Here is a 72,089-nt window from a genome sequence, read left to right as displayed (position 1 = left end):
AGTGATTTTTTCAGGTAGATTTTATAACCCAAATCAAGCAAAAAAATAAATAGGCTTTCTATGGCCCACTGAGTAAGAGATGACACACACAGGAGTCAGGAGTGGCACACAAGCCCAGAGGCCAATATTTATCTCCCACTGATTGATGTAGTGATTTTTTCAGGTAGATTTTGGAACCCAAATCAAGCTAAAAAAATAATAGGCTTTCCATGGCCCACAATTGGAGAGAGAGAGAGAGATGGCACACCCAGGAGTCAAGACTGGCACACAAGCAGAAAGGGCAATATTAATCTCCCACTGATTTGTTTTTTTTTTTTTTTTTTTTCAGGGAAGACTTTAGGAAAAAAAATAATAGAATAAAATGATTTTTTCAGGAAGAATTTAGAAACCAAATAAAATAAAATGATTTTTTCAGGGAGAATTTAGAAAACAAATAAAACAAAAAAAGGCTTTCTATGGCCCACTGAGTGAGAGATGACGCACACAGGAGTCAGGAGTGGCACACAAGCCCAGAGGCCAATATTTATCTCCCACTGATTGATGTAGTGATTTTTTCAGGTAGATTTTGGAACCCAAATCAAGCTAAAAAAATAATAGGCTTTCTATGGCCCACAATTGGAGAGAGAGAGAGAGATGGCACACCCAGGAGTCAAGACTGGCACACAAGCAGAAAGGGCAATATTAATCTCCCACTGATTTTTTTTTTTTTTTTATTCAGGGAGACTTTAGGAAAAAAAAATAATAGAATAAAATGATATTTTCAGGAAGAATTTAGAAACCAAATAAAATAAAATGATTTTTTCAGGGAGAATTTAGAAAACAAATAAAACAAAAAAAGGCTTTCTATGGCCCACTGAGTGAGAGATGACGCACACAGGAGTCAGGAGTGGCACACAAGCCCAGAGGCCAATATTTATCTCCCACTTTTTTTTTTTTGTTCCAGGGAAAATTTATAAACCCAATAAAAAAAATAATAAATAGGCTTTCTATGGCCCACTATCTGAGAGACAGAGAGAGATGGCACGCTTAGGACTGGCACACAAGCCCAAAGGCCAATATTAATCTCCCTTTTTTTTAAGGGAGAATTTATAAAACCAAAAAAAAAAAAAATAAATAGGCTTTCTATGGCCCACTATTTGTGAGAGAGATGGCACGCTCAGGACTGGCACACAAGCCCAGAGGCCAATATTAATCTCCCACTTTTTTTTTTTTTCCCAGGGAAAATTTATAAACCCAATAAAAAAAAAAAAAAAAAATAGGCTTTCTATGGCCCACTATCTGAGAGAGAGAGATGGCACGCTTAGGACTGGCACACAAGCCCAAAGGCCAATATTAATCTCCCACTGATTGATTTATTGATTTTTTCAGGTAGAATTTAGAACCCAAATAAAGCAAAAAAAAAAAAATGGGCTTTCTATGGCCCACTGAGTGAGTGATGATGCACACAGGAGTCAGGAGTGGCACACAAGCCCTGAGGCCAATATTTTTCTCCCACTGATTGATGTAGTAATTTTTTCAGGTAGATTTTAGAACCAAAATCAAGCAAAAAAATAAATAGGCTTTCTATGGCCCACTGACTGAGAGATGGCACACACAGGAGTCAAGAGTGGCACACAAGCCCTGAGGCCAATATTTTTCTCCCACTGATTGATGTAGTGATTTTTTCAGGTAGATTTTATAACCCAAATCAAGCAAAAAAATAAATAGGCTTTCTATGGCCCACTGAGTGAGAGATGACACAGACAGGGATGGCACTCTAGCAGAAATGTCAATCTTAATCTCCCACAAAAAAAAAACAGGGAGTGTCCTTCAATTACTATCTCCCTGCAGTAATCTCAGCCAGGTATGGCAGGCAGCAATAAGGAGTGGACTGATGCACAAATTAAATAAAAAGTGTGGACAAACAAAAAAGATAGCTGTGCAGAAAGGAAGGAACAAGAGGATTTGTGCTTTGAAAAAAGCAGTTGGTTTGCACAGCGGCGTACACACAGCAATGCAGCTATCAGGGAGCCTTCTAGGGCAGCCCAATGAGCTACAGCGCTGAGGGGGAAAAAAAAAAATGTAGCTTCCACTGTCCCTGCACACCGAAGGTGGTGTTGGGCAGTGGAAATCGCTACAGCACAAGCGGTTTGGTGGTTAATGGACCCTGCCTAACGCTATCCCTGCTTCTGACGAAGCGGCAGCAACCTCTCCCTAAGCTCAGATCAGCAGCAGTAACATGGCGGTCGGCGGGAACTCCATTTTATAGCCCCTGTGACGCCGCAGACAGCAAGCCAATCACTGCAATGCCCTTCTCTAAGATGGTGGGGACCAGGACCTATGTCATCATGCTGCCCACACTCTGCGTTTACCTTCATTGGCTGAGAAATGGCGCTTTTCGCGTCATTGAAACGCGACTTTGGCGCGAAAGTCGCGTACCGCATGGCCGACCCCGCACAGGGGTCGGATCGGGTTTCATGAAACCCGACTTTGCCAAAAGTCGGCGACTTTTGAAAATGAACGACCCGTTTCGCTCAACCCTAACAGACACCATTAGTAGGCCCAACCAAACAAGTAGGCCAAATGCAGTTTCATATTCTAAATATAGGCCGAAAGCCCGAAGATTGAAGCTCACCTTTGTGTAGTAGAGGAAAACAAGAGGCAGCAGCAGACAATGTTACTAGGCCCAAACCAAGAACTAGGCCAAATGTAGTTTCATATTGTTGTTACAGGCCGAAAGCCTGAAGCTTCAAGCTCAGCTTTGTTTAATAGAGGAAAACAAGAGGCGGCAGCAGACAATGTTACTAGGCCCAACCCAACAAGCAGGCCAAATGCAGTTTAATATAAAAAATATTTAAACGAAAGCCTGAAGATTGAAGCGCAAGAAAAATAAACCAGGAGAACACCAAGGAGCGGCAGACACCGTTAGTAGGCCCCAACCCAACAAGTAGGGCAAATGCAGTTTAATATTTGAAATGGAACAACAGTTGAAGTTCAGCTTTGTTCAGTGAAGGAAAAAAAGGATGCAGCGGCAGACACCGTTATTACACCCAAATAATAAAGACAGTGGTAGTAGGTGCAAAGTATTAAATGGAGTCCAGGGCCCCTGTATATTTTAACTATCATCTATCATTTCAAATAATTCGTATTGGCAGTGCCATTTCAGGTTATACCCGCACAGACTACACAGTGGTGGAGCTAGGAGAGGTAGTATTGCAAGTGGTAGAGCACAGTTCAATCTGGGGGGGGGACACTTTCTCGTGGGCGGCGGTACTGGCACAGGGCCCCTCATATTACGCCGGTGTAATATGAGTTGTGGTTCAGTGTCTCCCCCCCAAAAAATGAGGAACTCTGGTGGAAGAGGCCGTGGGCGGGGGTTGCCAGCTGGTACTGATGGTGCTGGTGGTGTTGCATCTCGTGGTAGTGGCAAAAGCACAGTAGCACCTAAGGCTGGAGGTGTTCTGCCTGCGTCAGCCTCTGGCTATACAAGGCCTCGAAAGCTCCCTTACCTGGGAGTAGGAAAACAGCTTTTAAAGCCGGAGAAGCAGGAAAAAGTGTTGTCTTTCCTTGCTGACTCACCCTCTAGCTCTTTCGCCTCCTCTTCCCAAAGTTCTAAATGTAAGAGCAGCCAGTCGTCAGTGGATGCTCCTGGTCAGGAAAAAGACATTTTCTTGTGTCCTTCTCCCAAACCAAAAGTGAAGGATGCAGCAGGCGACACTACAGATTACTCCATGAAGCTCTTTACACATACCATGCCTGGGTTCGAAAGGGAAATTGTACACTGCCAATTAAAAGAAGAATAGGACATGGAGTGCACTGATGCACAGCCACAGCTAGATTGTGATACTGTTCCATTGACTGTGATCACTACATTGCCCTCGCAGTTTACTGATCCAGAATGTGACCCTGATGAGACTATGGTGCCCTGTCCCGAACGCTATAGCACCTTACACGGTGACACTGAGGAAGGTGCACATGACATTGAGGAGGAGGTGATAGATGAGCCAGTTGTTGACCCAGATTGGCAGCCATTGGGGGAAGAGGGTGCCGCTGCCACTAGCTCAGAAGTGGAGGAGGATGATCCGCATCAGCCATCTACATTGCAACAGCTGTCATCTGGCAGGCCCGTATCAGGCCAAAAATGTTTGCGAAAAACAAAAACAGTGTTAGGAGAGCGTGGTCATTCGGTGAAAGTAGCACAGCGCACAATGCCTGAAAAGGTTTTCGATAGTAGGAAGAGTGTAGTGTAGCAATTTTTTTCACCAAGATCAGAATGATCAGTCAAAAGTTATCTGTAAGAAATGCTCCAAGACCTTTAGCAGAGAGAAGAATCTTCAAAATTTAAATACAATGTGCATGCTTAGACATTTAACCACCATGCACTTGCAAGCCTGGACTAACTACAAAACGTCCCGTACCGTTGGTTCACCTGCTCGGAGTGAAGGTTGTCAGCAATGCTACATTGCTTCCCTCACTGTAAGCCCACCGGTTAGGACACCACCAGCAGCAAATGTGGAGGTATCGTTGTAAGGCCAAAGCAGTCAGGGAATCACAAGGTTATTGGTAGGAAAGACTCTATGTTGGGCAACAACAAGAATACCATAACAAACTCTCTCTCAATCCGCCATGTCCACCACCACCACCACCACTAGTTCCACCATATGCAGCTCTCCAGTCAAGCTCACCCTACAAGAGACTCTCGTTAGAAAAAGAAAGTACTCATCCTCTCATCCGCATACACAGGATTTGAATGCCCACATTGCTATACTAATCTCATTACAGATGATGCCCTACCGTTTGGTTGAAAGCAAAGCTTTCAAAGACCTGATGGCCCACGCAGTACCACGCTGTGACCTACCCAGTCGACATTTCTTTGCGAGAAAAGCCATCCCAGCCCTCCACCAGCATGTCAAAGACCGCATTGTCCATGCCTTGAGGCAATCAGTCAGTGGAAAGGTGCACCTCACAACAGATGCATGGACCAGTAGGCATGGCCAGGGACGTTACGTGTCCATCACGGCGCACTGGGTTAATGTGTAGGATGCAGGGTCCACAGGGGGCAGCCATAGTGCGACAGTTCAGCCTATCCCACAGTCTCAGGAAAAAGTTGGCATACGGCGTTCACAACTCCTCCTCCTCCTCCAGAAGCGAAAGCTCGTGCACAGAGCGCAGTCGCCCTACCACTCCATCCGCAGCTGCCAGTGTTGCACATGGGGTGTCCCATTATCGAACAGCTAGTGGTAAGCGTCAGCAGGCTGTGTTGCAAATGAAGTGTTTGGGCGACAACAGACACACCGCGGAAGTACTGATGGAGTACTTGCAGCAACAAACTCAGTCATGGCTGGGCAGTGTACATCTTGAGGCAGGCAAGGTATTCAGTGATAATGGAAGGAATTTTATGGCTGCCATAGCCCTTTCAGAACTGAAACACATACCTTGCCAGGCTCACACCTTTAACCTGGTGGTGCAGGGCTTCCTCAAATATTATCCAAAGTTACCAGCCCTGCTCCTGAAGGTGCGAAGACTTTGCTCGCACATCCGTCAGGTGCCCATACACTCCAGCCGTATGCTGAACCATCAGCGATCGCTGAATCTTCCCCAGCACCGCCTAATAATCGACGTTGCCACAAGGTGGAACTCCACATTGCACATGATTCAGAGGCTGTGCGAACAGAGGTGTGCTGTTATAAATTTGTGGGAGGATACACGGGCAGGCACTTGGATGGCAGACATGGAGTTGTCTGGTGTGCAGTGGTCAACGCTATCATAAGCATTAACATCCCACTTATGCGTCTGCTGATGCAAAGTTTGACGCACATTAAGGAGCAGGCGTCTGCAGCCGAGGAGGAGGGAAGCCTTGATGACAGTCAGCCATTGTCTGCTCAGGGAACTGTACAGGACGAATTGGCGGACGAAGAGGATGAGGAGGAGGATGATGGGGATGAATATGTATGGGAGGAGGATGATTCTCAGGTGGCAATAGAAACTGGTGGCATTGCAAGGTCTCGTACAGGTTTATTGCGGGACACTTGTGATGTTGATTTGCAGGAAAGTGGGCCTCAACCCAGCAGAAACAGTTAATTCACACCTGGAACATTGGCCCACATGGCTGAGTATGCCTTGCGTATCCTAAAAAGGGACCCCCGCATTTTTAAAATGACCGATATCGGCAACCGGTTGGCCTGCCTCCTGGATACAAGATATAAAGGAAAACTGCAAAATATCATGCCAAATGAGAACCTAGGTCAAATATTGGCTACCAAACAAGCAACTCTTGTAGACCGTTTGGTTCAGGCATTCCCAGCACACAGCACCGGTGATGGTTCTCACAAGAGCTGCAGGGGGCAACATGGCAGAGGTGCTAGAGGTGCAGAAATCCGAAGTGGCAATGGACAGAGGGGTTTTACGACAAGGTTGTGGAATGATTTCGCAATGACCGCTGACACGACAGGGACAGCTGCATCGATTCAAAGTGACAGGAGACAGCATTTGTGCAGTATGGTTACAAACTACTTTTCCGCCCTTATCGATGTTCTCCCTCTCAGGTCATTCCCCTTTGATTACTGGGCATCTAAACTAGACACCTGGCCTGAATTGCCAGAATATGGATTACAGAACCTCGATTGCCCTGCTGTCAGAGTGCTTTCAGAAAGAGTGTTCAGTGCTGCTGGTTCAATACTGACCGAAAAAAGGACACGTCTGGCTACCAAAAATGTTGATGATCTAACCTTCATTTAAATTAACCAATCATGGATTTCACATTCTTTTGCCCCACCTTCCCCTGCTGACACGTAGCTTGCCTGAAAGATGACTTGCTTTTGGGGGGAGACACAGAACCCCAACTCTGGCCCTGTGGTATAACACAACACTATGAACGTGGAAGAAAGTGTCTGCCTGATATACGACGCACTAGCAGTACAGCTGAATATACACTGTGTGAGAATTTGAATCTCCATTTTTGGGGGGGAGACACTGAACCCTAACTCTGGCCCTGTGGGATAACACAACACTATGAACGTGGAAGAAAGTGTCTGCCTGATATACGACACACTAGCAGTACAGCTGAATATACACTGTGTGAGAATTTGAATCTCCATTTTTTGGGGGTAGACACTGAACCCTAACTCTGGCCCTGTGGGATAACACAACATTATGAACGTGGAAAAAAGTGTCTGCCTGATATACGACGCACTAGCAGTACAGCTGAATATACACTGTGTGAGAATTTGAATCTCCATTTTTGGGGGGGAGACACAGAACCACAACTCTGGTCCAGTGGTATAACAGTAAACTATGAACGTGCCAGAAAGTGGCTGCCTGATATATACGACACACTAGCAGTACAGCAGAATATACACTGTGTGCGAATTTTTATCTCCCTTTTTTTGGGGGGGAGACACAGAAGCACAGCTCTGGCCCAGTGGTATAACAGTAAACTATGAATGTGGCAGAAAGTGGCTGCCTGATATATATGACACACTAGCAGTACAGCAGAATATACACTGTTTGCGAATTTTAATCTCCCTTTTTTTTGGGGGGAGACACAGAACCACAACTCTGGCCCAGTGGTATAACAGTAAACTATGAATGTGCCAGAAAGTGGCTGCTTGATATATACGACACATTAGCAGTACAGCAGAATATACACTGTGTGCAAATTTTAATCTCCCTTTTTTTGGGGGGAGACACAGAAGCACAACTCTGGCCCAGTGGTATAACAGTAAACTATGGACGTGGCAGAAAGTGGCTGCCTGATATATACGACACACTAGCAGTACAGCAGAATATACACTGTGTGCGAATTTTAATCTCCCTTTTTTTTTGGGGGGGGAGACACAGAAGCACAACTCTGGCCCAGTGGTATACCAGTAAACTATGAACGTGGCAGAATGTGGCTGCCTGATATATACGACACACTAGCAGTACAGCAGAATATACACTGTGTGCGATGTTGTGAATTCTGTTGTCGGGCTCCCTCCTGTGGTCATGAATGGTACTTCGGCTGGTTCTGTCCATGTACTTCCTCTGGTGGGTGTTTCTGAGTTTCACAGGTGACGAGGTTAATTCGTTAGCTGCTGCTCTATTTAACTCCACTTAGATCTTTGCTCCATGCCACCTGTCAATGTTCCAGTATTGGTCTGTTCACTCCTGGATCGTTCTTGTGACCTGTCTTCCCATCAGAAGCTAAGTTCCAGCTTGTATTTCTTTGGTTTGCTATTTTTCTGTCCAGCTTGCTATTTAATTTGTTGTCTTGCTTGCTGGAAGCTCTGGGACGCAGAGGGAGCGCCTCCGCACCGTGAGTTGGTGCGGAGGGTCTTTTTGCGCCGTCTGCGTGGTCTTTTTGTAGGTTTTTGTGCTGACCGCAAAGTAACCTTTCCTATCCTCGGTCTGTTCAGTAAGTCGGGCCTCACTTTGCTAAATCTATTTCATCTCTGTGTTTGTATTTTCATCTTTACTCACAGTCATTATATGTGGGGGGCTGCCTTTTCCTTTGGGGAATTTCTCTGAGGCAAGGTAGGCTTTATTTTTCTATCTTCAGGGCTAGCTAGTTTCTTAGGCTGTGCCGAGTTGCATAGGGAGAGTTAGGGGCAATCCACGGCTATTTCTAGTGTGTTTGATAGGTTTAGGGATTGCGGTCAGCAGAGTTCCCACGTCCCAGAGCTCGTCCTATTATCAGTAACTATCAGGTCATTCCGTGTGCTCTTAACCACCAGGTCCATTATTGTCCTGACCACCAGGTCATAACAGTACAGGTGGCCCAAAGTACTAATGCATCTCAATAGAGGGATAAGAGAAGTTCTGAGACCATTTTTTTTTCTTTGCAGTGTGTTTTGTCTCAATTTTCCCCTTTACCTCTGGGTGGTTCAGGACACTGGTGTAAATATGGACATTCAAGGTCTGTCCTCTTGGATGGATAATCTCACTACAAGGATACAAAACATTCAAGATTTTGTGGTTCAGAATCCGATGTCAGAGCCTAGGATTCCAATTCCTGATTTGTTTTTTGGTGGTAGATCTAAGTTCTTGAATTTCAAAAATAATTGTAAATTGTTTCTTGCCTTGAAACCTCGCTCCTCGGGTGACCCTGTTCAACAAGTAAAGATCATTATTTCTTTGTTACGTGGTGACCCTCAAGACTGGGCATTTTCCCTTGCGCCAGGAGATCCGGCATTGCGTGATGTTGATGCGTTTTTCCTGGCGCTTGGATTGCTGTATGATGAACCTAATTCAGTGGATCAGGCAGAGAAAATCTTGCTGGCTCTGTGTCAGGGTCAGGATGAAGCGGAGATATATTGTCAGAAGTTTAGAAAGTGGTCTGTGCTCACTCAGTGGAATGAATGTGCCCTGGCAGCAATCTTCAGAAAGGGTCTCTCTGAAGCACTTAAGGATGTCATGGTGGGATTTCCCATGCCTGCTGGTCTGAATGAGTCTATGTCCTTGGCCATTCAGATCGATCGACACTTGCGTGAGCGTAATGCTGTGCACCATTTGGCGGTACTATCTGAGCATGGGCCTGAGCCTATGCAATGTGATAGGACTTTGACCAGAGCTGAACGGCAAGAACACAGATGTCGGAATGGGCTATGTTTTTACTGTGGTGATTCCACTCATGATATCTCCGATTGTCCTAAGCGCACTAAGCGGTTCGCTAGGTCTGCCACCATTGGTACGGTACAGTCTAAATTTCTGTTGTCTGTTACTCTGATTTGCTCTTTGTCATCCTATTCTGTTATGGCATTTGTGGATTCAGGCGCTGCCCTGAATTTGATGGACTTGGAGTATGCTAGGCGCTGTGGTTTTTTCTTGGAGCCCTTGCAGTATCCTATTCCATTGAGAGGAATTGATGCTACGCCTTTGGCCAAGAATAAGCCTCAGTATTGGACCCAATTGACCATGTGCATGGCTCCTGCACATCAGGAGGATATCCGCTTTCTGGTGTTGCATAATCTGCATGATGTGGTCGTTTTGGGGTTGCCATGGCTACAGGTTCATAATCCAGTATTGGACTGGAAATCTATGTCTGTGTCCAGCTGGGGTTGCCAGGGGGTACATGGTGATGTTCCATTTTTGTCTATTTCGTCTTCCACTCCTTCTGAAGTTCCAGAGTTTTTGTCGGATTATCGGGATGTATTTGATGAACCCAAAGCCAGTGCCCTACCTCCTCATAGGGATTGCGATTGTGCAATTAATTTGATTCCTGGTAGTAAGTTTCCTAAGGGCCGATTGTTCAATTTATCTGTGCCAGAACATGCCGCTATGCGGAGTTATATAAAGGAATCCTTGGAGAAAGGCCATATTCGCCCGTCGTCATCACCGTTAGGAGCAGGGTTCTTTTTTTGTGGCCAAGAAGGATGGTTCTTTGAGACCTTGCATTGATTACCGCCTTCTTAATAAAATTACAGTCAAATATCAGTATCCTTTGCCGTTGCTGTCTGATTTGTTTGCTCGTATTAAAGGGGCTAGTTGGTTCACCAAGATAGATCTTCGAGGGGCGTATAATCTTGTGCGTATTAAACAAGGCGATGAATGGAAAACAGCATTTAATACGCCCGAGGACCATTTTGAGTACCTGGTTAAGCCATTCGGGCTTTCCAATGCTCAATCAGTATTTCAGTCCTTTATGCATGACATCTTCCGAGAGTACCTGGATAAATTCCTGATTGTGTATTTGGATGATATTTTGGTCTTTTCGGATGATTGGGAGTCTCATGTGAAGCAGGTCAGAATGGTGTTCCAGGTCCTTCGTGCGAATTCCTTGTTTGTGAAGGGGTCAAAGTGTCTCTTTGGAGTTCAGAAGGTTTCATTTTTAGGGTTCATTTTTTCCCCTTCTACTATCGAGATGGACACTGTTAAAGTCCAGGCCATTTACGATTGGACTCAGCCGACATCTGTGAAGAGCCTGCAAAAGTTCCTGGGCTTTGCTAATTTTTATCGGCGCTTCATCGCTAATTTTTCTACTGTTGCTAAACCGTTGACTGATTTGACCAAGAAGGGTGCTGATGTGGTCAATTGGTTTTCTGCGGCTGTAGAGGCTTTTCAGGAGTTGAAGCGTTGTTTTTCTTCTGCCCCTGTGTTGTGCCAGCCAGATGTTTCGCTTCTGTTTCAGGTTGAGGTTGATGCTTCTGAGATTGGAGCAGGGGCTGTTTTGTCGCAAAGAAGTTCTGAGGGCTCGGTGATGAAGCCATGTGCTTTCTTTTCTAGAAAGTTTTCGCCTGCTGAGCGTAACTATGATGTTGGTAATCGTGAATTGTTGGCCATGAAGTGGGCATTCGAGGAGTGGCGTCATTGGCTGGAAGGAGCCAAGCATCGCGTGGTGGTCTTGACAGATTACAAGAATTTGACTTATCTTGAGTCTGCCAAACGGTTGAATCCGAGACAGGCTCGATGGTCATTATTTTTCTCCCGTTTTGATTTTGTGGTTTCGTACCTTCCGGGCTCTAAGAATGTGAAGGCTGATGCCCTGTCAAGGAGTTTTGTGCCTGACTCTCCGGGTGTTCCTGAGCCGGCGAGTATTCTCAAAGAGGGGGTAATTTTGTCTGCCATCTCCCCTGATTTGCGGCGGGTGCTGCAAAAATTTCAGGCTGATAGACCTGACCGTTGCCCAGCGGAGAAACTGTTTGTCCCTGATAGATGGACTAGTAGAGTTATCTCTGAGATTCATTGTTCAGTGTTGGCTGGGCATCTTGGAATCTTTGGTACCAGAGATTTGGTGGCTAGATCCTTCTGGTGGCCGTCTTTGTCGCGGGATGTGCGTTCTTTTGTGCAGTCCTGTGGGACTTGTGCTCGGGCTAAGCCCTGCTGTTCTCGTGCCAGTGGGTTGCTTTTGCCCTTGCCGGTCCCGAAGAGGCCCTGGATGCATATTTCTATGGATTTTATTTCGGATCTCCCCGTCTCTCAAAAGATGTCGGTCATTTGGGTGGTTTGTGATCGCTTTTCTAAGATGGTCCATTTGGTACCTTTGTCTAAATTGCCTTCCTCCTCTGATTTGGTGCCATTATTTTTCCAGCATGTGGTTCGTTTACATGGTATCCACGGAGAACATCGTTTCTGACAGAGGTTCCCAGTTTGTTTCAAGGTTTTGGCGATCCTTTTGTTCTAGGATGGGTATTGATTTGTCTTTTTCCTCGGCTTTCCATCCTCAGACAAATGGCCAAACCGAACGAACTAATCAAACTTTGGAAACATATCTGAGATGCTTTGTTTCTGCTGATCAGGATGATTGGGTGTCCTTTTTGCCGTTGGCTGAGTTCGCCCTTAATAATCGGGCCAGTTCGGCTACTTTGGTTTCGCCGTTTTTCTGCAATTCTGGTTTCCATCCTCGTTTCTCTTCAGGGCAGGTTGAGTCTTCAGACTGTCCTGGTGTAGATACTGTGGTGGATAGGTTGCAGCAGATTTGGACTCATGTGGTGGACAATTTGACATTGTCCCAGGAGAAGGCTCAACGTTTCGCTAACCGCCGGCGCTGTGTGGGTCCCCGACTTCGTGTTGGGGATTTGGTTTGGTTGTCGTCTCGTTATGTTCCTATGAAGATTTCCTCTCCTAAGTTTAAGCCTCGTTTCATTTGTCCGTATAAGATTTCTGAGGTTATCAATCCTGTGTCATTTTGTTTGGCCCTTCCTGCTTCTTTTGCTATCCATAATGTGTTCCATAGGTCGTTATTGCGGAGATACGTGGCGCCTGTGGTTCCATCCGTTGATCCTCCTGCCCCGGTGTTAGTTGAGGGGGATGTTGTGAATTCTGTGGCTGAATTCACTCCTGTGGTCACAAGTGGTACTGCAGCTTCTGAGCTTCCTCCCTCAGGTGTTCTGGTGAGCTCGTTAACTGCTTCATTACTTAACTCCGCCTGATGCTGCTATCCTTGCTCCTTGTCAATGTTTCAGTGTTGGATCTGAGCTTCTCCTGATTGTTCCTGTGACCTGCTGCTCTGTATAGCTAAGTGCTTTTTGCTTTTTTGTTGCTTTTTTTCTGTCCAGCTTGTCTTTTGTTTTGCTGGAAGCTCTGAGACGCAAAGGGTGTACCGCCGTGCCGTTAGTTCGGCACGGTGGGTTTTTTTTGCCCCCTTTACGTGGTTTTGCTTTAGGGTTTTTTGTAGACTGCATAGTTCTCTTTGCTATCCTCGCTCTGTCTAGAATATCGGGCCTCACTTTGCTGAATCTATTTCATCCCTACGTTTTGTCTTTTCATCTTACTCACAGTCATTATATGTGGGGGGCTGCCTTTTCCTTTGGGGAATTTCTCTGGGGCAAGTCAGGCCTATTTTTCTCTCTTCAGGCTAGCTAGTTTCTTAGGCTGTGCCGAGTTGCCTAGGTAGTTGTTAGGCGCAATTCACAGCCGCTTTTAGTTGTGTTTAGGATAGGATCAGGTGTGCAGTCTACAGAGTTTCCACGTCTCAGAGCTCGTTCTTGTATTTTTGGGTATTTGTCAGATCACTGTGTGCGCTCTGATCGCTAAGCACACTGTGTTTCTGGATTGCCTTCATAACACCTGTCATTAGCATACATAACAGGGGGAGTTGGAGTATGTGCTGGAGAAGATTTTGGATTCTCGTGTTTCGAGACGGAAACTCCATTACCTGGTCAAGTGGAAGGGTTATGGTCAGGAAGATAATTCCTGGGTTTTTGCCTCTGATGTTCATGCTGCCGATCTGGTTCGTGCCTTTCATTTGGCTCATCCTGGTCGGCCTGGGGGCTCTGGTGAGGGTTCGGTGACCCCTCCTCAAGGGGGGGTACTGTTGTGAATTCTGTTGTCGGGCTCCCTCCTGTGGTCATGAATGGTACTTCAGCTGGTTCTGTCCATGGACTTCCTCTGGTGGGTGTTTCTGAGTTTCACAGGTGACGAGGTTAATTCGTTAGCTGCTGCTCTATTTAACTCCAATTAGATCTTTGATCCATGCCACCTGTCAATGTTCCATTATTGGTCTGTTCACTCCTGGATCGTTCTTGTGACCTGTCTTCCCATCAGAAGCTAAGTTCCAGCTTGTATTTCTTTGGTTTGCTATTTTTCTGTCCAGCTTGCTATTTAATTTGTTGTCTTGCTTGCTGGAAGCTCTGGGACGCAGTGGGAGCGCCTCCGCACCGTGAGTCGGTGCGGAGGGTCTTATTGCGCCCTCTGCGTGGTCTTTTTGTACGTTTTTGTGCTGACCACAAAGTAACCTTTCCTATCCTCGGTCTGTTCAGTAAGTCGGGCCTCACTTTGCTAAATCTATTTCATCTCTGTGTTTGTATTTTCATCTTTACTCACAGTCATTATATGTGGGGGGCTGCCTTTTCCTTTGGGGAATTTCTCTGAGGCAAGGTAGGCTTTATTTTTCTATCTTCAGGGCTAGCTAGTTTCTTAGGCTGTGCCGAGTTGCATAGGGAGCGTTAGGCGCAATCCACGGCTATTTCTAGTGTGTTTGATAGGTTTAGGGATTGCGGTCAGCAGAGTTCCCACGTCCCAGAGCTCGTCCTATTATCAGTAACTATCAGGCCATTCCGTGTGCTCTTAACCACCAGGTCCGTAATTGTCCTGACCACCAGGTCATAACAGTGCGAATTTTAATCTCCCTTTTTTGGGGGGGGAGACACAGAAGCACAACTCTGGCCAGTGGTATAACAGTAAACTATGAACGTGGCAGAAAGTGGCTGCCTGATATATATGACACACTAGCAGTACAGCAGAATATACACCGTGTGCGAATTTTAATCTCCTTTTTTTAGGGGGGGAGACACAGAAGCACAACTCTGGCCCAGTGGTATAACAGTAAACTATGAACGTGCCAGAAAGTGGCTGCCTGATATATACGACACACTAGCAGTACAGCAGAATTTACACTGTGTGCGAATTTTAATCTCCCTTTTTTTTGGGGGGAGACACAGAAGCACAACTCTGGCCCAGTGGTATAACAGTAAACTATGAACGTGGCAGAAAGTGGCTGTCTGATATATACGACACACTAGCAGTACAGCAGAATATACACTGTGTGCAAATTTTAATCTCCCTTTTTTTTGGGGGGGAGACACAGAACCACAACTCTGGCGCAGTGGTATAACAGTAAACTATGAACGTGGCAGAAAGTGGCTGCCTGATATATACGACACACTAGCAGTACAGCAGAATATACACTGTGTGCGAATTTTAATCTCCCTTTTTTTTTTGGGGGGGGGAGACACAAAACCACAACTCTGGCCCAGTGGTATACCAGTAAACTATGAACGTGGCAGAAAGTGGCTGCCTGATATATACGACACACTAGCAGTACAGCAGAATATACACTGTGTGCAAATTTTAATCTCCCTTTTTTTTGGGGGGGGGGGAGACACAGAACCACAACTCTGGCCCAGTGGTATAACACAACACTATGAACGTGCCAGAAAGTGGCTGGAATTATTATTTAAAAAAAAAAAAAAACAAGCTCCCTACAATGAGCTCAGGACAAGTATGGCAGCAATAAAGAGGACTGCTTAACACAAAAATGTGGACAAATAAACAAGATAGGTAACTGTGCAGAAAGGAGCAACAGGAATTTTGCTTTAAAAAAAGCAGTTGGTTTGCACAGCACCGTGCACACAGCTATGCAGCTGCTGCACTAAAATACGACCTCCACTGTCCCTGCACAAAAAGGTGGTTTGGGACAGTGAAAATCGCTCCAGCACAAGCGGTTTGGGGTTTATATTTCCTCCCTAACTCTGTCCCTGCTTCTGACTAACTGCAGCAACACCTCTCCCTATGCTCAGATCAGCAGAAGTAAGATGACGGTCAGCGTGCACGCCCCTTTATACCCCCTGTGACGCCACAGACAGCAAGCCAATCACTGCCATGCCCTTCTCAAAGATGGTGGGGACTGAGACCTTTGTCATCACGCTGCCCACACTCTGCGTCCTCCTTCATTGGATGAAAAACTGCGGTGACAGCGTCATATGAAACACGACTTTGGCGCTCTGATCGTGTACCGCATGGCCGATCCCACTGTAGGATCGGTTCGGGTTTCATGAAACCCGACTTTGCCTAAAAGTCGCCGATTTATGAAAATGACCGATCCGTTTCGCTCAACCCTAGTCGCCACCATTTCCTCACTGCTGCAGCTTAGTGTTAGACGGCACCGCTGCTGCTCTGGGCGCTTTACAGACTAAGGCTGCCGTCACACTAGCAGTATTTGGTCAGTATTTTACATCAGTATTTGTAAGCCAAAACCAGGAGTGGATGATAAATGCAGAAGTGGTGCATATGTTTCTATTATACTCTCCCTCTAATTATTCCACTCCTAGTTTTGGCTTACAAATACTGATGTAAAATACTGACCAAACACTGCTAGTGTGATGGCAGCCTAAGAGTGTTTTTTTGGAGCGAATTGTCAGAGAGGTAGGTTTAGGGAGTCGGGAGGAGTCGGGACTAGTTGTAATATCAGCCCTTTTCAGGGTAGGTTACAGCAGTTCATAGCAATGTTTGCCAGACAGGTCTGTGCCAGTACTGTGCAAGTGTTTGTCACAGCATTTGGTGTAATTTAGCTCAGCCAATCCTTTTGGGCAAGTAGCATTGTCTGATAGTCATCTGAGTAGCCCACCTGTGAAGCTAGCTACACTGCCTGTGTATCTCTATTTTCACTGCATCTAATCCAGTTAATAGTTTAGGGCCTAGGAGCAGTGTCTGCATGTCAGCAGAGTAGCCCGCCTGTGAAACAATCTATACCGCCTGTGTATCTCTGTTTTCACTGCATCTAATCCAGTTATTAGTTTTGGGACTAGGATCAGAGTCTGCACGTCAGCAAAGTAGCCCGCCTGTGAAGCAAACAATCCCGCCTGTGTATCTCAATTTTCACTGCTTCTAATCCAGTTATTAGTTTTAGGCCTATACCACAGTTTGGCCACTCAGTTCTGCTCGGTTTTCATCCATCGGTTGTTGTGGCAACAACTACAGATAGAGTTGCCAATTAGTTAAGCACTAAAATGAGTGGCAAAAGGCCTGCTGCTGGTGGAAAGGGGAATAGGAGTGTTGGAAAGGGAAAAAAGGTTGAGTCCGTGGGGTAGGTGGTAAAGCAACAGTAACATCTGCAGAAGAAAGACCATCTTCCAACCAAAGTAAGATGTCTACTTCTTTTCGTGGACAATCTGATATGACCCCTTTCTTACGACCATCGCTATAAGCATCGCTAAAAATTCCAGATGAGGCACAAAAAGAGCAGGTGCTTGAACGGATATCAAGTGCTCGTTCAAGTGGGCTCTCCTCCATGTCAACTTCAACATCACAACTACTCCAGTCCTCAGAGTTGTCACCCCAATCGCACTTGCTTCCTAACAACTCCCAAGTCTCCAGCTGCTTGTCTGAGAATGGGGTAACACACATGGTTGAGTCTGTAGAGCTGTTTACGCATACTATAGCCTGGGAATCAGAGGTCTGCTCCAGAACTTCTGTGAAACCAGACGTGGAAATGATCTGCACTGATGCCCAGAATCTTTGTGAGTCGGATCCAGGCCCAGATGAAGAAGGTTCTGACCATAATGTAGACCCTTGTTCCCAAACTGTCACTCCTGTTGGTGGAGACAATGAGGAAGATGATGATGAGACTGAGATACCTGATTGGAACAAAAACTTGACTTTTCGGTCGGGGCAGGGAGAGGTTGGCTCTGAGGATGACGGGTGTGAGAACACACAGGATGAGGATGACGAGGTTGTAGACCCCACTTACTGTCAATCCCCAGTCCGCCAGTCCATGAGGTCAGCAGAGGAGGTGGAGGAGGATGCTAGAGACGAGTCTGACGACGAGGTAATGGTGCGCCTTCCTGGACAGAGACGGAGTACTGGAAGCACGTCAACAACTGCATCCTCAACCCCAACTGTGCCTCAGACCAGAATTCATGGTGGCTCTTCAGGTCACACGGGCTCTAAGCCTTGCATAGCTTGGGCATTTTTTGACATTGCAAATGATGACCCAACTCATGTTGTCTGTAAGATTTGTCAACAAAATCTCAGTAGAAGCCAAAAAATCGCAAGCTTGAGTACTTCATGCATGAACCGTCACATGGATATGAGGCATAAGTTGCAGTGGGAAGCTCACTGTGATACCATGCGGCCTAGTGGGCCAGGTCAACCACTGTCTGCCCCATCAAGTGCATCCGCGTCCTCTTCATCCTCTGTGACTGTGGGGACAGCAGTCGCACATGGTTTTGGATGCAGACCTTCCACCTCTTCACCCGCAACAGCCAGTGTGATTGGCAGGTCGTCAGGACATTTGCAAGTGGAAACACCTGCTGGTGTTGAGTGCTCTCTGACATCGACACCACATTTTGATCAAGGCAACATAACATCTCCGCCTGCACCTTCCTCACAGACCAGAAGTTTGCAGGGGACACCCTACTCAACTCCGTCTAAGCACGGCAGCCAGCCCTCAGTCCCTCAGATGTGGACAAGTAAAAGACCATTTCCTCCTAGCCATGACAAAGCTAAGAGGTTGAATTTCTCCATCTGCAAGCTGTTGGCTACAGAAATGCCTCCTTTCCGCCTGGTAGACACAGAGGATTTTCGAGACCTTATGTCCGTCGCAGTGCCCCAGTACCAGATGCCCAGTCGCCACTACTTCTCAAAGAAAGCTGTGCCTGCGCTACACCAGCATGTCGCACACAACATAACTGCTTCCTTGAGAAACTCTGTGTGTGACAGGGTGCATTTCACCACAGACACTTGGACGAGTAGACATGGACAGGGGCGTTACATGTCGGTGACAGGGCTCTGGGTAACTACGGCGACATTAGGAGAAGGGGCTGCTGTCCAAGTCTTGCCATCACCACGAGTTGCTCATCGATCCTCTGTATCTAGAAGTTCCTCCACTACTTCTGCCTCCTCAACCTCCTTTCGGTCCTCCACCTGCACCCAAAGCCTGTCTAGTAATGCCACCCACCTTGTAACTGCGCAGAAGGAATCCTGCACACCTCGTCACAATGCCGTCACCAGGGCTCAACGGCATCAGGCAGTGTTTTGTTATGGCTGGCAATCAGGCAACACAGCGTGCAGTAATCAGCGCACATACAGAGATCTGGCAATAACCCAAAACAATAGGACGAGCTCTGAGACGTGGAATCTCTGTAGACTGCAGTACCTGATCTATCCTCACACAACTGGAAGCAGCAGTGGATTGCGCCTATCAACTACCTATGCAACTCGGCACTGCCTGAGGAGCTGACTAGCCTGAAGATAGAAATACAAGCCTGACTCACCTCAGAGAAATACCCCAAAGGAATAGGCAGCCCCCACATATAATGACTGTTAGCAAGATGAAAAGACAAACGTAGGAATGAAATAGATTCAGCAAAGTGAGGCCCGATATTCTAGACAGAGCGAGGATAGCAAAGAGAACTATGCAGTCTACAAAAACCCTAAAACGAAAACCACGCAAAGGGGCAAAAAGACCCACCGTGCCGAACTAACAGCACGGCGGTGCACCCCTCTGCTTCTCAGAGCTTCCAGCAAAAGACAATAGCAAGCTGGACAGAAAAAACAGAAAACAAACTAGAAGCACTTATCTAGCAGAGCAGCAGGCCCAAGGAAAGATGCAGTAGCTCAGATCCAACACTGGAACATTGACAAGGAGCAAGGAAGACAGACTCAGGTGGAGCTAAATAGCAAGGCAGCCAACGAGCTCACCAAAACACCTGAGGGAGGAAGCCCAGAGACTGCAATACCACTTGTGACCACAGAAGTGAACTCAGCCACAGAATTCACAACAGTACCCCCCCCTTGAGGAGGGGTCACCGAACCCTCACCAGAACCCCCAGGCCGACCAGGATGAGCCACATGAAAGGCACGAACAAGATCTGGGGCATGGACATCAGAGGCAAAAACCCAGGAATTATCTTCCTGAGCATAACCCTTCCATTTGACCAGATACTGGAGTTTCCGTCTAGAGACACGAGAATCCAAAATCTTCTCCACAATATACTCCAATTCCCCCTCCACCAAAACAGGGGCAGGAGGCTCCACAGATGGAACCATAGGTGCCACGTATCTCCTCAACAACGACCTATGGAATACATTATGTATGGAAAAGGAGTCTGGGAGGGTCAGACGAAAAGACACCGGATTGAGAATCTCAGAAATCCTATACGGACCAATAAAACGAGGTTTAAATTTAGGAGAGGAAACCTTCATAGGTATATGACGAGAAGATAACCAAACCAGATCCCCAACACGAAGTCGGGGTCCCACACGGCGTCTGCGATTAGCGAAAAGCTGAGCCTTCTCCTGGGACAAGGTCAAATTGTCCACTACCTGAGTCCAGATCTGCTGCAACCTGTCCACCACATAATCCACACCAGGACAGTCCGAAGACTCAACCTGTCCTGAAGAGAAACGAGGATGGAACCCAGAATTGCAGAAAAATGGAGAGACCAAGGTAGCCGAGCTGGCCCGATTATTAAGGGCGAACTCAGCCAACGGCAAAAATGACACCCAATCATCCTGGTCAGCGGAAACAAAACATCTCAGATATGTTTCCAAGGTCTGATTGGTTCGTTCGGTCTGGCCATTAGTCTGAGGATGGAAGGCCGAGGAAAAAGATAGGTCAATGCCCATCCTACCACAAAAGGCTCGCCAGAACCTCGAGACAAACTGGGAACCTCTGTCAGAAACAATATTCTCAGGAATGCCATGTAAACGAACCACATGCTGGAAGAACAAAGGCACCAAATCAGAGGAGGAAGGCAATTTAACCAAGGGCACCAGATGGACCATTTTAGAAAAGCGATCACAGACCACCCAAATGACAGACATCTTTTGAGAAACGGGAAGGTCAGAAATGAAATCCATCGAAATATGTGTCCAAGGCCTCTTCGGGACCGGCAAGGGCAAAAGCAACCCACTGGCACGTGAACAGCAGGGCTTAGCCCTAGCACAAATTCCACAGGACTGCACAAAAGCACGCACATCCCGTGACAGAGATGGCCACCAGAAGGATCTAGCAACCAACTCCCTGGTACCAAAGATTCCTGGATGACCGGCCAGCACCGAACAATGAAGTTCAGAGATAACTTTACTAGTCCACCTATCAGGGACGAACAGTTTCTCGGCCGGACAACGATCAGGTTTATTAGCCTGAAATTTCTGCAACACTCTCCGCAAATCAGGGGAGATGGCAGACACAATGACTCCTTCCTTGAGGATACTCGCCGGCTCAGATAACCCCGGAGAGTCGGGAACAAAACTCCTAGACAGAGCATCCGCCTTCACATTTTTAGAGCCCGGAAGGTATGAAATCACAAAATCAAAACGAGCAAAAAATAACGACCAACGGGCCTGTCTAGGATTCAAGCGCTTGGCAGACTCAAGATAAGTAAGGTTCTTATGATCAGTCAAAACCACCACGCGATGCTTAGCACCCTCAAGCCAATGACGCCACTCTTCGAATGCCCACTTCATGGCCAGCATCTCTCGGTTGCCCACATCATAATTACGCTCAGCAGCAGAAAATTTCCTGGAAAAGAAAGCACATGGTTTGAACACTGAGCAACCAGAACCTCTCTGTGACAAAACCGCCCCTGCACCAATCTCAGAAGCATCAACCTCGACCTGGAACGGAAGAGAAACATCAGGTTGACACAACACAGGGGCACAGCAAAAACGACGCTTCAACTCCTGAAAAGCTTCCACGGCAGCAGAAGACCAATTAACCAAATCAGCACCCTTCTTGGTCAAATCGGTCAATGGTCTGGCAATGCTAGAAAAATTACAGATGAAGCGACGATAAAAATTAGCAAAGCCCAGGAATTTCTGCAAACTTTTTAGAGATGTCGGCTGAGTCCAATCCTGGATGGCCTGAACCTTAACCGGATCCATCTCAATAGTAGAAGGGGAAAAGATGAACCCCAAAAATGAAACTTTCTGCACACCGAAGAAACACTTTGATCCCTTCACGAACAAGGAATTAGCACGCAGTACCTGGAAAACCATTCTGACTTGCTTCACATGAGACTCCCAATCATCTGAGAAGATCAAAATGTCATCCAAGTAAACAATCAAGAATTTATCCAGATACTCACGGAAAATGTCATGCATAAAAGACTGAAAAACAGATGGAGCATTGGCAAGTCCGAACGGCATCACCAGATACTCAAAATGACCCTCGGGCGTATTAAATGCCGTTTTCCATTCATCTCCCTGCCTGATTCTCACCAGATTATACGCACCACGAAGATCAATCTTAGTAAACCAACTAGCCCCCTTAATCCGAGCAAACAAGTCAGAAATCAATGGCAAGGGATACTGAAACTTAACAGTGATCTTATTAAGAAGGCGGTAATCAATACACGGTCTTAGCGAACCATCCTTCTTGGCTACAAAAAAGAACCCTGCTCCCAATGGTGACGACAATGGGCGAATATGTCCCTTCTCCAGGGACTCCTTCACATAACTGCGCATAGCGGTGTGTTCAGGTACGGACAAATTAAATAAACGACCCTTAGGGAATTTACTACCAGGAATCAAATCGATAGCACAATCACAATTCCTATGCGGATGAAGGGCATCAGACTTGGACTCTTCAAATACATCCTGAAAGTCCGACAAGAACTCTGGGATGTCAGAAGGAATGGATGACGAAATAGACAAAAATGGAACATCACCATGTACTCCCTGACAACCCCAGCTGGTTACCGACATAGAGTTCCAATCCAATACTGGATTATGGGTTTGTAGCCATGGCAACCCCAACACGACCACATCATGCAAATTATGCAGTACCAAAAAGCGAATAACTTCCTGATGTGCAGGAGCCATGCACATGGTCAGCTGGGCCCAGTACTGAGGCTTATTCTTGGCCAGAGGTGTAGCATCAATTCCTCTCAACGGAATAGGACACCGCAAAGGCTTCAAGAAAAATCCACAACGTTTAGCATAATCCAAATCCATCAGATTCAGGGCAGCGCCTGAATCCACAAACGCCATGACAGAATATGATGACAAAGAGCACATTAAGGTAATGGACAAAAGGAATTTGGACTGTACAGTACCAATAACGGCAGAGCTATCGAACTGCCTAGTGCGTTTAGGACAATTAGAAATAGCATGAGTAGAATCACCACAATAGAAACACAGTCTGTTCAGACGTCTGTGTTCGTGCCGTTCTACTTTAGTCATAGTCCTGTCGCACTGCATAGGCTCAGGCTTACTCTCAGACAATACCGCCAGATGGTGCACAGATTTACGCTCGCGCAAGCGACGACCGATCTGAATGGCCAAGGACATAGACTCATTCAAACCAGCAGGCATAGGAAATCCCACCATTACATCCTTAAGAGCTTCAGAGAGACCCTTTCTGAACAAAGCCGCTAGTGCAGATTCATTCCACAGAGTGAGTACTGACCATTTTCTAAATTTCTGACAATATACTTCTACATCATCCTGACCCTGGCATAAAGCCAGCAGATTTTTCTCAGCTTGATCCACTGAATTAGGCTCATCGTAAAGCAATCCCAGCGCCTGGAAAAATGCATCAACATTACTCAATGCAGAATCTCCTGGTGCAAGAGAAAACGCCCAGTCCTGTGGGTCGCCGCGCAAAAAAGAAATAATAATCAAAACCTGTTGAATAGGATTACCAGAAGAATGAGGTTTCAAGGCCAAAAATAGCTTACAATTATTTCTGAAGCTCAGGAACTTAGTTCTGTCACCAAAAAACAAATCAGGAATCGGAATTCTTGGTTCTAGCATCGATTTCTGATCAATAGTATCTTGAATCTTTTGTACATTTACAACGAGATTATCCATTGAGGAGCACAGAGCCTGAATATCCATGTCCACAGCTGTGTCCTGAAGCACTCTAATGTCTAGGGGAAAAAAAAGACTGAAGACAGAGCTAAGAAAAAAAAATGATGTCAGGATTTCTTTTTTCCCTCTATTGGAAATCATTGAAAGGCTCCTTGTACTGTTATGGCTGGCAATCAGGCAACACAGCGTGCAGTAATCAGCGCACATACAGAGATCTGGCAATAACCCAAAACAATAGGACGAGCTCTGAGACGTGGAATCTCTGTAGACTGCAGTACCTGATCTATCCTCACACAACTGGAAGCAGCAGTGGATTGCGCCTATCAACTACCTATGCAACTCGGCACTGCCTGAGGAGCTGACTAGCCTGAAGATAGAAATACAAGCCTGACTCACCTCAGAGAAATACCCCAAAGGAATAGGCAGCCCCCACATATAATGACTGTTAGCAAGATGAAAAGACAAACGTAGGAATGAAATAGATTCAGCAAAGTGAGGCCCGATATTCTAGACAGAGCGAGGATAGCAAAGAGAACTATGCAGTCTACAAAAACCCTAAAACGAAAACCACGCAAAGGGGCAAAAAGACCCACCGTGCCGAACTAACAGCACGGCGGTGCACCCCTCTGCTTCTCAGAGCTTCCAGCAAAAGACAATAGCAAGCTGGACAGAAAAAACAGAAAACAAACTAGAAGCACTTATCTAGCAGAGCAGCAGGCCCAAGGAAAGATGCAGTAGCTCAGATCCAACACTGGAACATTGACAAGGAGCAAGGAAGACAGACTCAGGTGGAGCTAAATAGCAAGGCAGCCAACGAGCTCACCAAAACACCTGAGGGAGGAAGCCCAGAGACTGCAATACCACTTGTGACCACAGAAGTGAACTCAGCCACAGAATTCACAACAGTGTTTACATTCAAATGTCTGGGAAATGTGAGTCACACAGCTGAGGAGTTGTGGTCAGCTCTGGAGACCGAGTTCTATCAATGGTTGTCTTCACTCAACCTGCAGCCAGGAAGGCTGTGTGCGACAATGCTGCAAACCTGGGTGCGGCCCTTCGCCGGGGCAATGTCACACATGTGCTTTGTATGGCTCACGTTTTGAAACTGGTTGTTCAGCAATTTTTATCCCTTTATCCCGGACTAGATGGGCTTCTGCAGAGGGCATGGTTGCTGTGTGCTCACTTCCGTGTTAGCATCCCGCAGCTCGACGACTTCCATCTCTACAGAAGTCGTTGGGCCTGCCAGTTCACCGGCTGAAATGCGATGTGCCCACACGGTGGAAGTCAACTCTGCACATGTTGCAGCGACTGTGGCAGCACCGACGAGCCCTGGTGCAATACGTTATGATGTATAGCCTGGACCAACCAGATCAAGAGGTGGGGCAAATCACGCTGCAGGAGTGGTCTCAGATCAGGGTTCTATGCACCCTTCTGCACAGTTTTGAAATAGCAACGAAGATGTTTAGTGCTGACGATGCCATTATCAGCATGACCATTCTGGTGATTTACATGCTGGAGCACACCTTACACAGTGTTCGGAGTAAGGTGGTGGAACAAGAGGAGGAGGAGGAGGAACAGGAGAAGTCGTATGCGGAAGGGATCATATCTCCAAGGTCAAGAAGGTTGGCAGCACCAAGGTGGCTGGCATTGGAGGCTGGTTGAGAGGGATTACCGAGGGCGCATGGTAGCAGCCAAACTGTTGAGGAAGGTGCAGGAGGTGAGGAAGAAGTGGAGGACAAACTGGCGCTGGGCATGGAAGACTCATCAGATGAGGGAGACCGTGATCAAATTTCTGTTGTGCGAGGTTGGGAGGAGATGGCTGACGAAGGAAGCATGATTCTCACCTCGCCACCACCAAGACAACAGACTTGGTCCTCCTGGATGCGCAAGTCACATGAGTGCCTTCTTGCTGCACTACCTGCAACATGACCCTCGGATTGTCAGAATCCGAAGTAGTGCCGACTACTGGGTTGCTACATTCTTAGATCCCCGCTACAAAAGAAAATTTGGTGAAATAATTCCTGCCATAGAAACGGATTCATGCATGCAGGAGTAACAGCAGAGACTGTTACAGAATCTAACATCTGCTTTTCCACAAAACACCAGTGTTGCACGTGGTCAATCTCTGAGTCCTAACTTGCCAACCATGGGACTATCAAGTCATCACTCAAACCATAACAGTAACATCGTATCTGGTGGTAACAGCAATTTTTTCCAATCGTTTCAAGATTTTTTTAGACCATCCTTTGCAAGGCCACAGGAGACAAGAAATCTGACGCACAGCCAACGCCTAGAGAGGATGGTACAAGAGTATCTCCAATTTAACATCGATGCCATGACTGTGGAACTGGACCCTTGCTCATTTTGGGCTTCCAATCTTGAAAAATGTGCTGAGCTTGCCACTCACGCCTTGGAGATCTTGTCATGCCTCGCAGCCAGCGTTCTCTCTAAATGCATGTTCAGCGCTGCTGGTGGTGTGCTGACAGATAAGCGCACGCGTCTGTCCAGTGACAATGTAGACATACTAAAGTTCATCAAGATGAGCAAATCCTGGATCCGCAAGGACTTTTCTACCCCTCTGTCATCTTGGGGAGACTAAAAGCCTGATGATTTTTGAAAATCACCTCACCAACCATTTTAAAAAACTCTGGCGAAATTGATGCCACTTAAGTGGTGTCTGTGGCTGAATTTTTGGAAAAAATGGAGACTCTTTTATTTAGTCCCCTTGCTGAGTTTTACATGACGTTGCCATCGTCAATTCCAGGTGGGTGGGGTCGTCTGCAGAGTTGTTTCCTCATACTATGGCCTGGGATTCAGAGGTCTGCTCCAAAGCTTCAGTGTCTGCTAGTCAGCAGAGTAGCCCCGCCACCCACCGCCTGTTTACCTAAGTACTATTTTTTAAACGGCATCTAGCCCAGGAAATCCTTTTGGGCCTAGTAGAGTTTGGTGCAACTCAGCAGCGTACCCCACCCATAAAGCAAGCTACACCGCCTGTTTACCTAAGTATTATTTTTTAACAGCATTTGGCCCAGGAAATCCTTTTGGGCCTAGTAGCAATTTCTGCTACTCAGCAGAGTACCCCATCCATGAAGCAAGCTACACCGCCTTCTTTCTTTCTCAATCTAACCCCTCGGCTCTGGGGTGTCCACTCTCCCTCCAGCTCTCTCCTTCTCACAGGTGGACTACCGCGTGTTTTCACACTGTGGGGAATCTTTTGGGCCCAGGCATAAGAAGTCGTCGAGGTAATGGATAATATGTGCCGCCTTACAAAACGTCCATGATGACACATTCGAGGAAGCAACTAAATGCCTCAAACAGTGAGCAGGATATGGAGCACCCCATGGGCAAACAGCGATCTATGTAGTATGCTCCTTCTCAGAAGCAGCCCAATGGGAGGACACTATTCAGAGGCTCAGGTAGTAACCGGAACGCTCCCTCAATGTCTGTTTTGGCCATTAGGGTGCCCCTTACTAACTTCTTGACCCGCCTGATTGCCTCGTCAAAGGAGGTACAGTACATAGTACTGTACTTGGTTCCACGTAGATGTTATTGTTTACTGACCTGCCCCTTGGATATGACAAATGGTGGATTAGTCTGAATGTATTGGGTTCATTTTTTGGCACAACTCTCAATGAGGGGTACCACTATGTCTTCTAAGGAAAGTGTTCTGAATGGACCCACTGCCATTCTACCTAAAGATATTTCTTTTTTTACTTTTTTTGTCAAGACGTCTGGGTGTTGGTAGAGTGAGTTTACATTTTTACTCCAGCCTTTCTTGATTTTAGAAGGGCATGACATGCCTATATCTGTGTCTCCTCCTCCTTTTACTCCTCCACCTCTTTTCTTTTCACATGACTATATGTAGTTATAACTTTTCCATGTGTTTGTTGTGTCTTCTGAGCAGTTTGTCAGCTTTTGGACACCTTTTAAGGTATTTTCTATGTGTTTTCCATGTGTTTGTATGTGTTTGTGTTTGCCTGCCATTGGTTTCAATGGGGTTCGACGGCGTTCATCGTACGTTCGACGAACATTTCGTCGAACACGTACCTGTTCGACGAACCGAACCCGAACACTAGGGAGGTGGCTCAACACTAGCTACCACGAGTGTGAAAGCACAACCAACATTCAAAAGTGACCAAAACATCAGCCAGAAAGCATCGGTACTGAGATGTGGTCTGTGGTCTCCACCTGCAGAACCACTTCTTTATTGAGTGTGTTTTGATAATTGGCAATATTTTCCGTTGTCTATTCTATTTACACAACAGCATGTGAAATTGATTGTCAAACAGTGTTGCTTCCAAAGTGGACAGTTTGATTTCACAGAAGTTTGATTTACTTGGAGTTAAATTCTGATGTTTAAGTGTTCTCTTTATTTTTTTGAGCAGCGTATTTACCACCTTGTTATTTAAAGCAGTTATCTTCAGGATGTCTCAAAGTTCGAACCCATAGTGATCAGCTGGAATTTGTTGGGAGAACTGCCGGCAAAGCTTTAAATATGCTGCAGTGCATTCACAGAATTAAAAAGCATCATACAACTCTCATTAAAATAAATGCTGAAATCTAATAATGCATAAATATGTTGGGTTTTTGAGAGAGAAAAAACACTTTGGGCATGTGCACATGATGAGTAAACACTGCAGTACTTGTGCAGTTTCCAACCTGCAGTGTCCAGATGTTACAGCATAGTGGATGGTATTTCAAGTAATCCCATGACCTCTATGCTTCCAGAGCAACCTGCGGCTCACACATGGAAACAGACATGTGCCTCGTCTTTCCACACCGCAGTATGTCAATTTCTCTTGCAGAAATATGAGTCTCCACAAGAGAAATTTCAGCCATGCAATGTATTGGACACAGTTCAGTGAACACATGCGTTCAATAGACGGCGCGGCGCTGGCAGTTCTGGATCATCTGCACGTACCTTTTGTTGTTGATTATCATGACTAGTAGTTGAGATCCAGACTGAGTTCCCCTCTATTGACCGAATCTGGTCATACCCATGAGAAATCTGTTTTAACAGGGAAAGAGGATAAGAATTATGCCAGGCTCCGCTGAAAGCTACTTATCTCCACCTCAACATCTGTCTTGTGTCTGTTGGGAGGTCCTCATTGACATCAGTCAGGTATAGCTGACTTTTACCTATCATGTATGGGGGCCTTAAGTATTTGCCACTCTATTATATACAAATGGTGACAATCGCAGACAACCCCAGCAAGTGTAGAGTATTGTCCTACTATATATATCTATATATAATTGTCTAAGGGTTTTTCCGTCTGTCTGTCTGTCTGTCTGTCTGTCTGTCCTGGAAATCCCGCATCTCTAATTGGTCGAGGCCGCCAGGCCTCGACCAATCAGTGATGGGCACAGCATGGCAACGATGATGTCATAAAGGTTGCCTCGACCAATCAGCGACGGGCACAGTCTGCTGCGAATTCGCCTCGACCAATCAGCGACGGGCACAGTATCGACGTAGATGTCATAATGGTTGCCATGGCGACGATGATGTCATAAAGGTTGCCTCGACCAATCAGCGACGGGCACAGTCTGCCGCGAATTCTGGATTCATCATTGTCCATATACTACGGGGACATGCATATTCTAGAATACCCAATGTGTTAGAATCGGGCCACAATCTAGTATATATATATATATATATCTACTATATAAAGCTGAATGTGTGTATGTGTGTGTGTATGTGTGTGTGTGTGTATGTCCGGGATTGGCATCTGCACCGTCGCAGCTACAGCCACAAAATTTTGCACAGTCACACATCTGGACCCCGAGAGCGTCATAGGCTACGTTGTGAAACGAGGAAAATACCAGCGCACTACTGAATATTATATGGAGTAAAAGGGGTGCAGAGGAGTGGCATAATATAATGACCACAAAAAAGAGAAAGAGCCACTCCAAAACACTGCACACCACAATACGTAATCAAAAATATAACAAGGCAAACTTTATTGATGTATAAATAAAAACATTTAAAATCAACAATGAAAAGATCAAAGAACCCCACAATGATCCATAAAGGTATTAATAGCCAAGCAGAGGCATGTATCCTATGAAGAATGCATATAATGGTAAGAAAATATAGTAACCATACGTAGAATACAACACATCAAGGTAGCCACGTATGGCAATGCCTCCTACATATACACACACTGCCGCCAAATAACTAATGTATGTAAAGGAACAAACCTAATACCAAGGTGGAAACAGAGGCTATCGACACTGATCAGTACCTGAAGCAATATGGTCACCTATCTGGGACAGCGCCGGGTAAAGATGAAAACACAAATACGGATATACCCAGCGCTCTAACATATGGAGCTGCAATGCTTATGAACCCAAGGCATATAGACAGGTACCAGGTCCAGCCATATGGAGCAACAAAAGCCGAGCCGTAAGAAGGACAGACAGCGGGGAGGCTAGGATCAGAGTGGGGACAGACCCCACGCGTATCGCCGTTACAAGGACGGCTTCGTCAGGGGAAGGGTGATGTGCACATCATCAAAACCAGTTTAAATACCTTCATATCAGGTCAGGACAAGAGCGCAACACGCCGAGGGCCGGAACCAGAAATGACGCGTATGAGGGCGGAAAGGAATGTACGGCAGACGTCTCTGCCAGAACTACACAATGCGCATGCGCCCGAGTGTTTCAGCGCAGCGCATTGTGTGTAATATACCATGGATGTACAGGAAGGGGGCAGGTATCTGAGGGCAGCAGAAAAGAGACCCCTTGTAATGAGATTATACCGGGACATAAACAAACCAGACATAAAGGCTACAGACACACACAGATATGAGTCACACACAAGAGAGAATAAATAAAATAACAACAAACACAAAAAGAATATGGTGACAAAATAAACCATAAAAGAGAGGGTAAGACAGCATAATGCACAATAAGTGCCACAGATGAAAAAGTACTATAAACTATACAAAAAAAAGAAAAAACGTAAAGAATGAAAAATAATAATGTATTAACAAACAAATTAAATATAAAAAATAAAAATAAATGTATAAAAGTATAATCTATACATGGACACCATGCCAACTGCAAAAAACAAACAAAAGTTTATTAGAGAAAAAGACCAAAATGAATGAGGAACAAAGACAAAGAGAGGATAGACCAATGATAGAATCAGCAGGATCCTAGTGGCAACAAAACTTCATAGTACCCCAGAAAGGGCAGCACTGACTCTCATTGTTAATAGACCTATATAGGAGATGAGTGGACAAAATCCAGTTGGAATCCCATCTACAGTATATAGATACGTACTAAGGCCGCTACTACCACATACTTCTGTTCATCTAGCCCTAACACTGAGCTAGCAAAGGCTAAATAAGACAAGCGTAGACATATGAAATCCGACAAAGGTACAAACCATAATGCATACCAATAAATGTGAAATACAAAGTGCAGATCTATAGACATCTAAATTTAAACGGACCATCTTCCAAGCTAAAAAGCTTGATGTAAAACCCCAGGAGAAGAAATCAAAAAGCAAACAGAATTGCTGAGGAACTTGATGTTAAATCCCATGCGACGAGGAGAAGAAAACAGAAGAAAAACTGGATAATGCTTGAGTCCTTGCCTCCAAACTGCTGTATAATGTCCGGACACAAAAGTTGAGGAGTGGAACCGTGACGTCGAACCAGCCTGGTTGGAGAGATACAAAAATTATAATAAACAGGTTGTTCAACCTAGAAAGCCCGTAAAAAGAAGATCCTCGTTGATGCCCGAAGGCGCAGTAGAGTGTAACAAAAAAATCCAGCGGGCTTCCGCTTGTAAGAGTTTACGAGTAAGGGACTCCCCCCTACCCGAACTTCTGATATGCTCCAGACCTACAATCTTAGTGCCTGTATGCCTGCCCGCATGATGTAATAAAAAATGGGATGCCACTGTGGTGAGAAGCTTCTCCCTACGGGCATCCACCGACGCAGTATTGATGGTGGAAAGATGTTTCTGAATGCGTCGGCGCAGTTCTTGGGACGTTTGCCCCACATATATAAGTGGGCACGGGCAGATGATAGCGTAGACTACATTGGTAGTCTTATAGTTGATGTAAGATTTAAGCCCATGTTTGGTACAGTCAGTCGGGTTAGAGAAACAATCCCTGACAGGATGCATATACTGGCAGATGTTGCACTCTCCACATGGAAAGGAGCCTTTCAATGTAATACCACGATTCAATCTTGTAGTGGGCCTAGTATAATGACTTTTTGTAAGAATATCCCTTAGATTGGGCGCCCTCCTCGCAGTGATCAAAGGCCGTTCACTGACAACTTGCGATGTTGCCAAGTCCATAGTAAGAATGCCCCAGTGTTTCTGCAAAATGTCTCTTACCTTGGACCAATGGGTATTATACCCAGTGATAAAGCGAACAGATTTATCTGGCGGTTTCTTCTTTGGTTCCAACAAGGAAACCTGCGACAAGCAATTAGCTCTCTGGTATGCTTGAGAGATACATCTGTTAGGATAGGTCCTTTTTTTGAACCTTCTAGTCAGGTCGTGCGCTTCCTTTTGAAAGTCATCATCCAGCGTGCAGTTCCTCCTGGATCTGAGGAACTGTCCAATAGGGACCCCCTTTTTCGTGTGAAACGGATGGAAGCTGCGGAATTCCAAGATGTTATTAGTGGCAGTAGGTTTGCGATATAGGCAAGTTGATAAATTACCATCACAGCACATAACGTTGAGATCCAGAAAGCTCACCGAAGTGGGAGAGAACGAAAAGGTCAGAAAGATGTTGTACAGATTCTCATTAAGTGAATTTATAAAGATCCCGACCTCCTCCTGGGAGCCTGCCCAAATGAAAAAGACGTCATCAATATATCTGGACCAACAACGTACCTTAGATTTAAACCATGTGGAATTATAGACGATAGTCGATTCCCACCATCCTAGAAAAAGGTTTGCCAAAGCAGGGGCACAGCGGGCCCCCATTGCCACGCCGGAGACTTGAAGGTAAAAATTCCTGTCAAATAGGAAGAAATTATGCTTGAGAATGAAATTAAGCAAATCCACGATAAAAGAGTCATGTAGCCTATCTGAGTCATGTTGTAAGTCCAGAAAATATAAGACAGCTTGTAGACCATGATCATGGGCAATGTTTGAGTACAAGGACTCCACATCACATGTAACCATGATCTCACCTTGGGCCAGGGTAACACCTTGTAAGGATGTAATAAAATGTGACGTGTCCCTGATATGCGACGGAAGCTCCAGAACCAGGGGCTGCAAGAAAAAATCAATATAGGTACATGCTTTCTCGCATAAACTACCTATACTAGAGACGATTGGACGTCCGGGTGGCTTGCAAATATTTTTATGCAATTTGGGTAGCATGTAGAAAGTGGACGTAGTAGGATGTTTTACCCAAATGAAATCCCGTTCACCTGTGTTGATAATCCCTAGTTCCAGGGCTCTGTCAATTAATATTCTCAATTTCGTAGAGTAAACACCCGTGGGGTCTGATGGCAGTCTCTGATAGTATCTGACATTATCCAATTGTCTATGTGCTTCTTCCACATAAAGATCGTGAGGCCAAAGGACAATGTTACCCCCCTTGTCTGCCTCACGAATAATAAATTAGTTGTTGTTTTTGAGGTCAGACAAGGCCCGTTTCTCAAGCAGTGTCAAATTATGAGTAACAGGGATCTTGATGGGCTACGTTGTGAGGCGAAATTTTAACCCCGCGCGTTCCAATTCACCAAACAATTTTGCCCCTATCTAAATAATGGGGAAAAAAGTGAAAGGAAAAGTGTTGGAGGCGTCACAGCTACAGAAACAAAATTTTGCACAGTCACACGTCTGGACCCTGAGAGCGTCATAGGCTACGTTGTGAGGTGAAATTTTAACCCCGCGCATTCCAATTCACCAAACAATTTTGCCCCTATCTACATAATGGGGAAAAAGTGAAAGGAAAAGTGTTGGAGGCGTCACAGCTACAGAAACAAAATTTTGCACAGTCACACGTCTGGACCCTGAGAGCGTCATAGGCTACGTTGTGAGGTGAAATTTTAACCCCGCGCATTCCAATTCACCAAACAATTTTGCCCCTATCTACATAATGGGGAAAAAGTGAAAGGAAAAGTGTTGGAGGAGTCGCAGCTACAGCCACAAAATTTTGCACAGTCACACGTCTGGACCCCGAGAGCGTCATAGGCTACGTTGTGAGGCGAAATTTTAACCCCGCGCATTCCAATTCACCAAACAATTTTGCCCCTATCTACATAATGGGGAAAAAAGTGAAAGGAAAAGTGTTGGAGGCGTCACAGCTACAGAAACAAAATTTTGCACAGTCACACGTCTGGACCCTGAGAGCGTCATAGGCTATGTTGTGAGGTGAAATTTTAACCCAGCGCTTTCCAATTCACCAAACAATTTTGCCCCTATCTACATAATGGGGAAAAAGGTGAAAGGAAAAGTGTTGGAGGCGTCGAAGCTACAGCCACAAAATTTTGCACAGTCACACATCTGGACCCTGAGAGCGTCATAGGCTACGTTGTTAGGTGAAATTTTAACCCCGCGCTTTCCAATTCACCAAACTATTTTTCCCCTATCTACATAATGGGGAAAAGTGAAAGGAAAAGTGTTGGAGGCAAATTGACAGCTGCCAGATGTGAACAAGGGGGACTTAAAGAATGAGAGCGATGGCGCCAAAGAGTATATACCGATCAGTTGCTAAGGTGGGGCCCCGACATGAGATACTCACCACACATGGGGATATGAACACACACACAAAATGCGCCACACACTACCACGTGCTTGAACACATATACCACCCTCAGCACACATTTCACCACACATACACCAACCTCGCCACATAAAAGTTGAAACACAAAAGTCGCCACTCAAAACTCACCACGCGCAAAACTCGCCACATGCAAAAACTAGGCTCACGCAAAACTCGCCACAAGTGCAAAACTCACCTCATGGAAAACTCGCCACACGCAAAACTTGCACACGCGGAAAAATTGCCACATGCACAAAATTTGCAACACATGCAAAAGTTGCCTCACACAAAACTTGCACATACTCAAAAGGCACCACACATAAAACTCACCACGTGCAAAACTCGCCATGCGCAAAACTTGCTGCACACAACTTGCTACACTAACCTGTCACATGCAACTCGACACACAAAAAGTTGCTACACGCATGTTGCCACACAAAACTCATCTCACAAAAGTCGCTACATGCATGTCGCCACACACAACTCAACACACACAACTTGACAGACGAAACTCGCCCTAAAACACACACAAGTCTGGTATTAGCCTTCAAAAATAAAAATCTGATTAATAAGCAGACAAACTACAAGAGCAACAAATGTACCATATAGGAAATACGGCAGCTGTCAGTCACATGACCTGTCTATTATGTGTATGTGTGAGCTAATATATACTGCCAGGGGGAGGGCTTCCTGTTGGCTGGGGATTTATCAGGCTGCCAATTTATCTTACAAATACTGAGGTAAAAATACTGAGCAAATAACGTGTTAACGAGGTCTAATACAAGAGATCACACAGGTATATACTATATACAGGGGAGATGACACACAGATATATACTCTATACAGGAGAGATGACACACAGGTATATACTATATAAAGGAGGAGATGACATACAGGTACATACTATATACAGGAGGAGATGACATACAGGTATATACTATATACAGGAGGAGATGACACACAGGTATATACTATATACAAGAGCAGATTACCTACAGGTATATACTATATACAGGAGGAGATGACATACAGGTATATGCTATATATAGAAGATGACATACAGGTATATACTATATACAGGAGGAGATGACACACAGATATATACTATATACAGGGGAGATGACACACAGGTATATACTATATACAGGAGGAGATGACATACAGGTATATACTATATATAGAAGGAGATGACATACAGGTATATACTATATATAGGAGGAGAGGACATACAGGTATATACTATATATAGGAGGAGATGACATACAGGTATATACTATATATAGGAGGAGATGACATACAGGTATATACTATATACAGGGGAGATGACACACAGCAGGTATATACTATATACAGGGGAGATGACATACAGGTATATACTATACACAGGAGATGACATACAGGTGTATACTATATATAAGGGAGATGACAAACATGTATATACTGAGGTGAAAATGAGAGGTGTGAGGTGAAAATGAAAAGGTGTGAGTGCAAAATGAGAGGAGTGAGGGAAAATAGTGTAGTGATCGGAAAATGACAGATGTGAGGTCGAAATGACAAGTGTTAGGCGGGAATGAGAGGAGTGAGGGAGAAAATGAGAGGTGTGAGGGAGAAAATGAGAGATGTGAGGGGGAAAATTAAAGATGTGATTGGGAAAATGAGAGGCGTGATGGGAAAATAAGAGAAGTGACGTGCTATAACTAACCACAGATATTTACTATGCCCAGGCAACGCCGGGCTCTTCAGCTAGTATATATATATATATATATACAGTTAGGGCCAGAAATATTTGGACAGTGACACAAGTTTTGTTATTTTAGCTGTTTACAAAAACATGTTCAGAAATACAATTATATATATAATATGGGCTGAAAGTGCACACTCCCAGCTGCAATATGATAGTTTCCACATCCAAATCGGAGAAAGGGTTTAGGAATCATAGCTCTGTAATGCATAGCGTCCTCTTTTTCAAGGGACCAAAAGTAATTGGACAATGGACTCTAAGGGCTGCAATTAACTCTGAAGGCGTCTCCCTCGTTAACCTGTAATCAATGAAGTAGTTAAAAGGTCAGGGGTGGATTCCAGGTGTGTGGTTTTGCATTTGGAAGCTGTTGCTGTGAGCAGACAACATGCGGTCAAAGGAACTCTCAATTGAGGTGAAGCAGAACATCCTGAGGCTGAAAAAAAAGAAAAAATCCATCAGAGAGATAGCAGACATGCTTGGAGTAGCAAAATCAACAGTTGGGTACATTCTGAGAAAAAAGGAATTGACTGGTGAGCTTGGGAACTCAAAAAGGCCTGGGCGTCCACAGATGACAACAGTGGTGGATGATCGCCTCATACTTAATTTGGTGAAGAAGAACCCGTTACAACATCAACTGAAGTCCAGAACACTCTCAGTGAAGTAGGTGTATCTGTCTCTAAGTCAACAGTAATGAGAAGACTCCATGACAGTAAATACAAAGGGTTCACATCTAGATGCAAACCATTCATCAATACCAAAAATAGACAGGCCAGAGTTAAATTTGCAGAAAAACACCTCAAGAAGCCAGCTCAGTTCTGGAAAAGTATTCTATGGACAGATGAGACAAAGATCAACCTGTAACAGAATGATGGGAAGAAAAAAGTTTGGAGAAGAAAGGGAACGGCACATGATCCAAGGCACACCACATCCTCTGTAAAACATGGTGGAGGCAACGTGATGGCATGGCCATGCATAGCTTTCAATGGCACTGGGTCACTTGTGTTTATTGATGACATAAGAGCAGACAAGAGTAGCCGGATGAATTCTGAAGTGTACCGGGATATACTTCCAGCCCAGATTCAGCCAAATGCTGCAAAGTTGATTGGACGGCGCTTCATAGTACAGATGGACAATGACCCCAAGCATACAGCCAAAGCTACCCAGGAGTTCATGAGTGCCAAAAAGTGGAACATTCTGCAATGGCCAAGTCAATCTCCAGATCTAAACCCAATTGAGCATGCATTTCACTTGCTCAAATCCAGACTTAGGGACGGAAAGACCCACAAACAAGCAAGACCTGAAGGCTGCGGCTGTAAAGGCCTGGCAAAGCATTAAGAAGGAGGAAACCCAGCGTTTGGTGATGTCCATGGGTTCCAGACTTAAGGCAGTGATTGCCTCCAAAGGATTTGCAACAAAATATTGCAAATAAAAATATTTTGTTTGGGTTATGTTTATTTGTCCAATTACTTTTGACCTCCTAAAATGTGGAGTGTTTGTAAAGAAATGTGTACAATTCCTACATTTTCTATCAGATATTTTTGTTCAACCCTTCAAATTAAACGTTACAATCTGCACTTGAATTCTGTTGTAGAGGTTTCATTTCAAATCCAATGTGGTGGCATGCAGAGCCCAACTCGCGAAAATTGTGTCACTGTCCAAATATTTCTGGCCCTACCTGTATATATATGTATATATATATATATATATATATATATATATATATATATATATATATATATATACATATATATACACACACACACATTTGTCTGCAAAAGTTGTAGGCAGGTGTGTTAGTATTGCTGCACAACAGGAAAGCTTTCAAAAACAAGAGTCTTAATAGTTTATTTTATGTAGTTAAAAAAATGCAAAGTGAGTAAACAGAAGACAAATTTTAATCAGAGAAATATTTGGTGTTACTATATTTTGCTTTTAAAACAGCATTCATTCTTCAAGGTACAGTTAGACAAAGTCAGGGATAGAGATGAGCGAACTTGTTCATAAAACGTTCATCAATCTGAAATTCGGCAAGAATGTAACACATTCAAGCTTGTGTTCATTTTCACGAGTATTTTTACTCAAAGTCGGCAAAATTTGATCACAGTTCGGTAAATCATCTAGTTTCCACTAATGCTTTTATTACTTTGGCTAAGATAATGGTGCTGTATGATTAGCTGGGGAAAATGGGGATATGTTTGAAGAGGGGAGGGGTGTGTCTAAGTCAGAGGAGCTGCAGAGTGTAATTTATTTTTCTTTAACCCCTTCACCCCGAAGCCTGTTTTCAACTTCCTGACCAGGCCATTTTTTTCAATTCTGACCACTGTCACTTTATGAGGTCATAACTCTGAAACGCTTCAACAGATCTATGGAGATTCTGAGAGGGTTTTCTCCTGATATATTGTACTTTATGATCGTGACAAAATTTCTTCGATATGACTTATGTTTATTTGTGAAAAAAATGGACATTTGGCAAAAATTTAGAAAATTTAGCAATTTTTGAATTTGAATTTTTATGCCCTTAAATCAGAGAGATATGTCAGAAAAATTAGTTCATAAATAACATTTACCACATGTGTACTATGCATCAGTTTTGGAAACAAATATTTTTGGGTCCGGAAGTTATAAGGGTTAAACGATGACATGCGATTTTTCATTTTTTCAATAAAATTTAGGAAACCATTTTTTTTAGGGACCACCTCACACTTGAAGTTACTTTGAGGGGTCTATACAACAGAAAATACCCAAAAGTGACACCACTCCAAAAACTGCACCCCTCAAGGTACTCAAAACCACAGTTAAGATGTTTATTAACCCTTCGGGTGCTTCACAGGAGCTGAAGCAATGTGGAAGGAACATTTAACTTTTTAGTCATAAAAATGATCATTCAGCAAAAATTTGTTTATTTTCACAAGGGTAAAAGGAGAAAATGATCCACTAACTTTGGTGAGTAATTTCTCCTGAATATGCCGATGCCCCATATGTGGGGGAAAACCACTGTGTGGGCGCACAGCAGGGCTTGGAAGGGAGAGAGCACCTTTTGATTTTTTGAAAGCAAAATTGGCTGGAATTGAGAGTGGACACCATGTCGCATTTGAAGGTACCATGATGTGCCTAAACATTGGTAAACCCCCACAAGTGACCCCATTTTGGAAACTAGACACTTTAATAAACTTTTGTAGCTGTGTGGTAGGCACTTTGAACACCCAGGTGCTTCACAGAAGTTTATAACGTAAAACTGTGAAAAAAAATCACATTTTTTCCACAAAAATGATAATTTAGCAACGATTTTTTTATTTTCACAATTGTAAAAGGAAAAAATGGTCCACTACCATTGTTGAGCAATTTCTCCTGAATACGCCGATATGCCAAATGTGGGGAAAAAAACACTCTTTAGGCGCACAGCAGGGCTCAGAAGGGAAGGAGCACCTTTTGGCTTTTTGAACGCAAAATTTGCTGGAATTGAGAGTGGACGCCATGTTGTGTTTGAAGAGCCCCTGATATGCCTAAACATTGGAAAACCCCCACATGTGACCCCATTTTGAAAACTAGACACTTTAGCGAACTTATGTAGCTTTGTGGTAAGCACTTTGAACCCCAAGGTGCTTCACAGAAGCTTATGACGTAGAGCCGTGAAAAAAAAATTAATTTTTTTCCACAAAAATGATATTTTAGCAACGATTATTTTATTTTCACAAGTGTAAAAGGAGAAAATAGTCCACAAACATTGTTTAGCAATTTCTCCTGAATACGCCTATACCCCATATGTGGGGAAAAACCACTGTTTGGGCGCACAGCAGGGCTCGGAAGGGAATGAGCACCTTTTGACTTTTTGAATGCAAAATTGGCTGGAATTGAGAGTGGACTGTCGCGTTTGAAGGGACCCTGATGTGCCTAAACATTGGAAAACTCTCAAAAGTGACCCCAAGAAAAATCAGATTTAAAAAAAAATTTGTATAAAAAAAACAGATGTTCACTACACTAATGCCCTCCCTATAAATTTATCCGACGCAAATTATTATTATTATTTATTATTATAGCGCCATTTATTCCATGGCGCTTTACATGTGAGGAGGGGTGTATAATAAAAACAGGTTCAATAATCTTGAAGAATACAAGTCACAACTGGTACAGTAGGAGAGAAGATCCTGCCCGCGAGGGCTCACAATCTACAAGGGATGGGTGAGGATACAGTAGGTGAGGAGAGAGCTGGTCAAAAAAATTCCTTTTTACAAAAGAAAAATGGATGTCACCAACATTGTGACGTATGCTCCCCTAATACACTCGCTAAAAAGTTAATCGATGCAAATAATTATTTTTTTTTACAAAGAAAAACGGACGTCACTAACAATGTGATGTACGCTCCCCTAATGCACTTTTTATGCAAGAAAAAAAAAGCTACCTCCCTACCTTTAAAACTACTCTGTACTAGGGTTGAGTGAAACGGATCGGACAAATTAAAAAATCACCGACTTTCAGCAAAGTCGGGTTTCGTGAAACCCGACCCGATCCTAGTGTGGGATCGGCCATGAGGTCGGCGATCTTCACGCCAAAGTCGCGTTTTGTATGACGTTTTCAGTGCCATTTTTCAGCCAATAAAGGAGGACGCAGAGTGTGGGCAGCGTGATGACATAGGTCTCGGTCCCCACGATCTTAGAGAAGGGCATGACAGTGATTGGCTTGCTTTCTACAGCTTCACAGGGGCTATAAAGGGGTGAGCACGCCGACCGCCATCTTACTTCTGCCGATTGTAGCATAGGGACAGGTTGCTGCAGCTGCATCAGAAGAAGGGATATAGTTAGGGAGGGAAGATTAAGTCCCGAAACTGCTTGTGCTGTAGCGATTTCCACTGTCCAACACCACCTTTTCTTTGCAGGGACAGTGGAGTTTATATTTGTGTGCATCAGCTCTGTAGCTTATTAGGCTGCCCTATAAGGCTCCCTGATAGCTGCATTGCTGTTTGTATGCCGCTGTGTAAACCAACTGCTTTTTTAAAAGCACAAATCCTGTTGCTCTTTTCTGCACAGTTCTCTTGTTTATTTGTCCACACTTTTGTGTGCAGCAGTCCTTTTTATTGCTGCCATACTTGTCCTGAGATCATTGTAGGGAGATTGAAATTGTACTACAGTCCTTGTTTTTTTTCATATATCTTCTAGTCACGTTCTGCCACTAACAGTGTGTAGTGTTATACACTGGGCCTGAGTTTTGATGCATTCTCCCCCCCAAAAAAGGGAGATTCAAATTGTCACTAAGTCGATCTACGTCAGTTCTGTTAGTTTTTCGTATATCTTCCAGCCACGTTCTGCCACTTACATTGTGTAGTGTTATATACTGGGCCTGAGTTTTAGTGCAGTCTCCCCCCAAAAAAAGAGAGATTTAAATTGTCACTAAGTGGATCTACGTAAGTTCTGTTAGTTTATCGTATATCAGCCAGCCACGTTCTGCCACTTACATTGTGTAGTATTATACACTGTGCCTGAGTTTTGGTGCAGTCTCCCCCCAAAAAAAGGGAGATTTAAATTGTCACAAAGTGGATCTACGTCAGTTCTGTTTGTTTCTCGTATATCTTCCAGCCACATTCTGCCACTTACATTGTGTAGTGTCATACACTGGGCCTGAGTTTTGGTGCAGTCTCCCTCCCAAAAAGGGGAAATTTAAATTGTCACAACACGGACAACACGGTGGCTCAGTGGTTAGCACTGTTGCTTTGCAACGTTGAGATCCTGGGTTCAAATCTCACCAAAGATAACATCTGCAAAGAGTTTTGGATGTTATTCTGGATTATCTCAATGAGAATAACTGTTTAACTCCATATCAGCATGGGTTTATGAGAAATCGCTCCTGTCAAACCAATCTAATCAGTTTTTATGAAGAGGTAAGCTATAGGCTGGACCACGGTGAGTCATTGGACGTGGTATATCTCGATTTTTCCAAAGCGTTTGATACCGTGCCGCACAAGAGGTTGGTACACAAAATGAGAATGCTTGGTCTGGGGGAAAATGTGTGTAAATGGGTTAGTAACTGGCTTAGTGATAGAAAGCAGAGAGTGGTTATAAATGGTATAGTCTCTAACTGGGTCGCTGTGACCAGTGGGGTACCGCAGGGGTCAGTATTGGGACCTGTTCTCTTCAACATATTCATTAATGATCTGGTAGAAGGTTTACACAGTAAAATATCGATATTTGCAGATGATACAAAACTATGTAAAGCAGTTAATACAAGAGAAGATAGTATTCTGCTACAGATGGATCTGGATAAGTTGGAAACTTGGGCTGAAAGGTGGCAGATGAGGTTTAACAATGATAAATGTAAGGTTATACACATGGGAAGAGGGAATCAATATCACCATTACACACTGAACGGGAAACCACTGGGTAAATCTGACAGGGAGAAGGACTTGGGGATCCTAGTTAATGATAAACTTACCTGGAGCAGCCAGTGCCAGGCAGCAGCTGCCAAGGCAAACAGGATCATGGGGTGCATTAAAAGAGGTCTGGATACACATGATGAGAGCATTATACTGCCTCTGTACAAATCCCTAGTTAGACCGCACATGGAGTACTGTGTCCAGTTTTGGGCACCGGTGCTCAGGAAGGATATAATGGAACTAGAGAGAGTACAAAGGAGGGCAACAAAATTAATAAAGGGGATGGGAGAACTACAATACCCAGATAGATTAGCGAAATTAGGATTATTTAGTCTAGAAAAAAGACGACTGAGGGGCGATCTAATAACCATGTATAAGTATATAAGGGGACAATACAAATATCTCGCTGAGGATCTGTTTATACCAAGGAAGGTGACGGGCACAAGGGGGCATTCTTTGCGTCTGGAGGAGAGAAGGTTTTTCCACCAACATAGAAGAGGATTCTTTACTGTTAGGGCAGTGAGAATCTGGAATTGCTTGCCTGAGGAGGTGGTGATGGCGAACTCAGTCGAGGGGTTCAAGAGAGGCCTGGATGTCTTCCTGGAGCAGAACAATATTGTATCATACAATTATTAGGTTCTGTAGAAGGACGTAGATCTGGGTATTTATTATAATGGAATATAGGCTGAACTGGATGGACAAATGTCTTTTTTCGGCCTTACTAACTATGTTACTATGTTACTATGTTACTATGTTACAAAGTGGATCTACGTCAGTTCTGTTAGTTTGTCAAATATCAGCCAGCCACGTTCTGCCACTTACATTGTGTAGTGTTATATACTGGGCCTGAGTTTTGGTTCAGTCTCCTCAAAAAAAAAGGGAGATTTAAATTCTCAACAAGTTTATATACACCTTCTACCTTGTTTTAGAGTACCATATAATGGTTGTTATTTTGGTTAGATTTTCCCAAAAATGAGGAAGTCTGGTGGAAGAGGCCGTGGGCGGTCGTTGCCACATGGTACTGATGGTGGTGGTGGTGGTGGAGCATCTGGTGGTAGTAAGAAAAGCAAAATAGCACCAAAGGCTCGAGGTGTTGAGCCAGCATCATCGTCTGGCTACACAAGGCCTCGAAGGCTCCCTTATCTGGGAGTAGGAAAACAGCTTTTAAAGCCGGAGCAGCAGGAAAAAGTTTTGGCTTTCCTTGCTGACTCAGCCTCTAGCTCTTTCGCCTCCTCTTCAGAAAGTTTGAAATATAAAAGCAGCGAGTAGTCAGTGGATGCTCCCGTTCAGGAACAAGTCGCTTCCTTGTGTCCTTCACTTAAACCAAAAGTGAAGGATGCGGCAGGGGACACTACAGTTTACTCCATGGAGCTCTTTACACATACCGTGCCTGGGTTAGAAAGGGAAATTGTTAATAGCCCATTACAGATGAATCGGACATGGAGTACACTGATGCACAGCCACAGCTAGATTATTATGCTGTTCCATTGACTCAGATCACTACATTGCCCTCGCAGTGTACTGAGCCAGAATCTGACCCTGATGAGACTATGGTGCCCCGTCACGAACGCTATAGCACCTTACACGATGACACAGAGGAATGGGCACATAACATTGAAGAGGAGGTGAGAGATGACCCAGTTATTGACCCAGATTGGCAGCCATTGGGGGAAGAGTGTGCCACTGCCAGTAGCTCAGAAGCGGAGGAGGATGATCCGCAGCAGCCATCTACATCGCAACAGCTTTCATCTGGCAGGCCCGTATCTGGCCAAAAACGTTTGTCAAAAACAAAAACAGTTGTAGGACAGCGTGGCCATCCAGTGAAAGTAGCACAGCGTGCAATGCCTGAAAAGGTGTTCCATAGTAGGAAGAGTGTAGTGTGGCAATTTTTTAACCAAGATCCGAATGATCAGTGCAAAGTTATCTGTAAGAAATGCTCAAAGACCTTTAGCAGAGGGAAGAATCTCCAAAATGTAAATACAACGTTCATGCTTAGACATTTAACCAGGATGCACTTGCAAGCCTGCACTAACTACCAAACGTCCCATGGCATTGGTGCACCTGCTCAGAATGAAGGTAGTCAGAAATGCTACATTTCTACCCTCACTGTAAGCCCACCGGTTAGGACAACACCAGCAGCAAATGTGGAGGAATCGTCGCAAGGCCAAAGCAGTCAGGGAATCACAAGGTTCTTGGTAGGAAACACTGTATGTAGGCCAACATCAAGAATACCATCACCAACCCTCTCTCAATCTGCCATGTCCACCACCACCCCCGCTAGTTCCATATGCAGCCCTCCAGTCCAGCTCACCCTACAAGAGACTATCATTAGGAAAAGAAAGTACTCATCCTCTCATCCGCGTACACATTGTTTGAACGCCCACATTGCTAGACTAATCTCGTTAGAGATGATGCCCTACCAGTTGGTTGAAAGCGAAGCTTTCAAAGACCTGATGGCCTACGCAGTACCACGCTATGACCTACAAAGTCGGCACTTCTTTGCGAGAAAAGCCATCCCAGCCCTCCACCAACATGTCAAAGACTGCATTGTCTATGCACTGAGGCAATTAGTCAGTGGAAAGGTGCACCTCACAACGGATGCATGGACCAGTAGGCATGGCCAGGGACGTTACGTGTCCATCACGGTGCACTGGGTTAATGTGGTGGATGCAGGGTCCACAGGGGACAGCCATAATGGGACAGTTCTGCCTAGCCCACGGTCTAGGAAACAGTTGGCTGTAGGCATTCGCCACCCCTCCTCCTCCTCCAGAAGCGAAAGCTCGTCCACAGAGCGCAGTTGCACGACCATTCCATCCGCAGCTGCCAGTGTTGCACACGAGGTGTCCCATTATCGAACAGATAGTGGTAAGCGCCAGCAGGCTGTGTTAGAAATGAAGTGTTTGGGCAACAATAGACACACCGCGGATGTACTGGCCGAGTACTTGCAGCAAGAAACTCAGTCAAGGCTGGGCAGTGTACATCTTGAGGCAGTCAAGGTAGTCAGTGATAAAGGAAGAAATTTTATGGCTGCCATAGCCCTTTCTGTTGTGAATTCTGTGGCAGAGTTCACTCCTGTGGTCACAAATGGTACTTCGGCTGATTCTCTCTGGGAGCTTCCGTTTGTGGAGAAAAGTGGTACTGCAGCTTCTGAGTTTCCTCCCTCAGGTGATCTGGTGAGGTCGTTAGCTGCTTCTCTACTTAACTCCACCTGATGCTTTGATCCATGCTTCCTGTCAATGTTCCAGTGTTGGACTTGTGTTTCTCTGGATCATTCCTGTGGCCTGCTGCTCTGCATAGCTAAGTGCTTCTTTGCTATTTGTTGCTATTTTTTCTGTCCAGCTTGTCTATTTGTTTTGCTGGAAGCTCTGGGACGCAAAGGGTGTACCTCCGTGCCGTTAGTTCGGTACGGAGGGTCTTTTTGCCCCCTTTGCGTGGTTTTCTTTAGGGTTTTGTGTAGACCGCAAAGTTATCTTTCCTATCCTCGTTCTGTCTAGAATATCGGGCCTCACTTTGCTGAATCTATTTCATCCCTACGTTTGTCTTTCATCTTACTCACAGTCATTATATGTGGGGGGCTGCCTTTTCCTTTGGGGTATTTCTCTGAGGCAAGGTAGGCTTATTTTTCTATCTTCAGGCTAGTTAGTTTCTCAGGCTGTGCCGAGTTGCATAGGGAGCTTTAGGCGCAATCCACAGCTGCCTCTAGTTGTGTTTGGAGAGGATCAGGAATTGCGGTCTACAGAGTTTCCACGTCTCAGAGCTCGTTCTATTATTTTGGGTTATTGTCAGATCACTGTATGTGCTCTGATCGCTATGTACATTGTGTTACTGAATTGCCTAGCATAACAGTACAGGAAGCCACAAGTACTAATGATTCTCAATAGAGGGAAAAAGAAGTTCTGAGACCATTTTTTTTTCTTTGCACTGTGTTTTGCCTTTTTTTTCCCCTAGACATTTGGGTGGTTCAGGACACAGGTGTTACAATGGACATTAAAGGTCTGTCTTCATGTGTAGATCAGCTCACGGCAAGAGTTCAAGATATACAAAATTTTGTGGTTCAGAATTCTTTGTTAGAACCGAGAATTCCTATTCCAGATTTGTTTTTTGGAGATAGAACTAAATTTCTGAGTTTCAAGAATAATTGTAAACTGTTTCTGGCTTTGAAACCTCGTTCCTCTGGTGACCCAGCGCAACAGGTTAGGATCGTCATTTCTTTTTTGCGTGGCGACCCTCAGGACTGGGCATTTTCTCTTGCGTCAGGAGATCCTGCATTGAGTGATATCGATGCGTTTTTCCTGGCGCTTGGATTGCTGTACGATGAGCCTAATTCAGTAGATCAGGCAGAAAAAAATTTGCTGGCTCTTTGTCAGGCTCAGGATGAGATAGAGCTATATTGCCAGAAATTTAGAAAATGGTCCGTGCTCACTCAATGGAATGAATCTGCGCTTGCAGCCATTTTCAGAAAGGGTCTCTCTGAAGCCATTAAGGATGTCATGGTGGGATTTCCTATGCCCGCTGGTTTGAATGAGTCTATGTCTTTGGCCATTCAGATCGGTCGACGCTTGCGTGAGCGTAAATCTGTGTACCATTTGGCGGGATTACCTGAGATTAAACCTGAGCCTATGCAGTGCGATAGGACTATGACCAGAGTTGAACGGCAAGAACACAGACGTCTGAATGGGTTGTGTTTCTACTGTGGTGATTCCACTCATGCTATCTCTGATTGTCCTAAGCGCACTAAGCGGTTCGCTAGGTCTGCTACCATTGGTACTGTACAGTCAAAATTTCTTCTGTCCGTTACCTTGATATGCTCCTTGTCGTCGTATTCTGTCATGGCGTTTGTGGATTCAGGCGCTGCCCTGAATTTGATGGACTTGGATTATGCTAAACGTTGTGGGTTTTTATTGGAGCCCTTGCAGTGTCCTATTCCATTGAGAGGAATTGATGCTACACCTTTGGCCAAGAATAAGCCTCAATACTGGACCCAGCTGACCATGTGCATGGCTCCTGCACATCAGGAGGTTATTCGCTTTCTGGTGTTGCATAATCTGCATGATGTGGTCGTGTTGGGGTTGCCATGGCTACAAGCCCATAATCCAGTATTGGATTGGAATCCCATGTTGGTGTCCAGCTGGGGTTGTCAGGGGGTACATGGTGATGTTCCATTTCTGTCAATTTCGTCATCCACCCCTTCTGAGGTTCCAGAGTTCTTGTCTGATTACCGGGATGTATTTGATGAGCCCAAGTCCGATGCCCTGCCTCCGCATAGGGATTGTGATTGTGCTATCAATTTGATTCCTGGTAGTAAATTCCCAAAAGGTCGACTGTTTAATTTATCCGTGCCTGAGCACATCGCTATGCGCAGTTATGTGAAGGAATCCCTGGAGAAGGGGCATATTCGCCCGTCGTCGTCGCCATTGGGAGCAGGGTTCTTTTTTGTGGCCAAGAAGGATGGTTCGCTGAGACCGTGTATAGATTACCGCCTTCTTAATAAGATCACTGTTAAATTTCAGTACCCCTTGCCATTGTTATCTGATTTGTTTGCTCGGATTAAGGGGGCTAGTTGATTCACCAAGATAGATCTTCGTGGTGCGTATAATCTGGTGAGAATCAGGCAAGGCGATGAATGGAAAACTGCATTTAATACGCCCGAGGGTCATTTTGAGTATCTAGTGATGCCGTTCGGACTTGCCAATGCTCCATCAGTGTTTCAATCCTTTATGCATGACATCTTCCGTGAGTACCTGGATAAATTCCTGATTGTGTACTTGGATGACATTTTGATCTTCTCGGATGATTGGGAGTCTCATGTGAAGCAGGTCAGAACGGTTTTTCAGGTCCTGCGTGCTAATTCTTTGTTTGTGAAGGGATCAAAGTGTCTCTTTGGTGTGCAGAAGGTTTCATTTTTGGGGTTCATCTTTTCCCCTTCTACTATCGAGATGGATCCGGTTAAGGTCCAAGCCATCCATGATTGGACTCAGCCGACATCTCTGAAAAGTCTGCAAAAGTTCCTGGGCTTTGCTAATTTTTATCGTCGCTTCATCTGCAATTTTTCTAGTGTTGCCAAACCATTGACCGATTTGACCAAGAAGGGTGCTGATTTGGTCAATTGGTCTTCTGCTGCTGTGGAAGCTTTTCAAGAGTTGAAGCGTCATTTTTCTTCTGCCCCTGTGTTGTGTCAACCAGATGTTTCTCTTCCGTTCCAGGTCGAGGTTGATGCTTCTGAGATTGGAGCAGGGGCTGTTTTGTCACAGAGAAGTTCTGGTTGCTCAGTGATGAAACCATGTGCTTTCTTTTCCAGGAAGTTTTCGCCTGCTGAGCGAAATTATGATGTGGGCAACCGAGAGTTGCTGGCCATGAAGTGGGCATTCGAGGAGTGGCGTCATTGGCTTGAAGGAGCTAAGCATCGCGTGGTGGTATTGACTGATCATAAGAACTTGACTTATCTCGAGTCTGCCAAGCGCTTGAATCCTAGACAAGCTCGTTGGTCGTTGTTTTTTGCCCGTTTTGACTTTGTGATTTTGTACCTTCCGGGCTCTAAAAATGTGAAGGCGGATGCTCTGTCTAGGAGTTTTGTGCCCGACTCTCCGGGTTTGTCTGAGCCGGCGGGTATCCTCAAGGAAGGAGTAATTGTGTCTGCCATCTCCCCTGATTTGCGGCGGGTGCTGCAAAAATTTCAGGCTAATAAACCTGATCGTTGCCCAGCGGAGAAACTGTTTGTCCCTGATAGGTGGACGAATAGAGTTATCTCTGAACTTCATTGTTCGGTGTTGGCTGGTCATCCTGGAATCTTTGGTACCAGAGAGTTAGTGGCTAGATCCTTTTGGTGGCCCTCTCTGTCGCGGGATGTGCGTACTTTTGTGCAGTCCTGTGGGATTTGTGCTCGGGCTAAGCCCTGCTGTTCTCGTGCCAGTGGGTTGCTTTTGCCCTTGCGGGTCCCGAAGAGGCCTTGGACACATATCTCTATGGATTTTATTTCTGACCTTCCCGTTTCTCAAAGGATGTCAGTCATTTGGGTGGTCTGTGATCGCTTTTCTAAGATGGTCCATCTGGTACCCTTGTCTAAATTGCCTTCCTCTTCTGATTTGGTGCCTTTATTCTTCCAGCATGTGGTTCGTTTGCATGGCATTCCAGAGAATATTGTTTCTGACAGAGGTTCCCAGTTTGTTTCGAGGTTTTGGCGAGCCTTTTGTGGTAGGATGGGCATTGACTTGTCTTTTTCCTCGGCTTTCCATCCTCAGACTAATGGCCAGACCGAACGAACCAATCAGACCTTGGAAACATATCTGAGATGCTTTGTTTCTGCTGATCAGGATGACTGGGTGTCCTTTTTGCCTTTGGCTGAGTTCGCCCTTAATAATCGGGCCAGCTCGGCTACCTTGGTTTCGCCGTTTTTCTGCAATTCTGGGTTCCATCCTCGTTTCTCTTCAGGACAGGTTGAGTCTTCAGACTGTCCTGGTGTGGATACTGTGGTGGACAGGTTGCAGCAGATTTGGACTCAGGTAGTGGACAATTTGACCTTGTCCCAGGAGAAGGCTCAACTTTTCGCTAATCGCAGATGCCGTGTGGGTCCCCGACTTCGTGTTGGGGATCTGGTTTGGTTATCTTCTCGTCATATTCCTATGAAGGTTTCCTCTCCTAAGTTTAAACCTCGTTTTATTGGTCCGTATAGGATTTCTGAGGTTCTTAATCCTGTGTCTTTTCGTCTGACCCTTCCAGATTCTTTTTCCATACATAACGTATTCCATAGGTCATTGTTGCGGAGATACGTGGTACCTATGGTCCCATCTGTTGAGCCTCCTGCCCCGGTTTCGGTGGAGGGGGAATTGGAGTATATTGTGGAGAAGATTTTGGATTTTCGTGTTTCAAGACGGAAACTCCAGTATCTGGTTAAATGGAAGGGTTATGCTCAGGAAGATAATTCCTGGGTTTTTGCCTCTGATGTCCATGCTCCCGATCTTGTTTGTGCCTTTCATGTGGCTCATCCTGGTCGGCCTGGGGGCTCTGGTGAGGGTTCGGTGACGCCTCCTCAAGGGGGGGTACTGTTGTGAATTCTGTGGCAGAGTTCACTCCTGTGGTCACAAGTGGTACTTCGGCTGATGCTCTCTGGGAGCTTCCGTTTGTGGAGAAAAGTGGTACTGCAGCTTCTGAGTTTCCTCCCTCAGGTGATCTGGTGAGGTCGTTAGCTGCTTCTCTACTTAACTCCACCTGATGCTTTGATCCATGCTTCTTGTCAATGTTCCAGTGTTGGACTTGTGTTTCTCTGGATCATTCCTGTGGCCTGCTGCTCTGCATAGCTAAGAGCTTCTTTGCTATTTGTTGCTATTTTTTCTGTCCAGCTTGTCTATTTGTTTTGCTGGAAGCTCTGGGACGCAAAGGGTGTACCTCCGTGCCGTTAGTTCGGTACGGAGGGTCTTTTTGCCCCCTTTGCGTGGTTTTCTTTATGGTTTTGTGTAGACTGCAAAGTTATCTTTCCTATCCTCGTTCTGTCTAGAATATCGGGCCTCACTTTGCTGAATCTATTTCATCCCTACGTTTGTCTTTTCATCTTACTCACAGTCATTATATGTGGGGGGCTGCCTTTTCCTTTGGGGTATTTCTCTGAGGCAAGGTAGGCTTATTTTTCTATCTTCAGGCTAGTTAGTTTCTCAGGCTGTGCCGAGTTGCATAGGGAGCTTTAGGCGCAATCCACAGCTGCCTCTAGTTGTGTTTGGAGAGGATTAGGAATTGCGGTCTACAGAGTTTCCACGTCTCAGAGCTCGTTCTATTATTTTGGGTTATTGTCAGATCACTGTATGTGCTCTGATTGCTATGTACATTGTGTTACTGAATTGCCTAGCATAACACCTTTCAGAACTGAAACACATACCTTGCCTGGCTCACACCTTGAACCTGGTGGTGCAGTGCTTCCTGTAAAATTATCCGGGGTTACCAGCCCTGCTTCTGAAGGTGCGAAGACTTTGCTCGCACATCCGCCAGTCGCCCGTACACTCCAGCCCTATGCTGAACCATCAGCGATCGCTGAATCTTTCCCAGCACCACCTAATAATCAACGTTGCAACAAGGTGGAACTCCACACTGCACATGCTTCAGAGGCTGTGCGAACAGAGGCGTGCTGTAATTTATTTGTGGGAGGATACACATACACGGGCAGGCAGTTGGATGGCAGACATGGTGTTGTCTGGTGTGCAGTGGTCAAAGATACAAGACCTCTGTCAAGTCCTTCAGTGTTTTGAGGAATGCACATGGCTGGTAAGTGCAGATGACGCCATCATAAGCATGAGCATCCCACTAATGCGTCTGCTGATGCAGAGTTTGATACACATTAAGGAGCAGGCGTCTGCAGCCAAGGAGGAGGGAAGCCTTGATGACATTCAGCCATTGTCTGCTCAAGGAACTCTCCTGGACGAGGTGGCGGAGGAAGAGGAGGAGGAGGAGGAGGATGGGGATGAATATTTATGTGAGGAGGATGCTTCTCAGGGGGCAATAGAAACTGGTGGCATTGCAAGGTCAGGTACAGGGTTTTTGCGGGCCACAAGTGATGTTGATTTGCAAGAAAGTGCTCCTCAACCCAGCACAAGCAGTAAATTGACACCTGGAATATTGGCCCACATGGCTGAATATGACTTGCGTATCCTATAAAGGGACCCCCGCATTATCAAAATGATGACCGATGATGATTACTGGTTGGCCTGCCTCCTGGATCCACGATATAAAGGAAAATTACAAAATGTCATGCCACATGAGAACCTTGAGCAAATATTGGCTACAAAACAAGCAACTCTTGTAGACCGTTTGGTTCAGGCATTCCCAGCACACAGCGGCGGTGATGGTTCTCACATGAGCTGTAGGGGCGACATGGCAGAGGTGTTAGAATCCAAAGTGGCATTGGACAAAGGGATTTTATGACCAGGTTGAGGAGTGATTTCGCAATGACCGCAGACACGACAGGTACTGCTGCATCGATTCAAAGTGACAGGAGACAGCATTTGTCCAGTATGTTTACCAACAATTTTTCCTCCCTTAGCGATGTTCTCCCTTACAGGTCATTCCCCTTTGATTACTGGGCATCTAAAATAGACTTTAATGAAAACCATTTAAAAGCAGAATGTACAGAGCTCCATATAGACAACACCATGACCCCAGTGAGAGAAGCAACGCGTTTCGACTGTGCTGCGGTCTTTGTCAAAGCTCACACTATCCCAGATCCAATTAGAATTAAAAAGGATCACCCCAGTCAAAGGAAGGTCACATGTTCGAAGGTCCTTCACCCCCGGAGCTTTTTCCGTTTTCCTTTTTCGCTCCCCTCCTTCCCAGAGCCATAACTTTTTTAATTTTCCGTCAATATGGCCATATGAGGGCTTATTTTTTGCGGGACGAGATGTACTTTTGAACAATATCATTGGTTTTACCAAGCCGTGTAACAGAAAACGGGAAAAAAATTCCAAGTGTAATGAAATTGCAAAAAAAGTGCAATATCACACTTGTTTTTGTTTGGCTTTTTTGCTAGGTTCGCCAAATGCTAAAACTGACCTGCAATTATGATTCTCCAGGTAATTACGAGTTAATAGACACCTATCATGTCTAGGTTATTTTTTATCTAAGTGCTAAAAAAAAAAATTGCGTGATTTTTTGATACCCGTAGCGTCTCCAATTTTCGTGATCTGGGGTCAGGTGAGGGCTTATTTTTTGCGTGCCGAACTGTCGTTTTTAAAGATACCATTTTGGTGCAGATATGTTCTTTTGATCGCCCGTTATTGCATTTTAATGCAATGTTGCCGTGACCAAAAAAACGTAATTTTGGCGTTTTGATTTTCTTTTCGCTACGCCATTTAGCGATCAGGTTAATCCTTTGTTTTTATTGATAGATCGGGCGATTCTGAATGCGGCGATACCAAATATGTGTATTTTTTTTATTATTGTTTTATTTTGATTGGGGCAAAAGGGGGTTGATTTGAACTTTTATATATTTTTTATTTTTTTTATATCATTAAACACTTTTTTTTATTTTGGCATGCTTCAATAGCCTCCATAGGAGGCTAGGAGCATGCACTACACGATCGCCTCTGCTACATAGAGGTGAAGTACAGATCACCTCTATGTAGCAGAAAGGCAGGTGTACTTTGGACGCCGACCACAAGGTGGCGATCAAAGCAATCGGCCATCAACAATGATAGAGGTCTCAAGGAGACTTCTGGTTGTTATGGCAATGCACCGCTGATCCCTGATCATGTGACGGGGGTCAGCGGTGCGAGTACTTCCAGCCACGCGGCCGGGAGCGCTAGTTAAATGCCGCTGTCAGCTGTTACAGCGGCTGCTCACCGCTCTGCTACTGCGGCTGCTCACCGCTCTTCTTTCAGCGCTCGGCGCGTTGCCCTCTCCTCCTCTCGGGCTGCGCCATCTTCTTCCGGCATCCCTCGTTCCTGCGTCCTTACTTCCGGCGCTCCTCCGCAGGCGCGCAGTCTTCAGCGTTAGATACAGCCTCTCGGCTCCGGATCTCCTAGCACCGGGTGTGGTGCATCTGCAGCCAATCACCATGGAGAGCACGGTATTTTAGGCCACCTCCTCTGCTAGGAGGTGCCTGAGTGTCTTTAGTGTTTGCTTAGTCTCTGGCCGTTCGCTTTTCCTCTGTACTAGCTCTGTGCTCGGCGCTAGTATTTACTGTGTTTGCTTTTTCCGTTTCTTTTTTCCAGTTCCCTCTCCGTCCCTGGTTCTCCTCTGACGTTCCTGCCTTCCGTTCCCGTACCTTCTGCCTCTGGATTTCCCGCTGCTGATTCCGGTCCTCAGTTTTGTCCTCTCGCCAACCTTCCATTTACTTGAGCCGTCCCTTCTGGTATCCGCTACCGTGGTAAGGTAACCTCTGGGCCTGCTCCTAAACAGCCCCTGTATAGGGGTTGGTTAACACCGGGTCTGCTCGCCCACGAGGGGGACTTCCACGGTCCAGAGGGTCCACTCTCGTACCCATCTCTGTAGTCCTAACAGTACACTCAGGCCATGGACCCCGCGGGTGCCGCGTTTTCTGCTCAGAAGGAACTGGCACACATACGAGACAATCAGCAGCGAATCATGTCCTTCTTAAAAAATTTGGAGTCTCGCCTAACCTCTTTGCAAACCGCCGACCCTGCTAATACAAATCAAATTGCAGTCATGCAGCAGGAACTCTCCCAACAACGCGATACGCAGGCGCGTATGGTATCCTATTTGGCTTCCATAGACGACCGTTTATTTAATTTGCAGTCTCTCTCTACGGCTTCCGCTCAGGCTTCGCAAGATTCGACTCCCTCGCCCCATCCGCTTCCTCGCCTCGGCAAACCTCCCAGGTTTAGCGGGGATCCCAAGCTCTGTAGGGGGTTCCTGAACCAGTGTCGCCTCCACTTTGAGCTCCTTCCCCAACAGTATCCTTCCGACCGGGCCAAAGTGGCTTTTATAGTATCTCATTTAGAGGGGGAGGCTTTGGCCTGGATCAATCCTCTGTGGGAGCGGGATGATCCCGTAGTTACCCAACTGGCTTCTTTCCTAGAGACTTTCCACAGGGTTTTTGATGAGCCCGGGCGCCTAGCTTCCACAACTGAGTCGCTTTTCAACCTCCAGCAAGGTTCTCTATCTGTTGGCCAATACGCCATACGCTTTCGTACTTTAGCCTCTGAATTAGGGTGGAACAAGGAGGCCCTGGTAGGCGCCTTTTGGCGAGGCCTGTCCAGTCGAATAAAGGATGAGCTGGCTGGACGGGATACCCCAACGTCTTTAGATGACCTCATTTCCCTGTCCACGCGCATAGACCTACGCTTTCAGGAGCGAACGCGTGAGGCCACTAGAGAAAAGAGGTCTGTTCGTTCTCTACCTCCCATCCGCAGGTCAGGAAGTCCGCGTCCCTTGTCATCTGCTACAACTTCCTTGCCAGAGCCCATGCAAATAGATCGGGTCAAGCTAGCAGAGCAACGCCGTCGGGAGAGGCGATCCCAAGGACTCTGCTTTTACTGCGGTAGCGCCTCACATTTACTACGAGCATGTCCTGAGAGGCCGGAAAACTCCTCCGTCTAGGACAGGTAAGAGAGGCCTCCCTAGGTGTTTCTGATTCCTCTCAACCCTTGTTTCTGTCCATTTTGTTAGTGCTTAATCAGAAGCGTTTTTCTGAGGTCGCGTATGTGGATTCGGGCGCGGCGGGCAACTTTATCAGTCTTGAGGCGGTTCGGAGGCTTCGCGTTCCAGTTCTCTCATTGGATTCCCCTCGTCAGATTGCTTCCGTAGATGGGAGACCCTTGCAAGACGCCGTCACTTTGATTACAGAGGAGATAGACCTATGTATCGGGGCTCTTCATCGTGAGAAGATAACTCTCTATGTTTTGCCTAATCTAACCCATACTCTGCGTTCTGGTGATGTACTCCGTTGGGGATCTACATGTCAAACACAATGCCTTCTGCCTGTTTGCCCTGTAGTTTCGCTTCCGACTAATTCCGTTCTCCCTGGACTACCTACTCCATATCAGTCCTACATTGATGTTTTTGACAAGAAAGAAGCAGAGAGTCTTCCTCCGCATCGAGTCTACGATTGCCCGATTGAACTTCTTCCCGGTTCCACTCCACCTAGAGGGAGGATTTACCCTCTGTCTCCTGCTGAGACTAAAGCTATGTCTGAGTACGTCCAAGAGAATCTATCTAGGGTATTCATCCGAAAGTCTTCTTCCCCTGCCGGTGCGGGGTTCTTCTTCGTCAAGAAAAAAGACAGATCTCTTCGACCCTGCATTGATTACAGAGGTTTGAACAACATTACTATCAAGAACAAGTACCCTCTGCCCCTTATTCCTGAACTCTTCGACCGATTAAGAGGGGCACGAATCTTTACGAAGCTGGATCTTCGAGGTGCTTATAATCTAGTTCGAATCCGGGCCGGCGACGAATGGAAGACTGCCTTTAATACTCGGGACGGGCATTATGAATACCTAGTCATGCCGTTCGGTCTCTGCAATGCTCCCGCTGTCTTCCAAGAATTCGTCAATGACATTTTCCGAGACCTTCTTTACTCTTGTGTTGTAGTATATCTAGACGACATCCTAATTTTTTCGGCTGACCTATCATCTCACAGAAGAAGCGTCCGTTTGGTTTTGCAACGCCTTAGAGAGAATCGTCTTTATGCTAAGTTTGAGAAGTGTCTCTTCGAACAAACTTCACTGCCTTTTCTCGGATACGTCATTTCGGATACTGGTCTCAAGATGGATCCTGAGAAGCTGAAAACCATTCTCAGTTGGCCACATCCCTATGGAACAAAAGCCATCCAGCGCTTTCTAGGGTTCGCCAACTACTACAGGCAATTTATTTCACATTTCTCCTCGGTAGTTCGGCCTCTTGCTGCTCTCACTCGTAAAGGTGCCAATCCGAAGTCTTGGACCCCAGAGGCCGAAAAAGCTTTTGAGCTTCTGAAGCAATCCTTTTCCTCCGCTCCAGTTTTACATCATCCGAGGATCAATAGACCATTCATTCTCGAGGTGGATGCCTCTTCGACCGGTGCCGGGGCAGTGCTCTCTCAAAGATCTTCTTCTACTGGTCGCCTGGTTCCCTGTGGCTTCTTTTCCAAGATATTCTCAGCATCCGAACGTAATTATACCATTGGGGACCGAGAACTCTTGGCCATAAAGCTGGCTCTAGGGGAGTGGAGGCATCCTCTGGAGGGAGCCGTTCATCCGTTTGTGATTTTTTTCTGACCACAAGAATTTGGCCTATCTTCAGACCGCACCCAGACTTAATCCACGGCAAGCTCGATGGTCCCTGTTTTTTGCCCACTTCGACTTTGAGCTTCGTTTTCGTCCTGGCGACAAGAACGTCAAAGCAGATGCCCTGTCCAGACTATCGCAGCTTGAGGACATCGACAAGGAACCAGCGCATATTGTGGATCCCGGTAAAATCGTTAATGTGGCCCCTTTAAGTATAAGCTGTCCACCTCCGGGTAAGACTTTTGTCACTGAGAAGGACACAGAGACAGTGCTGCGTTGGGGACATTCCTCCAAACTGGCAGGCCACGCCGGGTTTAGAAAAACCTTCCTTCTCATCTCTCGCTACTATTGGTGGCCCTCGTTACGTCATGATGTCGAGGAGTTTGTCGCCTCCTGCCCTTCCTGTGCCAAGTGCAAGGTGCCTAGACAATTACCTCGTGGATTGTTACTTCCTCTTCCTGTGCCTTCGAGTCCTTGGCAACACATTGCCATGGACTTCATTACCGATTTACCGAGATCCTCTGGTTGTACAGTCATCCTTACGGTGGTAGATCGGTTCTCTAAGATGGCCCATTTCGTTCCCTTGTCTGGACTTCCCTCAGCTCCAGAATTGGCGAGGATTTTTATTTCCAATATCTTCAAACTCCATGGGTTCCCTCTAAACATCGTGTCTGACCGAGGAGTCCAGTTTACGTCACGGTTCTGGAGAGCGTTATGCAAACTTTTGAAGGTATCACTAGATTTCTCATCAGCCTATCACCCTCAGACTAATGGTCAAGCTGAACGGACAAATCAGATTGTGACTGCCTATCTTCGTCATTTCATCAATTCCCACCAAGATGATTGGGTAAACCTTCTGCCTTGGGCCGAATTCGCCTATAACAACCATCCTAGTGAATCCTCAGCTAAATCTCCTTTTTTTGTCGCATTCGGACAACATCCGAATATGCTTCTTCCAATTTCTTCCTCTACTGGAGTTCCAGCAGCAGACTCTTTGACTTTGAATTTTTCTGCAATTTGGGGTGAGGTTAAAGATGCCCTCAAAAAGACATCTGTTAAAATGAAGAGACATGCCGACAAGAGGCGCTTAGATTCTTTCTCATTTTTACCAGGCGATAAAGTTTGGCTTGCCTCTCGTTACATTAGGCTCAAGATACCATCCTATAAACTTAGTCCTCGTTTCATCGGTCCCTTCGAGATTCTGAGTCGAGTCAACGAAGTTGCCTACAAGCTGAAGTTGCCCGCTTCGCTCCGGATTCCCAACACTTTTCATGTGTCTCTGCTCAAGCCTGTTGTTCTTAATCGCTTCCATCCTTCTTCCTGCATCTCTCCTCAGCCTGTCCAAGCTGATAACATCTTTGAAGTGAGGGATATTCTAGCCAAGAAGAGTATTCGCGGGAGAGAGTTTTTCCTAGTGGATTGGAAGGGGTTTGGGCCTGAGGAAAGATCCTGGGAACCTCGGGAGAATATTGATGCACCTCGTCTACTTAACAAATTCCTCTCTAGTTTTAGGAAGGGGGATTTTAAAGAGGGGGGTACTGTTACAGCGGCTGCTCACCGCTCTGCTCCTGCGGCTGCTCACCGCTCTTCTTTCAGCGCTCGGCGCGTTGCCCTCTCCTCCTGTCGGGCTGCGCCATCTTCTTCCGGAATCGCTCGTTCCTGCGTCCTTACTTCCGGCGCTCCTGCGCAGGTGCGCAGTCTTTAGCGTTAGATACAGCCTCTCGGCTCCGGATCTCCTAGCACCGGGTGTGGTGCATCTGCAGCCAATCACCATGGAGAGCACGGTATTTCAGGCCACCTCCTCTGCTAGGAGGTGCCTGAGTGTCTTTAGTGTTTGCTTAGTCTCTGGCCGTTCGCTTTACCTCTGTACTAGCTCTGTGCTCGGCGCTAGTATTTACTGTGTTTGCTTTTTCCGTTTCTTTTTTCCAGTTCCCTCTCCGTCCCTGGTTCTCCTCTGACGTTCCTGCCTTCCGTTCCCGTACCTTCTGCCTCTGGATTTCCCGCTGCTGATTCCGGTCCTCAGTTTTGTCCTCTCGCCAACCTTCCATTTACTTGAGCCGTCCCTTCTGGTATCCGCTACTGTGGCAAGGTAACCTCTGGGCCTACTCCTAAACAGCCCCTGTATAGGGGTTGGTTAACACCGGGTCTGCTCGCCCACGAGGGGGACTTCCACGGTCCAGAGGGTCCACTCTCGTACCCATCTCTGTAGTCCTAACATCAGCGCTTGACGGTGGCATTTAACTAGTTAATGGGCGCAAGCCGATCGCGATTCCGCTCGCGCTCATTGCGCGCACATGTCAGCTGTACAAAACAGCTGACACGTCACGTCTTTGAGGTGGGCTCACCGCCGGAGCCCACCTCAAAGCGGGGGATCTGCCAGCTGACGTACTATTCCGTCAGCTGGCAGAAAGGGGTTAAGTACAAAGAACATATAAATACAAAAATAAAAATAAAAGAAATAAATATTTGATAAATATACAACAAATCAATTTTGCTTAATAGTGGAACATAATTTCATTCCTTTTATTCAACCCGTCAGGTTTTTTTATTTTCTCTATACCAGTAACTATTAAAGAATTGATGTTACGTGCACGTTGTTCAATAAAATGTTTAGCCACAGAGGAAATATTACGATTGTTATTTCTGATGTTAGAGATATCATATAAATGCTCGGTAATACGAGTTTTTAACTTTCTGATGGTGCATCCTATATATGATTTATGACAAAGGCTACAATCAATTTTATAAACTACATAGCAAGTATTACAATTAATGATTTCCTGAATGTTGAAAACATTGGTATTATCATGATTATGAAATATTTTGGTTATGACCATTTGTTTGCATGTGGTGCAATTAACTGTACCTCATCTGTAGCTACTGTACCTTTACAGTCCAGCCAGGTTCTTGATCTTTTATTATTATTAGAAATAAACATGCTGGGAGATAGTATATTGCCCAATATTGGTGCCCGCCTTGCTATAATATTACAACCCCCATCTAATATTTTGGCTAAGATAGGGTCCTCATATAAAATGGGTATTGATTTATTGATGATAGCTTTAATGGCATAAAATTGGGGGCTGAATTGTAAGCAAACGAAAGGTTTATTAGAAAATTCATTCCTTTGCCTGTGTGAATTATGACAAATATGGGGTGAAATAAGATCACACTGATTTTTGTTGGAAACTATGTTATGTGCCCTATTCAACATCCAATTTGGGTATCTCCTTTCATGAAATCTATTACAGATTTAATCAAATCATTTTTTAAATGGTTATTATTGTTACAATTACGTTTAAGCCTGGTAAATTCACCTACCGGAATAGACTGTACTGTATGCCTAGGGATGGCTGCTGTTGGCATGCAAAATTGTATTTCCAGAAATTGGTTTGGAATACGTTCTCGTGGAAATAAAATGATCAGGAATACCGGTTAATTCCAAATCCAGAAAAGAAATGGTAGATCTCTCATGAACATAAGTAAATTTTATATTGTACTTATTGTTATTGATATTATCAATGAAAGATTACCGTATATACTCGAGTATAAGCCGAGATTTTCAGCCCAAATTTTTGGGCTGAAAGTGCCCCCCTCGGCTTATACTCGAGTCACGGTAGTGGTGGGGTCGGCGGGTGAGGGGGAGAGGGCGCTGAGGTATACTCACCTAGTCCCAGCGATCCTCGCGCTGTCCCTGCCTTCCTCCCCGTCTTCTGTGCTGCAGCGTCTTCCCCTCTTCAGCGGTCACGTGGGACCGCTCATTAGAGATATGAATAAGCGGCTCCACCTCCCATAGGGGCGGAGCCGCCTATTCATTTCTCTAATCAGCGGTGCCGGTGACCGCTGACAGGAAGATGCTGCAGCACAGAAGACGGGGAGGAAGGCAGGGACAGCGCGAGGATCGCTGGGACTAGGTAAGTATGTTATATTCACCTGTCCGCGTTCCAGCCGCCGGGCCTCGCTCCATCTTCCCGGCGCCTCCATCTTCCCGGCGTCTGCGCTCTGACTGTTCAGGCAGAGGGCGCGATGACGCATATAGTGTGCGCGGCGCCCTCTGCCTGATCAGTCAGAGCAGAGACGCCGGGAAGATGGAGGCGCCGGGACCGGACGCCGGGAGCTGCAATCAAGGGAGGTGAGTATGTGGTTTTTTTTTTTTATTGCAGCAGCAGCAGTGGCAGCACAGATTTATGTGCAGCATCTATGGGGGCAGTATGAACGGCACACAGCACTATATGGGGGCAGTATGAACGGCACACAGCACTATATGGGGGCAGTATGAACGGCACACAGCACTATATGGGGGCAGTATGAACGGCACACAGCACTATATGGGGGCAGTATGAACGGCACACAGCACTATATGGGGACAGTATGAACGGCACACAGCACTATATGGGGGCAGTATGAACGGCACACAGCACTATATGGGGGCAGTATGAACGGCACACAGCACTATATGGGGGCAGTATAAACGGCACACAGCACTATATGGGGGCAGTATGAACGGCACACAGCACTATATGGGGGCAGTATGAACGGCACACAGCACTATATGAGGCATCTGTGCAGCATCTATGGGGGCAGTATGAACGGCACACAGCACTATATGGGGGCAGTATGAACGGCACACAGCACTATATGGGGCATCTGTGCAGCATCTATGGGGGCAGTATGAACGGCACACAGCACTATATGGGGCATCTGTGCAGCATCTATGGGGCAGTATGAACGGCACACAGCACTATATGGGGCATCTGTGCAGCATCTATGGGGCAATATGAACGGTGCAGAGCACTATATGGCACAGCTATGGGGAAATAATGATCTATTTTTATTTTTGAAATTCACCGGTAAATGCTACATTTCCACCCTAGGCTTATACTCGAGTCAATAAGTTTTCCCAGTTTTTTGTGGCAAAATTAGGGGGGTCGGCTTATACTCGGGTCGGCTTATACTCGAGTATATACGGTATATGGCAGATACATCGCCTTTCCATATAATTAATGTATCGTCGATGTATCTGCCATACCAATGGATAAATGAAGAAAACTGATTTGTGGATGTAAAAAGAAAAAAATATTCCCACAAAGCCATTACCAAATTAGCTAACGATGGTGAAAATTTAGCACCCATAGCCACACCGGTGTGTTGTAAAGAATATTCCTGATCAAAAGAGAAAAAATTATGTGTCAAAAGAAAAAAAGTCACCTGTAAAATATAATTAATCAAATCCTGAGAATAGGAACTATAACGTTCTAAATGAAATTGCAAAGCCTCTATGGCCACATCATGGGGTATGCATGTATAAAGTGATGTTACGTCACAACTCAACCAGCTATATTCAGAAGACCATTTTTTACAAGATAAAGTACTTAACACATCCTTGGTATCTTTGATGTGACCAGGAACTCTGAGGACTAAAGGTTGTAATAAGGAATCAAGCCATTGGCCCATGTGTTCATTAATAGACCAAATACTTGAAACTATGGGTCTCATCGGAGGAAAAACATCCTTTTAATGAGTCTTAGGTAAGCCATGTAATATACGCATAATAGAATGCGACACCTCTAAGAATTCAGCTTGTTTATCCGAAAAAATACCCAAAGTTACACCTTCTTCAATTATTTTATCTATGTCCTTCTTGAATGCAGTAGTGGGATCTGAGGATAGTTTTTTATACATAGCAACATCAGATAATAACCCCGATCATGTGACGGGGGTCGGCGATGACATCATTTCCGGCCGCCCGGCCGGAAGCGCCGGTTAAATGCCGCTGTCTGCGTTTGACAGTGGCATTTAACAGGTTAATAGCGGCGGGTGAATAGCGATTTCACCCGCCGCTATTGCGCGCACATGTCAGCTGTACAAAACAGCTGACATGTCGCGAATTTGATTTGGGCTTACCGCCGGAGCCCACATCAAAGGGGGTGACACGGCATGCGCCGTACTCGTACGGCGCATGTCGTGAAAGGGTTAAAATGGGCACTGTAGGTGTTTTCCTGTCCTCCACTCACTGCCGACTTTGATTCGCCATTGACTTGCATTGGGTTTCGTGTTTCAGTCGGCCCCCGACTTTTCGCAATAATCGGCCGATTTCACGAGACCCGACTTTTGAGAAAGTTGGGTTTCGCGAAACCCGACTCAATCCTAAAAAAGTAAAAGTCGCTCAACTCTACTCTGTACTTTTTTCTTTTCTAAAACAAGATCAGTCATCACTAATGCTGTGATGACGGCTGTACTAACACGCTACCACTAAAACTACTCTGTACAATTTTTTTTTCTCTAAAAGATCGGTCGTCACTAACGATGTGACGCCAGCTATCCTACCTTGCTATGTAATTCCCATGGTGCAGTCTCTGATCAGCAGCCAGAGGTGTATCTAGCTTTTCTTGCACCCGGGGCAAAGGATCAGTTTGCCCCCCCCCCATATCAAGCCCTGGTGTTAGAAATGGAGAGATGTCCATCAGACACCCCCATCACTAACCCAGTAATAAAAAAAAAAAAAAAAAGCTCACACAAATCTTTAAATGGATACTCATCCATACTTTCTCTAGTTCACAATGTAAAAAAAAAAATTATCCCCACATACTGTCGACAAATTTCTCCCCCCATAAGGTCATCATATTTCTGCCCCCTATAATGTGCTCAGATTTCTGCCCCCATAATGTGCTCAGATTTCTGCCCCCATAATGTGCTCAGATTTCTGCCCTCATAATGTCCTCATTTGTGCCCCCAGGCCATAATGTCCTAATTTCTGCCTCATCCCCGCCCAAATGTTCCTCAGATTTCTCCTCCAAGTGCAACTGCACTCACCCATCCAGCTCCCTGGCTTTGCTTCAGTCCTCACACTCACACAGTCAATTAAATTTACTCCCCCTGCTCCCTCTGTATCCTTGTGTCTGCAGGCAGGCTGGCTCCATATAGCCGACCCCAACCAGCCATTTCTAGCCCCCTTAAATTTCAAACATTAACTCCTTTCTGACCTTAGACGTACTATCCCGTCGAGGTGCCCTGGGCCTATCTGACCCTCGACGGGATAGTACGTCATATGCGATCGGCAGCGCTCACGGAGGGAGCGCCGCCGATCGCGGCCGGGTGTCAGCTGCTGATCACGTTGCTGCAAGGGTCTTACCTCCCTCCCTGCCTGCTCCAGGCCCGGATCCAATATGGCCGCAGATCCGGGTCCTGCAGGGAGGGAGGTGGCTTCACAGAGCCTGCTCAGAGCAGGCACTGTGAAGCCTGCAGCACTGTAAGTCAGATCAGTGATCTGACAGAGGGCTATGCAAACTGTCAGATCATTGATCTGTGATGTCCCCCCCGGGACAAAATAAAAAAGTAAAAAAAAAATTTTTCCAAATGTGTAAAAAAAAAAAATATATATATATTCCTAAATAATGAAAACAAAAATATTATTCCCATAAATACATTTCTTCATCTAAATAAAAAAAAACAATAAAAGTGCACATATTTAGTATCGCCGCGTCCGTAACGACCCGACCTATAAAACTGGCCCACTAGTTAACCCCTTCAGTAAACACCGTAAGAAAAAAAAAAAGAGGCAAAAAACAACGCTTTATTATCATACCACCGAACAAAAAGTGGAATAACACGCGATCATAAAGACAGATATAAATAACCATGGTACCGCTGAAAACGTCATCTTCTCCCGCAAAAAACCAGTTGCCATACAGCATCATCAGCAAAAAAATAAAAAAGTTATAGTCCTGAGAATAAAGCGATGCAAAAATAATTATTTTTTCTGTAAAATAGTTTTTATCGTATAAAAGCGCCAAAACATAAAAAAATGATATAAATGAGGTGTCGCTGTAATCGTACTGACCCGAGGAATAAAACTGCTTTATGAATTTTACCAAACGCGGAACGGTATAAACGCCTCCCCCAAAAGAAATTCATGAATAGCTGGTTTTTGGTCATTTTTCCTCACAAAAATCGGAATAAAAAGCGATCAAAAAATGTCACGTGCCCGAAAATGTTACCAATAAAAACGTCAACTCATCCCGCAAAAAACAAGACCTCACATGACTCTGTGGACCAAAATATGGAAAAATTATAGCTCTCAAAATGTGGTAACGCAAAAAATATTTTTTGCAATAAAAAGCGTCTTTCAGTGTGTGACGGCTGCCAATCACAAAAATCCGCTAAAAAACTCGCTATAAAAATAAATCAAACCCCCCTTCATCACCCCCTTAGTTAGGGAAAAATTAAAAAAATGTATTTATTTCCTTTTTTCCATTAGAGCTAGGGTTAGGGCTAGGGTTAGGGCTAGGTTTAGGGCTAGGGTTAGGGCTAGGGTTAGGGTTAGGGTTAGGGCTAGGGTTAGGGCTAGGGCTAGGGTTAGGGTTAGGGTTAAGGCTAGGGTTAGGGCTAGGGTTAGGGTTAGGGCTAGGCTTAGGGCTAGGGTTAGGGTTAGGGCTAGGGTTAGGGCTAGGGCTAGGGTTAGGGTTAGGGTTGGGGCTACAGTTAGGGTTGGGGCTAAAGTTAGGGTTAGGGTTTAGATTACATTTACAGTTGGGAATAGGGTTGGGATTAGAGTTAGGGGTGTGTCAGGGTTAGAGGTGTGGTTAGGGTTACTGTTGGAATTAAGGTTAGGGGTGTGTTTGGATTAGGGTTTCAGTTATAATTGGGGGGTTTCCACTGTTTAGGCACGTCAGGGGCTCTCCAAACACGACATGGCGTCCGATCTCAATTCCAGCCAATTCTGCGTTGAAAAAGTAAAACAGTGCTCCTTCCCTTCCGAGCTCTCCTGTGTGCCCAAACAGGGGTTTACCCCAACATATGGGGTATCATCGTACTCAGGACAAATAGGACAACAACTTTTGTGGTCCAATTTCTCCTGTTACCCTTGGGAAAATACAAAACTGGGGGCTAAAAAATAATTTTTGTGGGAAAACAAAAAGATTTTTTATTTTCACGGCTCTGCGTTATAAACTGTAGTGAAACACTTGGGGGTTCAAAGTTCTCACAACACATCTAGATGAGTTCCCTGGGGGTCTAGTTTCCAATATGGAGTCACTTGTGGGGGGTTTCTACTGTTTAGGTACATTAGGGGCTCTGCAAACGCAATGTGACGCTTGCAGACTATTCCATCTAAGTCTGCATTCCAAATGGCACTCCTTCCCTTCCGAGCCCTCCCATGCGCCCAAACAGTGGTTCCCCCCACATATGGGGTATCAGCGTACTCAGGACAAATTGGACAACACCTTTTGGGGTCGAATTTCTCCTCTTACCCTCGGAAAAATACAAAATTGGGGGCTAAAAAATAATTTTGGGGGGAAAGTTTTTTTTTTTTTCACGGCTCTGCGTTACAAACTGTAGTGAAACACTTGGGGGTTCAAAGCTCTAACAACACATCTAGATGAGTTCCTTAGGGTGTCTAGTTTCCAAAATGGTGTCACTTGTGAGGAGTTTCTACTGTTTAGGTATATTAGGGGCTCTGCAAACGCAATGTGACACCTGCAGACCATTCCATCTAAGACTGCATTCCAAATGGAGCTCCTTCCCTTCCGAGCCCTCCCATGCGCCCAAACAGTGGTTCTCCCCCACTTATGGGGTATCAGCGTACTCAGGACAAATTGGACAACAAATTTTGGGGTCCAATTTCTCCTGTTACCCTTGGGAAAATACAAAACAGGGGGCTAAAAAATAATTTTTGTGGGAAAAAATTTTTGCTTTATTTTTACGGCTCTGCATTATAAACTTCTGTAAAGCCCTTGGTGGGTCAAAGCGCTCAACACACATCTAGATAAGTTCCTTAGGGGGTCTACTTTCCAAAATGGTGTCACTTGTGGGGGGTTTCAATGTTTAGGCAAATCAGTGGCTCTCTAAACGCAACATGGCGTCCCATCTCAATTCCTGTCAATTTTGCATTGAAAAGTCAAACGGCGCTCCTTCCCTTCCGAGCTCTCCCATGCGCCCAAACAGTGGTTTACCCCCACATATTGGGTATCAGCGTACTCAGGACAAATTGGACTACAACTTTTGGGGTCCAATTTCTTCTCTTACCCATGGGAAAATAAAAAATTGGGGGCGAAAAGATAATTTTTGTGAAAAAATATGATTTTTTATTTTTACGGTTCTGCATTATAAACTTCTGTGAAGCACTTGGTGGGTCAAAGTGCTCACCACACCTCTAGATAAGTTCCTTAGGGGGTCTACTTTCCAAAATGGTGTCACTTGTGGGGGGTTTCAATGTTTAGGCACATCAGTGGCTCTCCAAACGCAACATGGCGTCCCATCTCAATTCCTGTCAATTTTGCATTGAAAAGTCAAACGGAGACCTTTCCTTCTGAGCTCTCCCATGCGCCCAAACAGTGGTTTACCCCCACATATGGAATGGTGTCACACTTGGGTATTTTCTATCATATAGACCCCTCAAAATGACTTCAAATGAGATGTGGTCCCTAAAAAAAATGGTGTTGTAAAAATGAGAAATTGCTGGTCAACTTTTAACCCTTATAACTCCCTAAAAAAAAAAAATTTTGGTTCCAAAATTGTGCTGATGTAATGTAGACATGTGAGAAATGTTACTTATTAAGTATTTTGTGTGACATATCTCTGTGATTTAATTGCATAAAAATTCAAAGTTGGAAAATTGTGAAATTTTCATAATTTTCGCCAAATTTCCATTTTTTCACAAATAAACGCAGGTACTATCAAAGAATTTTTACCACTATTATGAAGTACAATATGTCACGAGAAAACAGTGTCAGAATCACTGGGATCCATTGAAGCGTTCCAGAGTTATAACTTCCTAAGTGGTCAGAATTGTAAAAATTGGCCCGGTCATTAACGTGCAAACCACCCTTGGGGGTAAAGGGGTTAATCTTCGGTGTCTTCAGCTCCATTACCCCGCCATCTGGAGATGGAGCACTTACCACCAACGCTGCCTGTGCCCTATGTGTCTGTGAAGAGCCGGCATGTGATGTCAGCAGCATGATCATGTGACCTGATCACGCTGCTGGCGCTTCACTGATGCAGAAGTGCCGGCGGGCGCGGCAGTCAGTGCTCAGGGCTTACAAAGAGATCAAGGCAAGCCAAGGGTAGTAGCGTCGCTAGTACTCTTGGGATTCGGAACCGACGCACAGCACTTTCTCTGAGCCGGCTTTCAATTTGACAGCCGGCACAGAGAACGGGAGAATCTCAGTGTGGGGCGGCAGAATGCCACCAACAGGGAGCCTCCTCCTTGGACCGCCGCATCAAGCGGCCCGCTGGCGCCCCCCTGTCAGCTGTGCCTGGGGCCCTGGATACGCCACTGTCAGCAGTGATACTAATGAAAGCGCTGTGAAAAACAGGAAGAGCATGAATGCTCTGCGCGGGATGCCGCGCACAGGAAAAAAAGCGCCAAAAAGTGTGCAAAAAAATCAATTGGAGGAAGGAGAGGGAGGGGGAGGGGGTACTGGAACAGGGAGGGGGAATGGGAAAGGGGACGTCAAACAATGACGCTGGCTACTGTACTTTGCTGAGACTGAAACTACACTAATTACGATTATTATTTTTTCTAAAAAAAAAAATCGGACATCACTTAGACTGTGAAGTCCGCTACACTAACTACCTTAAATAAGAAAAAGTCCTGTGGCGCAGTCTCTAATCAGCAGCGATACTGATCAAAGCGCTGCGGACACAGGAAGAGCACGAATGCTCTGCGCGGGTTGCCGCGCACAGGAAAAAAGCACAAAAAAGCGCAAAAAAATCAATTGGAAGGAGGAGAGGGAGGGGGTACTGGAACAGGGATGGAGGGATGAGAAAGGGGTGGGGGAGGTGCTACTGTTGCTGCTGTGATCACAGGCTTCACACAGCAGGCAGATGGCAGCAGAGAGCACAGCACAGAGCAGGAAGCTGGATCGGGACACTGAAGCAGGAGGCAGGAGATCGCCGGGTTGATCACACTGGCCACCAATGGATTCTTTGACTCAGGTACATAGAGGGGCTTGGACAACCGCTCTGCACGCCAAATCTGAGAGAAAGATGGCGTGCAGGGCAGTGATCGCTATTTTAAATTAACGCCTTTGGCACTGATTGGCTAGAAGCTATTGTTCAGCCAATCAGCACCATAGGGGTTAATCAGGTGAGGTGACATGGCGATCACCTCACCTACTGTGATAGCTGAGATTGGTGCTACGTCACACAGCACCAATCATAGCCTGTCACATGCTTTTTTTCCGAAGTTTATTGTCAGCTTTGCTGTGATTGGCTGGTGAGAGTTCACCAGCCAATTACAGCGATCGCCGACGCTGGGGGGCGGATCAGCTCCTCGTGGTGACATTAGAAACAGCAGACATCCTCACCCGGTCACCGCACGATGCAGCCCCGTGACCGGAAATAGCAGTCCGGTACTAATACTGCGGTTTGCGGGAACGCAGTTCCTGCAAAGCATTAGTAGTATGGTGTATGTCAGGAAGGGGTTAATAACTTAATGTGTGTACATCCCGGAACCCAATCAGGGTGCAGAAACCATCCACAATGTCATAACACAAGGTCTTCTGTGATTGGCTGCCGAAGTAACATGTCCCTGGCCATATAAAAAGCTGACACCTTGGTTTGCTAGTGACATTTTCTCAGTATCACAGTGCAGAGAAGCCGCTCCTGCTAGTGATCTTGTTAGTTAGCTACATAGGATCCTGTCCTGTGTGAAATCGATCTTCCAGCATCTAACTAGATTGTGCAACAACTGTGTTGCAGTCTCAGGAGACCCAATTTGCTAATCCAAATTGTTTGTGATAAAATTGTGTTTCAGTGAGAAATCAGAAGGCCAGATTTCGACTTAAAAATTGTTTGGCCTAATATTGGGGTGCAGCCAGAAGGCCCAATTATCTAATCCAAATCATTTGTGATGAAACGGTGTTAAGGTGAGAAATCAGAAGGCCAGATTTGAAACTAAGCAGACACAGCATTTGGAAGCGATTGTGTACAAGCATATTGATCAGATTTGACCTAGACTATTAATTGGTTCCAATATTGTGAACATTACATTTTTTACAATAAGATAGAATTATTATAATACAATAAACCATTGCAAACCATATTGTCAATAAAATTAGTGACACTGGCATTTCTTATTATATAATCATTTACCACACCTTCATTCAGATTGGGGCTCCTCAAAAAAATAGGCCAGGCACTCCTGTTCATTACACTACCATAATACTGATTGAGTCTCCTTACACAATAGGCCAGGCACTCCTGCTCCCTTCCCTGCCATCATACTGGTTGAGGCTTCTTACACAATATGCCATGCACTCCTGCTCCCTGCCCTACCATCATACTGATTGAGGCTCCTTACACAATAGGACAGCCACTCCTGCTCCCTGCCCTGCCATCATACTGATTGAGGTTCCTTACACAATATTCTATGCACTCCTGCTCCCTGCCCTAACATCATACTGATTGAGGCTCCTTACACAATAGGCTAGCCACTCCTGCCCCTGCCGCACCATCATACTGATTGTGGTTCTTTACACAATATTCCATACACTCCTGCTCCCTGCCCTAACATCATACTAATTGAGGCTCCTTACACAATAGGCCAGTCACTCCTGCTCCCTTCCCTACTATCATACTATGTAAAATGACAAATGTTATACTCGGGAATGGGAAGTCACTAGACTTTGATTGTTTATACATTACCCTCTTTTGGATCTGTTTGGTATCTGACCCATATACAGCAATAAAGTAACTATATAGGATAGATTGGTGTTCTCATACTGGATACTCTGTTACATTTTAAATTGTTGTAAGGGATTCTAATTATTGATTATTTTTTTTATTTTACGGTTCTTTACTCGGTTATGGTAATCTTAGTCTAAGCCTGTATGTATAATATTAACTTTAACTCTATATGTGGACACCATTTGATCATTCATGTTTGTATATAGCTGTAAATATCAAACATTTAATGATTTATTTGCTTATTTGAAAATTATATTTTATTACACTCTCATAGTTTTCACTTTTCTGCTCTCACATATATGATTTACTATTAGTGATCTACACTTGATGTGCAAGTTATCATTATTTATTATGTTTATTAATTTGACAGACCAATAATTTCCCTTTAGTTTTTACCCCCTGCCTTGTGGCTTTTGCACAAAAGTAAACTTACCCCAAATATTCTCAATCTAAGAAACTTAGCCTCTCTGCTCAAACCTTTTTCTTCCTGGGGGCCTACATGTACCTGATTTTGGCTTTTATGACATTTTTTTGAGCTGTTCACATGAAATCTATGTAAACCTCTGTGTTGGAAATTCATGTTCCCCAGAGTAGAAGAATTAAGTACGGTTCATGTACTTTTGCTCTTAAGCCAATATACATCTGTTTGTCATGGACCATGCTGAATGGAGTGGCCAGGGGTCTCTTGATCTCAACTCGCCAGCTCCATATAAGCCTATAAGCCTCCTGCATTTGGGTCAGGAAACCAATGGTCCATGCACAGTCCGTGATACATGGATGTATGAATCAAACCTTTGACCTTATTTAAATTGTTCTTGTACGTACAAAGAAGGACTGATTTTAATCAGTCTTTTGGAACAAATTTTTAGCAATGTTTTGTCCATGTTTCAGTTTTTACCATCAGTGATTTTCTTTCATGAAATATTAACCCCTTCTCTCACGGGCCCTTTTTCGTTTTTGCAATTCTGTTTTTCGCTCCCCTTCTTCCCAGAGCTATAACTAAATATGGCCATATGAATGCTTGTTTTTTGTGGGACGAGTTGTACTTTTACCATATCATTTACTCAAAAACGAGAAAAAAATTCCAAGTGCGGTTAAATTGCAAAAAAAGTGCAATTCCCAACTGTTTTTTGGATTTTT

The sequence above is a fragment of the Ranitomeya imitator genome, chromosome 1, assembly GCF_032444005.1.
Source record: "Ranitomeya imitator isolate aRanImi1 chromosome 1, aRanImi1.pri, whole genome shotgun sequence".
NCBI classification, from domain to species: Eukaryota; Metazoa; Chordata; class Amphibia; order Anura; family Dendrobatidae; genus Ranitomeya; species Ranitomeya imitator.
The sequence above is the reverse complement of the archived record's forward strand: the minus strand, read 5'-3'. Positions refer to the sequence as shown.